This window comes from Amblyomma maculatum, chromosome 6 (assembly GCF_055883805.1).
Source record: "Amblyomma maculatum isolate TAMU_Amacu chromosome 6, ASM5588380v1, whole genome shotgun sequence".
NCBI classification, from domain to species: Eukaryota; Metazoa; Arthropoda; class Arachnida; order Ixodida; family Ixodidae; genus Amblyomma; species Amblyomma maculatum.
Window position 1 is genome coordinate 20,410,716 of NC_139349.1, and position 72,089 is coordinate 20,482,804.

The window sequence follows — 72,089 nt, forward strand, 5'->3', positions numbered from 1 at the left end:
CAAGCTGCAGCTTTTTGGTAATATGGCTGCATCCAGGAGAACAAGTATAGATGCTATATTGGGAGTGCAAGGGCTGAGTAATTTAAGTACAACTGCGGACTCACCAAATTGACATCAGGATCAAATACGCCCAAGCTTTCAATAAGAAAAAAAAAAAAAAAAAACTTTGTGATCACTGCGAGTCTGCGGCACCCGAATTGGGGGAATGCGTCAGCATTCTTTATGGAAGAAAGAAGAAACACGGAAGAAAAGGCGTCCGATTTTTGATGTCCCACTATGACGTAGTACTTCATGAAAGTTGGGTATTACGTGACTCCCCTCGGACGTCGAAGTTACCCCCATGACTATTTCGACTTCTGATTCACTTAATTGGCTCTAATTAATTAACTGATTACTTAGTATGCACCAAATGCTTTCGCAGGCGATTTTTTTTCATCCTCTATCTAGTGCAACCATTCGTTTTCTTATCACTAGTTTCCTTGGAACGTAATCCTGTCACTGGTGACACGACATACACGACGTCTGATTGAGTTAATTGGCTCCAATTAATCAAGTTATTACTCTGCATGCACGAAAATTATGCCCCAGCAAGATTTTTTTATCCTCTATTCAGTGCAATATTCGTTTATTTTTTATCGCTTGTTTTGTTCGAACATAACCCTGCCGACAAATTTCCGGGGACACAACCTTGAAAACACACCCAATTAATGTTGACGCTTTAAAAAAAAAAGTGAGTTTCGGGCATTTGCCAAACGCAGTTTTCAAAGGTGGGCTCTAGGTTGAGAGCAACTTCTCTACTTGCGGTTCACAAGCTCGCAAGCGCAGTAGCATAACCAGAAGAAATCAGACAGACGCCAGTATATCTGTCCTAAATAATATGCACTCAATTTCTTTAATACACTAACCATGTACAGCAGGATATGTACGGACGTACGTATACACACGTGTGCGTGCAGCGAGCTTTGCCGGAGATGTGTTCGCGATGCTTTGATTTCTTCTCGCTTCCATTTTTGTGCAAAGACAATGTCATATGTAAACTATACATTACAGCAACAGTCACAAACATGGTACGGAACCCCACTAAACACTACGTTAACAACGGTCCGCCACAAACCAGGACAGAGTCAAACTCACAGGAATTAATGGCACCCAGGGGATTCAGTTTCCCATAATTAACCACACTTTATAGTTAGAGAAACAAGCGTGACCAGCACTTCGATCAGTTCAGTGAGATGAATGTGTCACTAAAGCAGCCAGTGCTTTGCCTTGCTGAATGTTTTGTCTCTGCACAACACCTCAAAGAACGATCACAAACAACGCATGAAAATATACACGTCTTATATACACCTTAGAGACAGAACATTACCAGCAAGGTGAGCTCGATTGTTTAGACTGCTGGGCACGGCACCTCAAAAAGAGTCCGTGCCAAACTCGAGGCGTTAATTTGTTGCAATAAATGTACTTGTGTCTTTGAGCATACACTTGTCTCGTTTATTAATTACATGATAAAGTATTTACTGCTATATTTTTCTGTGAACTACATACTGATTAGGACTGCTGTAATTCTGGCTTCACCAAATGAACGAAAAAAAGAACGCTGTTTATGATACATTGAACAGCATCAAAATCTATTCAGTGCAATGAATCCAGCGCAGATAATTGCGGCTTGAAATTACTCGGCAATGCGGGTGAACTGCTAGCCAGCAGGATGCCTTGAAAAATGCAGAACCCTTTTTCTGCAGACCACTAAACAGTTGAGCGTAGCTATAGCTATGCCCTAGGGCCGAGTCTTATTGAATATCACCCTTGACCACGCTGCTGCTGTGATTGTAACGCCTGTTTATCTGAGCCAATGCGTGTTTCAAAGGCTGGCCAATAAGAGATCAGAAAACTTTCTTCAACACAAAGACACGTCACGGCTTTCATGTCATGTAGCCTGCGGCGCGCACCGCAACGTCGGGGGTGCACTACAGAACATTGAGTTCGTCCTCCATCATCTACATCAAACAACAGTGAGGGACAGTATAATTTCAGTATTTCTGCACTGTTCTCTATATGCAAAGCCTGTTTTCAGTAGCGCTTTGTTTGGTAGCACGTCACGGCGGTACTTTTTACTCACTTTTATCGGGGAACCGCCCTGTAATACTTGACATAAAGCAATGTAGTCATCTTTCCAGCTATTGTTCTAAAGAGAAAGTTCGAAACCGACAAAACGCGCAGCGTTTTTCGCCTTAAGATTCACCAGTAGTTAGTCGGCCGTGGTATTCATGTCGAAGAGTTTCAGGTCTACTCAGCGAGTCACCAAAGTCTTATCACAAGAGCTTTTTCTGGGGTCTCGTCGTGAGGTGCGGGCCCGGGTGGTCTTCCCAAGGCTTACGGAGCAAAACCGTATAGTTGTAGCACGCGACTCGACGACTGCTTCACTCTAGGATGCTATTTCCTGGAAGCTTTCGATAAAGACGACGCGTCTCATTTGACAACGAATGTGTACTAAACATCCTGAACAACCTGAGCGGTCATGTCCAAAAACGTGAGGTACATCATGTGGACGTCCTGTAGAGATTAGCTGTGAAAGGAATTGGAAACTCGATTACTATTCGAGAATGTTGCGCAAAGAAAAGGATGCATTTAACTGTTTGGACATGTACGTTGCACAGCACATGTAACATTCCTATTGCCGTTTAGCTTTAGAAGCTTGGCTAACTTTTATAGGTGCCTAATCTGCTCATGCATTCTGCGATGAGCTCTCAGTTTCTTGGCAGCAAGTGAAAAGCGACAGTATATTATCACAAAAACACGAAGTTTCTTAGTTGGGTCGAAATGTCTTCTAATATTTTCCCTGCTGATCAAAAATAGGAGCCTTCCCACATAGCGCTACGCATTGAAAAAAGTATGATTTCAATTTATTATTCTCACTCGTAATGAAAGAATGGCACCCTTGAAAGCCAAGTGCGCTGTGTCGTGACGCATGTCCATTTATAAAAGGGGGAAACATGATAGATGCCCCGGCAGTAGCAAACAGCTTCAAACGACAGTGTATCTACAGTCAACATGCTTAACTATGTAAGACGGGAGCCGTGAACGACTTGATAACAACATTGTAGTTAGACGTTAGCCTGGAGTATTGCCTTGCAGACGCGCTAACACTGGCGTTAGCGTGCCGAACAAACGAATTTTGTGGGTGCGTGAGGTAACAGATGGGATATGGGTCGCTCCTTCTTGGGGGGACCGGGAAATGAGCTTGTGTGTAGAGAGGCCTCAGATCGTAGATCGGCAATGTCTTGACTGTCTAAGCCTATGTTTTGAGGAGTCGAGCATAATGAAATATGGAGACTGCTCGTATTACCCATCGTTTCAAATTTTGACATGCAAGGGAAAAATCAATGAACATTTAGTAGTTGCGCATGCTACAATGGTCGGAAGAGGGCCTTGCTATAGAGCACATGAAACTCTTATTTGAAAGAACTCCATTAACGAGACAGTGTAACGTCGTTCAGTGCATATATAAACTAAACCCAAGACATAATTTTTGTAGAATCGTTTAGTGCCCCTAAAATGTATTGTAGCTACGTTTCATATAAGTCAGTCGTATAACACAGACTGTCATATACGTCACTGTGATATGTAAATTCTCACAAAGATATGTGGTCTCGACTCGTTCGAAATAGTAGTTGCTCTCATCAGATGCGCTGCTGTAGTTTGCAGAGAATGAACTTTCTTCTTCCTCATTGCGGCAAACAAGTGAAAATGGTTCCGAGTAAAGATTTTTCGACCGAAGCTTGTAATAACATCGGAATCGCAACCTGGAGCGGGCCAGTTGTGAATCGGCATCCACTGCCAGTTTGGGTATTAGATTAACACATTTCTGTTTTGATTACCCAAACGTCTAACAGGTGCAGAATGCGAAGTATAAACGCGCACGGGTGGAGCACTACGCATTAGTTTTGGTCGCACAATAACATCACGGCATTTTATCTCCCACATCGACACGTTATTCAAAGACGCACTTTGGTGAAACCCATTTTTCGATTGCATCATGTGTTACTGACACGTTATGTCCACATCCCTGCAATTTAACACACTTCTGTTAGTTGTTCCGCCTCGTGTCACATTGTGATCATTAAGTGTTAGAACGAATGGCGTGCACTGGCATTGTCAGTGTAAGTACCGTACTGCGAGCAATATATTTGCAGAATGCCTAATGTGCTGAGCTTGTTCATCATCCAGAAGCTTAACTAAATGTCATCAGGCATTTGTGGGTGCTTCTGGAGCGTGGATTGCGGCTTGTAATGTGCTTCCAGTGGCAGAGACGTCTACGTGGCGAGAATTTCAGTATTTTCAGCTCCTGAGATTGAGAGTGTTGCGGTTACCTATAGAGTCTCATAGCGCGGATAAACAGAAAAGCAGAGGACCTGGGAACTTTTGAGCAAGATTGTAACTTATAAGCACTCACAATCAGCGCTTCATCTATCTGCTACTATCATCCTTGTCTGGTGGGCTCTGTGCATATATCAGCGCAGGGAGATCGGCATAATTTGGAAAGAAATGGAAACGTTTACGTGGGCAAGAAACCTGCCACGAAACAAAAAGTAGATTGGGTGTAGCCATGCTAAGTCCTGCGATCTGCTGAAAGCGCACTATTTTTTGCCATCTTTAGCGTCACCTCTCTGCGTAATAAAACAGGGGAAATGGTGACGAATATATTCGCAAATACAATCGAGACGCGGTTGAATGATAGAACCGCATTTTGCATCTAATGCTAGCTTAAGTACTAATCTGACCTGCCACGCTCAACGTGAGATTCTCCGCTCTGCGCAGGAGGTGCGTATTTGTTGGATATACTGCAATCCACTGGCTTCATTAGACAATGTGCTTGTTAAGCTAAACTACCAGCTTACACGAGAGACACACGCAGTGGCCAATGCGATAGGCTATCGTCACTGCGTTTCAAAGGTGGCTTTCGTGTGCAGCCTTGTAGGCTGGGGACATGTGCAGTGTTTCTCCCTGACTGGCTCCGTGACTTCCACACTGCGGCAAGAAAATTCGCCTCGGAGCAAGACATGAGCGCGAAGGTGATATTAATCCGAATAATCACAGATGGCTTTACGCATAACGGGCCCAAGAAGATTGCACTTTCATCCCTGTAAGTTGATGACGGTCTCCATTCGAGAGGCTCTAGGGTTCAGTCAGCGGCCGATGATCCAAGCCGCCATGTGTTTGCTTCCAAACACTCAGGCGTGGTTTTATACACCGTGGCCGCGGGCTGTTCACCCGGAATTCTTTTTTTTAGCACAATAGAGTATTAGTCTGCGATAAGAGAGGGATGGCAGCCGGCAAGGTTTCGCGCAGAGGACGTTCGGAGAAGAACCATTCGAAGAAAGGGGAGATTTGGAGTAGTCCTTTTGCCACAGCATCACGCTGTCAATCCTTGCGAAAAATGGTAGCTCCTCGGATCCTTCCCAGGTTCACCACGTGACGTCCTCTGCTGAACAGATGTTATGGCGATGTAAGAGCTGTGGCGTAGCCCTCCTTGGGCGCAGCGCTGCTCTTGCACCCTTTTGACCTTGCGTGCGGTTGGGGCGGGCGCTGCCTATGTGTACTTTGACTTCTCATCGTCATGGCTCGCGTAGGCAGATGTGGTGCTCACATGAGCACGTCCCTGGTCTCCGGCAAGCGTATGGACGCCAGACACCCGACCAGGAGCACGGCGGCGGTGGTCAGGATGGGCACTGACCGGTTCAGGCTGATGAAGTGGCCGAAGGTCAGGCTGCCCAAGAGTGCCGCCAAGCGACTGGCTGCGCTGAGGAAGCCGTACGCAGTGCTTCTGCAAGGTACACAGCAGCAAGAAGGCTGTGAGAATGACGCGCAACGCTGTTCATTTGAGCACCATCAGTTTGTTCACAAAGAATTGCACATCGCTCATCTGCGAGGGCATACTTGTGGCCAACTGACTTTTGTTTACCTTTGACCGGTATCAAAATTTCATGACAGTTAGGATCGCCTACTTGTATGAAGGCAAAAGCTCACTCACTCAGCGACACCCGATTCTCACGAGGTAGGTAGCTTGATGCCTTCTGTGCTCTTTCTGCCTCCCTGACAGAGCCTCCTCGATTCCTCCTCCTCCTCTCAAAACGCCCGCTGCGCTAGGTCATGTGGCATAGTGAGGTGACTATGGCGTACAATTGGAGGCACATATCGAATCAGGTCCCTATCGCTAACTATACTAGCAGATACATGCCAATTAGGCGGCGAAATGGCATAACTTCACCCGGAAAGTTTCACGAAGAACGGTTGAGTCACAATTTTGAAAAGAAAAACGTCAAATTTCGAGCCACATGGAGGTCAATTAGTGATGCCTAACGAGAAAATGGCACGCCGGAGGCTAAAAGGGGGCTACAAGGGCCCTGCCACAGAAATGATTGCCGCTGCGGTGGCTAGACAAAGGCTGCCATACCAAAAACGGTTTCTATAGGAACTGTGACGCGAGCGATCCACGACAGATTTACAGTGCGTAGCGAAGAGTGACAGGTTATCCATGTCTTTATTGGCTCTCGTCACAACATAACACATCCTCATTCACTTTAGACCTATTTGCTACAATTTATAACTTATGACGTCACGTCTCATCACGTGACTTTTGACATCGCTACTTCCGGAGAAATGTTTTGCGCTGCACGATACATGCCTTAAAAATTAGCTGATGTTTAACTGCGATATTTGGCGCTATTTTGCTTGACGAGTTAGCATTGAGAGACTGACATAGAGTTTGGCAGGGTGTTAAAAGTTTTTAGTTGGCTTAATTTCTCGAGAAAGGAAAGGCGCAGTACCTGTCTCATTTCTCGGATGATACCTCCACTTGCAGTTAACGACACCTGAGGTCCAAACTTTTAAGGACCTCAGGTGTCGCACTGCTAAATTAACGTATATAATGCGTCTCTCGGCTACACCGTTTGCTAATTCGTGCTGTAATTTAACGCACGAGGTGGTACCTAAATGTGCCTGTTTTTGATATGATATACTATTTGTCTGATTCATTAAGAAATAACCTAAAATCGCATCGTCTGGTGCGATCTAAGTCAAACAAGCAGCATACATATCGCAATTGGTCTTGCGGAGCATCTACCCTAAATTAACTTACCGAAGTAATTTCGCAGGGACTTCCAGTTTTAGACCGATTCTTTACCCAAATAAAGCGAAATGGATGGCAATCGCTACTGCATATGGTGTTTGAATTATCTCTTTGTCGCGGCAAAGGATTGTTAATTCTGACGAATTCAAGGAAACCTCCCATCATAATTTATTATTATAGTAAAAGACCATTGTTACTACGCCATGCACAAAATACTTGTACGAATGAGGAACCTTCAAAGCTGAGAGAAGCATTCTACGTGTTGCAGTTAGAGACGCAACACTTGATATTGTTAAAAATTGGGCGGGTGTACATACGTCGTCAGTTTGAATCCCTATTCCAAACTAGCCTGCTAAATGGAAGCTGAATAGTATGACACCATACTGAACGCTGCTGAAATAACGATCGCTTCACAGTTTGTTACGAAATTGCGTGGTTAGACACTTTTGCTAGGCTCTGGATGTCCAAGTAGTGCGTTCGAACTAAAAATTACATTCGCGGCATCTCAGCGGCTGCCATAAACATAATCGCATCTCATCTCGATGTGCTTAACTCTAAAAATACGGGAAAGAGGTGTGGGAAAACCTGGACAAGAAAGCTTACCATACCTACTGCCTCTGATTACCCTAGCATATGCAGTCGTACGTAGTTTTTCTCGCGGGTGCTAAGTACAAACTTTGCAGAGCATAACAAAAAGTGGTTGTCTCTCATGGGAGTTCGATATTTGTTCGCTGCTGCTGTGACGCTGCCGATGCGCTTAACCTGACGGCATACTTAATGACCTTCCTAGTCGCTTGAGCACAGGCGCCGCTATTGTAAGAGCACTTGGGAGTGAGTATGCACTCTTTGCGGCTGTAGGCACAGCTGTAATCAGCTGCCGAGCCCGTAAACATACACGGCCATGTCACGTGATCAGCGCACCTGCCAAGTGCTATCGCACGTGCAAATTAGAGCGCTTGGCCATGCCACCTGTCAGAGCACCTGTCAACTCAGCCATGTTGCGTCACCTTGGGATGTCTTCACCCGTTTGACCTACCAGCTACCGATTTTGCACGCCGTGGTGCTGCGACCTTGTGACGTCATCAGCTTCCCAACCTGTCAGCGACTTTGTTGAATAATGTGACGCGAAAGCACATGGGGTGATGTTTAATGATTTGTTTTTGTTTATGGGGTTTAACAACACCAAGCGGCAGCTATGATGGACGCAGTAGTGCAAATTCCTGCATACTTTTTAACACCTGGGGAACCCTGAAATCGTACAGTACACGCGCGCAATGCTTTTCACCTCCATCGAAAAAGCGTTATTGTGTTAAAACGTACAAATAAAATCATCATGAAATATTGAATGAAATGCTGATGACAACTTTAGTCGTACAATTCAACAAGGATGCAGCAAATGCTCCCCAAAGGAGGCCCTCAATTACAGAGGAGTAAAATTAAGAATAACAATAATCATCACCACCCGGATACACTCACTGTAGAGCGAAGGTCTCTCCCTTATTTCTCCTATTCACCCGGTCCTCTGTTAGTGGCATACACTTGACCCCTGCGAACTTCTCTGATCCGTCCACATAACTCTCTGCCATCCCATGCTGCACTTACCTTCTCTTGTAATTCAATTTGTTACCTTCGCGGCCATCGGTTATACTCTCTTCTCACTACATGCTCTGCCCATGCCCATTTATTCTTCTTCATTTCCACTAGATTGCCCAACTGGACACTGAACGCTCTAGCCAAAATTATCAACCTATATACCGGTCGTTGTGGTTAAGCTGTTCTTAATCCTCTGTCAAGCTGGCCTTAAGGAGATAAACTTAACATGACTTAAGCTTAACGACCAGTTAATCGTGACATCATAAAAATCTTTGCGCTAGAGGGGCTCTTTTGGGATACATCTGCCACTTAAGTCTTGGCTTATATCTGACGATAGTGGATACTTAGACAAAATGTTAGTTAGGAATGGAGATAGTTGCGGAAATAACTAAATGAAGCAATGAAGCATTACCATGAGTATGCGGCTACTGTTGATGATCAATCAGTGGCAAGGTGCTTTGGTTTCTGTTTGCACACTCCATGCATGAGATACACAAATATATGTCTAGGACACGGTATCAAGGCGCGGCTACTAACCGTAGTGTCGCTGGATAGGATTCAGTGGTTGAGACATCCACTGCATTCCAGGCGGATATGGACACGAAGTTGAAAATGGCTTGGAATGTGATGACAGAGGATCGTGCCACCGACAGCCAGACGAGAAGAATACTGGCGCTTGAGAGAAAGAGTGAGATTCCTGGGCAAGAAAGAACGCATAAGATGGTCAACGCATTCAGTAGAAAGCAGAACTGAAAGATCTCGTGATAAAGGGAAGTAAATATCAGCGCAAGCAAATAAAGGCACAGTTTCCATATCATCTTCAGTTATTTTCAACCGGAATAGTTTTTTCTCCGGGGGTGAATCTACAGGCGTTTTCACTCACACAACAAAATTTATGGTCAATATATGAGACCTGACTGTTAACGCTGCTGGCTATATAAACTGATAAACGTACCCTTAGTAACAAAGGCCTACATATTCCCCTCTCGACAACAAGCGCCGTGCTCTGTTATCATGTCAACTTATGTTACGTATAATGAACTGCAATGAATCTATAATTACGTATTACGTTAGAACACCATCACTGTTTTCGCAATACAAAGCATTATCGCAATTTTATCTGCTCAATGGCATCAGCCTTGAAAAATTTCAAAGCGCAATCGGTTGTTGCTACGAGATTTTATGCTCTTACGCGCATGTTTCGGATTGCTGTCCCCACAACTTCAATTTCTCCCAGAACTGTAAAGCGTGTTTTACGGAATACACCAACGCATTAGAAAAAGCCGCAGTATTGTGGGCTGCGTGAGATAATAATGTTGCCGATTGCTGTCCCCACAACTTCAATTTCTCCCAGAACTGTAAAGCGTCCTTTACGGAATACACCAACGCATTAGCAAAAGCCGCAGTATTGTGGGCTGCGTGAGTCCACAATACTGCGGCTTTTCCTAATGCGCTGGTGTATTCCGTAAAGCACGCTTTACAGTTCTCGGAGAAATTTAAGTTGTGGGGACAGCAATCAGCAACATGCGCGTAAGAGCATAAAATGTCGAAGCAACAACTGATTGCGCTTTGAAAATTTTCAAGGCTGATGCTATTGAGCAGATAAAATCGCGATAGGGCTTTGTAATGCAAACACAGTGATGGTGTTAGCGAGGTGCTCAATAGCAGCTGTCTGTTCGAAACAAAACACTGTATGGATAAAGCGGAAGGCGGAGATGCAAAACAACGTTCTTAAAGCAGTATTAACCCGTTGCATTCTGTAACAAAGAATCATGAAAATGCTCAGCTCTCGTTTTTAACCACCGCTTTTTTTTTTTACTTCAAATTTTCCCAGAACTGTAAAGCGTGCTTTAAGGAATACGCTAGCGCATTAGGAAAAACCGCAGTATTGTGGGCAGCGTGAGTTGGAAGAAGAAAAAAAAAAAAGTAGACAGACCTAATGTGCGCACGCGGCCGAGCCTGTCGATGACGCAAGAGGAGATGATATTTCCGGGTATGATGGCCAGCTGGGCGAACAGGTTCTCCACGAACACATCCGAGAGGCGGAAGTTCACGTCGAAGTCGATCGGGCAGCCCGTGCGCCGGTTCAGGAACGTAGTGCTGTTGTGGAAGGCGCAGTCGCGGAACCGGAAGTCGTAGAAGTCCGTGTCCACGAACCGTACGCGTCGGAAATCGCACTGTTCAAAGAAGCTGCGGCTCGAGCGCACGTCACTGAATGTGCTGCGTGAAAGAAGAGTGGAGAGGGTACAATTACTGTGCAATACTCTCAAACTTTTGGGACACTACACTCAGAGAAACGCCGGCAAGGCTACAAAACAAAGGCGAAGGGGCTACGCGCTAATACCCATGCTTTATGAGCCAGTCGATATGTTCGAGAGCTCGCACCCAGATCGTGTCTGAAATTTCGCGATAGGAACTGCATGAGCTAACTGGTTCAGTGCAGCACCCGAGCTCATCCGGACATATATTAGCAGTTTTAAAACATTTTTTTAACGATGCCTGCTCTAGAATAGAATATGTTTTGCATATGAGTACAAATTCTTCTATGCTTGACTTCTTTAAAAAGCCATAAAAAGAGCAAACAGATCTTACAGCTAATGTTTCTGTTAGGTTAATTATTGTCTACTAAAAATTTATTCTCTGGAGGTCCCAAAATTGACTAGTCTTCATCGTCAGGCATTAGGCATGAGCACTACAGAACGACTAACCAAAGAAAACAACTCCTAAGTATATCAGCACAAAGTTGCAATTAGCGAGTTCCTTCCCTAATGCGACATCTGCTGCACTTTCGCCAAAAATCCCCGTAAGAGTACATTTTGTCAGGATAAGTGCCATCTTCAACTTCTGACCGTACAACAAAACAGAGTTGAAGTCATTAGGCAATTGCTGACACTTCGCCACAAAAGGCTGCAAGAAACGAACCTACCCACTGATGAGTCGATTCTCTCTACTTCAAATTGTTTAAAATTTTGCGCTTCTCTTGTAATTTTTTTCTACATGTTGCCAGATATTACATCGTACTTGCTGCACATATCTGATAAAATACGAAACGCAAAATGAAGCTCTTTGGCATTTGAATGTCGTGTTTCATGCGGAAGCTTGTGGGAAGCAGAAGGCCTTCTTTAGACAAATAAGAACTGACCTGGTGGCCGTAACTGCGGAGGCAGCCATGAACCCCAGAAGCACGGATTTCAAGAATAACAATTTCTTCCAGCGATAACCCTGCACGCGACTTGATGTTTGACAAAGATACGCGAGAAACCTGACAGTTCAAAGTCACACCGTGAAAAGGTATTGTGAAATAAAGCGTAGCGTACAATTTCGTGAAAGCTTTTCTCGTGCCTTCTTGCTAAGCTAATGTAGGCTTTTTTTTTTTTTTATACGCTGGAGAAAACTGCGTTCAAGAAAGTAAACAGAGATCGCGATGTTACAAAACTACTCCTCCAAAATAAAGGTCATATTATTGATGTCACGAATCAATAAAAGGAGCATTTACTGTCGTCCTTTTTCTGACAAAATTCGTCTTGATTGAAAAGAAATACTACCCAAGAAAAGAAGAATATGCCCGGAATTACTTCCACTGCCGTCATCTTGGCACAAATCCGCCGATATATATGCCCGGTTTGGTATCCTCTTTTGCGTAGCTGGGACGGCCATTAGGCTCAGCTCGAATGCTTTAGTCGCTACGAGTGCAATGTGATCATTTTCATCGAATGTTTTATCAAGTGTACCTAATAGTTCTATCCGGCGTTATTAGCGTGCTATGCCTGCACTAAATAAATCTGCGGTATAAAATTTTAAGGTTTCAGCATGTTTATGAGTGTCGATTTCGTGTTAAAGTAAACGCACTTTCAGTAGACCATACTAATTTTTTGTGCCTTTAACAGCTGCATAAAAGTACCTGCTATGCTTTGCGTTTACAGGGGGCTGCTGTTAGCTTATTTTTTTGCAAACGTTGTACCTAAAGTAAAAAAAGTATGCCGAATCCTTCGTTGAGGCAACCGGAGAACACCTGCAGTGGCTGTAGTGTGGTTCTAGTGTGTTTCGGTAAACCTATTGTGTCACCTCTTTTTGTACAGGGTAATTTAATTTCCCTGCTGAGATGGACGTATACACGATCTATAGGTCATATTCCGAAAAACGTCACGCGCAGTCGTCTTATTTCTTTCAAAGTTATGTATTAAAAAATTGAATCACGTGTTCTGATACACTTAATATGAAGTCGTACATTTTAGGTCAATGCAGTCATGCCCAAACACTTTATAAGACACATTTTAAGCAACCACCCATGCACTCACCATGGCCTGCATATTGGAACACACTAGAAAGTTGAACAATGACCTACAGAGATAAGGGCTGTGGAAATTTGATTGTTGTGTCTCTATAAGCTTGGTACGCATGATATAATCAAAACAGTTTAAAGGGTTTTGATAATTTTAGTGCCCCAGAACGATGTATTTTTCCCAAAAAATTCGCCTCTCGGATAGCTTATGCACCGTCACGCAGCAAGAAAAGCACCACAAAAGGTAAGCAATTTTATGTATACAACCTCAGAGCGTACGAGTTTGTGACAGTCTAACGTTGAACCTTAGCTAGCAGTACAGGGCTTACCTGTTAATGAAGGAGCAGTTTGTGAAAAGCACGTGGTTGAGCACGATGCCCGTGAAGCGGACGTTGTGAAAGACGCAGCCTTCGAAGTTCGTGTTGTCGAGCGAGTAGTTGAAGATGTAGTTGTGGATGTAGTGGTTTGCTTCGATGGTGGCATCGGCGCTGTAGCTGTCCGACTGGAGTTTCCGCAAGTACTCGGGAAACCAGATCCCGACACCGTAGAACCTATGGTAAAAGCGCGCACCTCGTTGCTGAATGCGCATCGGGAGAATACGCTAATAGGAGCAACTTAGCCTGCCTCTCCCAATGTGGACTGCGGTGATTTATTCGGTTTCATTCCACGCGCAATACATGTGCCCAGCACAAATAAACTCGCTATGTAGGCAATCCGTTTTAATGTCGGTTGCTAGACAAAGTAATTTTCATGCTTACTAGAAGAAGTGTTAGCATACGTGTCACTATTTACGCGATGTCGCAATCAACATGCCAGTGCCAAGTGTGTTGCGCTAACTTGCTAGAGCTAGAAAATATGTCAATTCAGATTCGGCCAATAAAGCAATAAAATGCATTGCAGGATAAAGGCCGAGAGCTTCCATTATAGCTACGCCGATCCATACAGACAGCAGTTTGTCATGAGGCCCACTCTATACTCCTGCATTCTAAAGGCGTATACTCCAGTATTAGGTAACTACGAACTTCCCAGAATACCATTTATATATCTTGAAGGGGACTTAACTGTGCAGTGTATGCTATGTGAAACCTAACCTATCGGGGTGCGTAGCAGCTGCCTTTATAACAATAAGTGGTCAATTTTTAGCTCACAGTCCAATTCACCCTCGCCTATCTGCGATGGTCTCAGCGTAAAAACACACCTAACCAGTGTGGCAACTCACCCAAATGACGTCGTGAGCCAGATGACGAGCAAGACGAGAGTGACTTTGGCAAATGGAGGACATATAATCTGGAAAAACGAGCTCCAAAACTGGAAAATGGTAAAAAAAAAATCGCATCATCTACTTTGTTCCTGTCCTCGCATTCGACAGGCGTTTTCGGATCTCACTGACATGCCAGACCATCTGGTCTGCTACTGTTACCATGATAAGCGAAAACTGAGACATAGGCATAGAGCTTTGAGGGAGAAACAAAAGAAAAAACTATAAATAATTACAAGAACTAGAGCAAAAGAACAAACGAAAGTGGTGAGCAAGAGCAAACGAATACAGTGAGCTGTAGTTGCCCAGAACATCTCGAAACACAGCTTTGTACATAAAAATAAATGTAAGCGCGATAAACAAGTTTAAAACTAAGTTACACAAGGCACTCGTCTCTAATCTAGATTGGCACTATGAACTAAGTGCGTTCAATTGAAATGCACTGCTCGACCACTGGTGTTGAGGTCTCAAGGACGGGAGGACTGAGTTACATACCTCAAACTGGCAAACTGCAAAAAACTACGCCACCGCTTTCTTACCAACTATCAGTGCATTCATGATTGTCGGCCACATCGCAGAGCTTGTGAGATAGTATTGATGGACACAGTAGGATCATGCTAATCATTCAGAGTTCCCTAATCTCGCCTTGAATGAAGGTTATCTAGCGATACAAAAAGCACTCACGCTTTCCAACGAAAAACAAAGGTCTGACAGCATGGTCCTGTTGACGGCTGGAGGGATGCCGTGAAACGCTCTGCGTCCCGGCAGCTCCAACTCAGAGAGCTGAAACAGGAAGAAAGAACTCTTGCAGAAAGTAAATGGCGAATGCCTAGCCTTATTTAAACCTGATTATAACGAGTAGAAGTACCTGCTACGGTGGCTCAGTGTTTAGGACACGCGGCTACGGGACACGAGAAACCGGGTTCGAACCTGGCCAGTTAGGATATGCTCCACTCCGATACTGTGAAAGCACTGCACGCCGATTAGTTAAATTGTGATTAAAACGAACAGATCCTAGTTTGCAACCCAGAGATTAGAGCTACCGTTTCAAAACATCCTTGTCGTCACTCGGAGGTTTAAGGAGAAGACGACGTGGGGCCTCGTGAAGAACTCAAGGTCATTTGCCGGCACAAGACCAACTCGGGAGCTGCTGTCCCGGAGAGTAGAGCTCCCGTCTGAAACGTGTTGCGCTTAGGGCGGCTGCCGTTGGCTTAACAGTCACAAATAAATAAATTGGTTCCCGGTAATAGCTCTAACTCACAAAGGGGCTCAAGTTTAAGGCGATACGTACAAAATATGAGCACAAAATATGCGCCTTGGCGAGTTTATTAGCTGTTACTGGTGAAGACCTGTCAGTGGCGACACAGCTCCACTACAGTATTTATTGTGGTCGCCAGCATTAAAATCAAGGTCTCGACATGCTGACGGGAACCTTATGCACGTAAACAAAATTGTCATGTGTGGTCACGCATACCTGATACTCCACTCCAGGTTTGTTGGTGTGGTTCATCCTAAATATTTGTTGGTAAACGCACATCGCTTCTACGTCACGGCCCATCTGTTTGTAGAGAAAGAAAGGCACAAAGAACAAGGTCTTTGGTGAAAAAAAAAAAGCAACATCATCGTATAAAATGTTGATGAAAATTCCGTTTTGTTCTTTTTACCTACGGACAAGTGCATCTTTCGACCGAGACTGCCCTGAGCTGCCTTGTTTTATTTTTACATCAGGGGAGATTTGGATGCTATTTCAGCAAAATGAATGAACAAAAAATTCTACAGAGACACTAAAGCCTGGTTAGGTGCTATAATGCGAAAACAACACGACCGCGCAGGCCACATAAGCGTCTTCCGGTTGCATACTACAACATCAGCATGGCCGCCCCTCCCGTGCGTACCTTCACGCTGGAATTTTTAAGAACACACATATTTATTGAAAACACCACGCACCGACCCAACGTAGTGGCTCGCCGCCGCCCGCGAGATAACTGCCACTGCCTGTCATTCGACTCCTCTCAGGTATACGCCCCGTTCTTTCTTCAGACACTCGAGACTGAGCATGTCCTCGCACGCATGGTTCGCTATTCCTTTCTACTTACACCCGCTGTATTCGTACTGCTGCAGACGGAACATGAAAGTTGCACTCCGCCGGAGGGTCTTTCGATTAACAGGGCCAGTACAGCTTTCGCTTTAAAAATTACGGCGGTTTAGGGTGGCAATTGAGAGGCAGCTGTAAATGATTCGGCACACTCCTTACAAACTATACATCGCGGCATAATCTTTTCAGAGAGCACCTATTCGCTGAATAAACAATTTACGCATATGTTTCGCGGCCACATTCTGTCACTGCCACTTCGACGTCATGCAGTTGTTACGATATCGGTAGGATCGAATTGATGACTGTCTTGCAGGCATGCATAAACGCCGTTAGATAAGAATATGCATAAATGGCGATTTTCCTCCGCAAGGAAAACAATCTAGATAACAGTCTGCGGGCGGCCCGGCACACGGTGATACTTAATGCATGAACTTTCATCTTTGTCCTCATACGGGATAAAAAAGAAAACGGTCCACCTCTATACATGTTCTTTTTTTTCCCCAGCTTAGTCATTGATGTTGTCTGCGCCTGTGAAATAATCGTCACATTTTTCTAAGCTTCGAGATTATTGTGCAGTACTAGCGGGAATACGTCGTTTGAAGTAAAGAAAAAAATACGCGTTAGGGGATGGCTGCGGCTTTTTTTTATATATATCGTATGGGAAGGCATATATCACCGGCTCTCTGTGACACTTCCCCTCCTGGCTACGCCGCTGCGGTGAGGGAGAAGCGCACTCCGAAAGCAGGACCGTCTTTTGAATGATTGCACGGTCGAACTGATCGCCAAGATAATTAGGTGCTACAGCATGCGAAATCAGCTGCTCGCAACAAGCATTTGTTTTCCTGCTATGCCCCCACCCTCTCTCTCTCCCAGTCTCTTTGCCTACCCTGCAGATGCCATGTCAGGGATTTAAAAAGAAATTTTGGCTTCTAGAATGCATTATTATAACCCGCAAACATGAAAGTAGTCGCCCAGCGGACATCTGCGAAGGCATCCCTAGCAATACGGGCTTTCATCACCATCAGCTGGATTATACCCTCTGCACGGAGAAGGCCTCTTTTATATTACTCCAACTAGCACGGTCCTGTGATAGAGCATCCCTGCGGACTTCTTAACTCATCCGTCCACTACGGGGTTTCATCACCATCAGCCTGACTATACCCACTGCAGGGCGATGGCCTTTCCTATATTACTCCAACTAACCCGATCCTGTGGTAGCAGCATCCCTGCGAACTTCTTAACTCCTCCGTCCACCTAATTTTCTGCCTCCCCCTCCTACGCTTTCCTTCCCGTGAAATCCAATTAGTTACCTTTCGCGTCCATCGGATAGTCCTCTTTTTCGCACTATATGCCTCGCCTATGCCCATTTCTTCTTGTTCATTTCCACTAGAATGCCATTAACTCGATTTAATTCTGACCCACTCTACACGGTTCCTATATCTTGACGTACACACCTACCATTTTGTGCTCCCCAGCTCTCTACGTTGTCCTCAGCTAATGTAAAAGTTAACCGTTTTCGTTAGCCTCCACGTTTCAGCCCCATAGATGAGTACAGGTAAGACGCAATTAATTGTTATATACTTTCCTTTTGAGAGATATCGATAATTTGCGAGTCACAATCTGCGAGTACTTGCCAAATGCGCTCCATCCCAGTCTTGTTCTCCTATCTATTTTTGTTTTCATGGTCCGGATCTGCAATTACTACCCGTCCTAAGTAGACATATTCTCCTATACAACTTCCAATGCTTCGCTATCTATTGTAAACTGCTGTTCTTTCCCTAGGCTGTTGAGCATTACCTTAGTCTGCCGCACAATAATTTTTTGGCCTACGTTTCTGCTTTTCCTTTCTAAGTCATCAATATTTTTTGCTGTTCATCCGATGAGTTACTTAGCAAGGCAATGCCATCAGCGAAGCGCAGACTACTGAGATCATCATCATCATCATCATCATCATCATCATCATCATCATCACCACCACCACCACCACCACCACCACCACAGCCACCACCACCACCACCACCACCATCATCATCATCATCATCAGCCTGATTATACCCACTGCAGGGCGAAGGCCTCTCCCATATTTCTCCACTTAACCCGGTTCTGTGCTAGCTGCATCCACTTGAACCCTGCGAACTTCTTAATCTCATCCGCCCACCTAACTTTCTGCCGCCCCCTGCTACGCTTTCCTTCCCTTGGAATCCAGTTTGTTATCCTCAGCGATCATCGGTTATCCTCTCTTTGCACTACATGTCCTGCCCATGTCCATTTTTTCTTCTTAATTTCTACTAGAATGTCGGTAACTTGAGTTATTTCTCTGACCCACTCTGCACGCTTTCTATCTCTTAATGTTACCCCTACCATTTTTCGTTCCATAGCCCTCTGGGTTGTCCTCAACTTAAAGTTGAGTTGAGGACTACTGAGGTATTCTCCATCAAACCTTATCCTTAACTGCTCCCATTCTAAGCCCTTGAATACTTCCTCTAAGCTAGCTGTGAATACAACTGAAGAGATCGTGCCTCCTTGCCTAAAGCCTTTCCTTATGGAGATTTTTATTACTTTCTTTACGTAGAAGTGTGGTTGCTGTGCAACCACTATAGATATATTCAAGTACTCTCACATATGATTCATCTACACCTTGATTTCACAATGCCTTTTACAGTACCTAAAAGGTAATGTAAAAACCTTGCTTCCAAGTGACCTTTCAAACTTGAGATTCCTCGCTTACAAAAAGCGCTCGCGCTATAGAATGACAGATTCCGGGGAAGGAGACTCCATTCAGGTTCTCTTCGTCACTTAAGCTTCTCAAGTCTCAATCTGAAGTTCCATCAGTCCGTACTGGTACATTTTTAGCCGGCCCTGCTGATTGTCTCCACGAGGAAAAATCTCGTATAGCTCTGCCCCGAACTTCAGCTAGACGGTCGATAACATCAAGCAATATTTCATCCCCACTAAATAAAAAGAACAACAAAACAACTACGCATGTCTCCTGCGTCTGTCTAGACGGGCTGATGGCATACTCCAAAAGAATGTCGATGCTGTCAAGAGATAAAAAGGGTTTTCGATGAGTGATCATTACTCACAGCCTGTGTGTGTGTGTGTGTGTTTTAAGTGAGTCTACACTTGCCTTTCTTTCAATATATCCATATTGCAATCATGTACTCTGCATTATGAATTTTTTTCTGACGGAAAGGGAATATATTAAAAAGAAAGACAGTGCCCTTGACATTTCAATGAAGTGAAAAGTTTTCGTTAGGCTCGCAGTTTCTAGGGGCAACTTCAGATGCAATTTCTTTAAAGTTATTCCGCGAAGCGGTCATAAGACTGGAATTTATATGTAGAATAATGCTCGCAGCAAAGAGCACGAAGGCTGGATAGCGGCAACTAGAGTGCAGATCTATGCATTCTGTCTGTGCGCTCGAAAGTAGCTAAAAAGGCTTATTTGAATCAAATAAAATTCTTCTCAAGTGCAAAAGGCACACGACCGGCGCATAGCTTTTATTTTTAATTTTGTGAAAGAGAAACATTCCCGAAATCCCGAAAGGAGCGAGTGACAGTTTGCTAAATATTTATTTCCTAAATTCAATATAGCAGCCATTTGATTAAACATTGGCCACTGAGTATAACTTATTCTCAAGACTTGTGACAGCAGGAGCCAAAAAGCTACGCTTATATATATAAAACTCAAGCCAAGGCCATAGAATCCACATAAGCCTTTCAGGCGTATCAAGTGCGGTTACTTTGGGCAAATTAGTGGTGAAAGCTGTACTGCTTAGCAATAAACGTTTGAGTGCACTTAATTGCATCAAGTGTTGAGAATGTGACAGTCGGCTCGGTCTGTTTTTTCTCCCGCCCGAAACTTCAGCTATAGAGACAACTCACATGGTCTGGTCGCCATTTTTTATTCTAGTTCTGTTCCAACCTGTAACTTGGGGCTCTCTAGACACGTCTGCGTACGTCCAAAAAGAGCTGCCAACTGCCGGAGACCTACCACACACGTCAGTGCACCCGCATACTGGCCATATAACTTGTTCTCGTGACGTCACACACACGCCCGTTGACCAATGACTGCTCGGTAACGTCAGAATATAGGGTGACGTCATCACTGCGTCATCACTGTTTCGAGCAATTAGCGAAATCTCATGACTAGCCACACCGTGTCTTTACCGTGAAAAAAGTTTCAATGCAGTAATATTAAACAATTTGAAAAAGCTTAAGTCACCTTAAACTTGAAATGCAGCAGCAGTAGAAGGAACGTTACTGGTACTTGTTTCTGTCATTGCAAGCCGACATGCTTGTTGTAGTTGTAGTACTGCTGCTGCTCCTTCAATGGCGACAAACTTCCTTGGCCTTCCTAGTTATCTGGACGGATTTGTGGCTCTTGTAGAAGTATACTTAGAAGCGAGTCTCCACCCTCGCGGCTGTAAACCCACTTGTGGTAGGTTGTGGACGATACTCCGTGACTTCTGGTCGTTTTCCTGCTTTCCATTCTCACATGGGGTGACATGAACTCATTAAGTCTGCAACATGTTTCTGTTATTGCAGCCCAACGTGCTCGTTGCAGCGTTTTATTCGTTAATTTTTTATTTATTTTCAGCATGAATCATATGTTGAGAGTCTAACCCACCGACTTCGCGTTGTTTTTTTCCACAAAGATAGACACAGGAGGTGTTGATTCTGGCTCCTTTCCAATCTGATATGTAGAGCTGGCTAAATACGCTTGCACACATAGAGATATTGAGCTTAGCGCGACAACTTGCTGATACCCTCTACTGCTACAACGCGTCATGAGGGGCGCACGCGGTGATAGTTCTCTGCGTGCCGACCACGCCGGTATTTGACTGGAACGTGGCCACTTCTGTCGCCCTTATGGTGATCTGCGCATGCATACTGACGCTTGCGCGGTAGTGGTATACGGTAGCTGTAAGCGGTAACGCTAAACTAAGAATCTCCAATTAAGCGCAGCTACCAATGGCCGCCGAGCCCGTCACCACACTGGACCATGTCGCGTGACCAGCGCATCTGTCAGCGTGCCTGCAAACTCGATAATGTCACGTGGTGACATGGCTTCACACACCCCTCCAACCAATCACAGCTCGACCTCGTCATTCGACCCTGCGAAGTCATCGCGCTGTCGACCAATCAGTGACTTTAGTGGCTAACGCGACTCTGATCGCATGATGTGAAGCCTGATGTTGTGCGATTAAACGCGCACAGGAATTCAAAGCTTTCTTTTTTTTTTTTTCATTGAAGCTTGCTGTTCATCAGAACTAGTGCATGCGTGCTGCACTGAACGCATGTGCCGAAGCCCACTTGTGCATGTTTTGATTTCGAAGCACACCTGAGCAGCACTGGCCCACTAAAATATAGGCCGCCATCACAATCCAAACATAAAGACTCCTTATCAAGCAAGTTTCAGTATTTTTTTTATCAGCCTGTACGCAGATGAGCAGCCTTGTCTAAAACGCCCAGACGATGCTCTGCGGCAGTCACTGGATAAGTTGCGACTCTACGCTGCAGGTTAAGATCAGCGCCCAGCTAACGTTGGCCTCTGTGCTCGACACGGCTGCCGAATGTGGTCAAAATACAGCTGTGTCCTGTTCGTCGGTCCCATTGCTGGTCCTCGCTTTGTGTTTGCGTAAGGGCAATCGTTTTAGCATTGTTGCCGCACTGGCATTTACGTCAAGGGAACGGTGATCAAGGCGGTGCACTGTGTACAGTATCGGCGCACGCGCAGCGAAGTGGCTGCACAAGCCAGCGTGAGTTCTGACGGTTGGCCGCGCCTTTTATAACGTGCAACGCGTGCTGTGGCCCTAGAGCTGATTCGCTGGCTGTACCGGCTGGCTGCACCGCAGGCTGTTAAGTGCCTACGCTCGCGCTTGATAAAGACAAACAGTACATTTCATGCACCTATAGACCCGCACATTTGATTTCACTCGCAAGTGAGCGCACACAATCACGGAAGATTTGCTCGTCACGGCAAGTGTGCTCAAAATATGTAGTGCTTGACCATTTAGGTGGCGTCACCAAACCCAAAGTGCGACCTTGCCAAACCGTCGCGAACTGCGCTTGTTTCGGAGCTGGTAAAGAGTATTCGTCGGCTTGGAGAAGGAAGGCACACCCAAATAAACTGTAGTAGCAAGAGCGAAAGTTTCCTCGCTCAAAAAAAAAAAAAAAAAAAAAAAAAAGACAGAGGAAAGACGACAAAAGTTTAGAGATAAAGGTGGAGTGACAGAAACGAACAGTTATATGGAACGAGATAGACATGGAGCTGTTCGGCGCTGGTACTGCAAGCACGAAGTGGGCAATGCACCACCAAACAACCAGCCGCTCCTGTATTTTGGCCGTGCATGCACAGTCGACAAATATCTAGCGCCCGTGGCCAACCTTACATGGCGCTGCTTTACTCGGGAGCGTACCGGAGGACCGTTCCTGATAATGTTGCTGTTATGATCGGGCTTCTAGCCGCGGCTCGCGCGGATCCTGCAGCGGTTCACGACTGGGCCCGAGCGGGTGCCGCGGCGAGCGCCTGACGCCCCTCGACAAGCCCAGATGCTGCGCCGCACGGCATCGGCGCACTGAGGCACTGAGGGCCTCAGCGTCTGACGAGTATAAACAAGCCCTATGACGGACTGGCGCCAGTGCCCATCGCCGACGCCTTAGTGGCGCCCCTTCCCTCCCCATCGCGCCATGGCCGATTCTAAGCGCAAGAGCAGCACGCTCGATATTAGACCTCGTCGTCAAATTCTGCCTCCAGATTGGACAGTTCAAGTGGCCATGGTTTCCTGGCTTATAAAAACAGGCGGGCTGCCGCTTGCTGAGGAGACCGTCGTGAGCGCCCATCGAGTGCTGTGCTGCTCGCCCGGAGGGGACGTGGCGGAATCTCCCTGGCCGTCGCTGTGCGAAGACAGTCGCGTGTAGCCAGTAGTTTCCGGCCACCATAAGGATGTTGTGCTGTTGTGTACCATGGCTGTAAATAATGTATAAAGTGACCTTTTGTTCACTTAATCTCATGAACCTTGTACCCACGCGAATCGCGACATTACTCACATCCCGCCCCTTAATGAGTGCAAAGGGAACAAGCATTTAAATCAATAACGTGACCTCAATCTTATCTTTTGAGTGACCTCTAGAGCTCAGACTTATAGAACCCAGCGTGGCTTAATATACTTATGAAGACAATCAGCAGTTACAGGGTCTTTAGCGATAATTAAGCTACTCGAATGCACTGCTTGTCCGGAAGACGCATTCTTTGTCTCGACGTTGAAATTTCTCAATAAATGTCAATAAGGTGGGCCTTGTACTGCATTACGATTGTTGAACTAAGAGTGCAGTCGATATTTTTAAAGTAATAACTACAGAAACTTGAATATTTTTAATGTAATAACTATAAACACCTGAGGCTTCTTTTTAACTAGCGGATTAATATATTTTTTTATAAATACTTAAATGGAGGAAGCTTAGCGACATCCGGCGCTGTATATGTCATAAAATTCTTTCATTGGATGAAATGGGCGTAATGTCAAGAAAGCACGCGATATGGTCTAGTTGGCAAGTGCATTAGTTGCGTTATGTGGGTGATCGTGGTGAGGGGCTCAGTGTTAGTTGGCAGCTTCGCTTGGATGTGTGCAGATGTGTACACGCCTGTGTTTTCTTTAGGCGTGTACGGCCTTGTCGCCACTACGTGACAATATAAAGATGCGGGTGTCAAGTTGCGAGGGAGCCAGATTAAACACCGCGTGTGGCTACCTGTGCGGAAAACTCGCAAGTGTAGAGGGTAGCTACTGAAAGATGTCGCTGAACATGGGATTATCGGCAGCTGCGCAAGGTCAGCGTATGCGCTGAGCAGCATTGACAGAAAAGGAGAGGCAGGCCGAGCAAACTTCAGACTTTAATGCTATTTCATTCTCAAAACTTAACGTATTAAGTGTCCGCGTCGCTTACTGCTCAGTATGTTCAGCGAGTATCTTTTTTATTCAATGAAACGGCGGTAAGAACGAGAATGAAGACAGCAGAGAACCCATATTTCCTAGCCCTTTGCGCTCTTTTGTCGAACATGATTAGCCAGATAGCCCTCACCCCAACTTTTGTAAGGCGTTTTAGACATATATTTTTTTAATCGTCCAGAAAACTCGCTAAGGTTTGCTTTTCTGTTCAAAGCCGAGTTGAGAAGATTACCTTTTTCGAAAAAAAAAAAAAGAGAACATTATAAGAACAATAGGTTGCTGGACGAAAGTTCCTGGCATGTATATGGTTCTAAAGCATGCACATGTAACTATAGACAACCATGCGAACAAGCTATATCAAATCGTTACATTTTAGCTAGTTTTATTTCACTGCGCTAGATTATAAACACAACAGCAGTGAACGAGACGAGAGCACAAAAAGAAAAAAAAAAAAACGAAGCAAAGGTAAGTGTCAACTGTTTGCTACGAAACAGTCAAACCGAATGAATAGGCACGTTAGGCATCAACACTATCGCATCGCGCAATAGTTCACAAACAAAAATGCCATCAGGGAAATGTTCAGATACGGTTGTTTCATATTGTATACGGGTACCAACATGCCGAATCTGGCACGTATCTATGAGGGACACTGTAGTGCAGAGCTGTAGGTCAATTTCTACTAACTGCAATTTTTTAATGCGTTTGGCACCTTAGCGCGCATATGCTGTTTTTTTTTTTATTATTGATTTCACTTCCATCGTATTGTGGCCGCCGTGGCCTGAATTTCCCTCGGGCTAAATTCTTCCTCAGGTATCAACGGCGGGGCGGGCTAGCCCCGGCCATTGGAATATGTGTGTTCTTCTCGTTCAGCGCTTTTCCTCTAACAAGCCGAAGAAAAGATTAAATACAGGGTAGGGGTCAGAGCCGACCGACCTCTAGCAGGAAGCGCGGACTCTCGGGCAGGAAGGCGAGTCCCAGCACGGACACCACTGCCGGGAAAGAGCAGACGAGGAGGAAGACCCGCCAGCTGCTGAAGTGCAGCCTGCCCAGACCGAGCAGGGTGGCCCCTGCGAAGGAAAAATGGGGGAAACAGACGTCGGGAAACAGGGAAGGAGACGGAGGTATGCATAGTTAGCAGACCGGTCGGGAGGGAATGGCACGATACATTATGCAGAGACGTGCCGGCTGGCAAGGTTACACGAGGGCTGCGCGAGCAGAGGAATCAATGAAGCTCGCGTGGCCAGCCGCATTGGCAATGAGATGATAGCACCTCCGTCCGTGGCTCTGGCATAACGTCCACGTCAAAGGCGAAATGAGCTTTCTTTATCTGCTTTTATGATCGCAAAATAACTACAGCAAAAAATAAAAAAATAAATAAAAAGGGAACTGACTTCTTGCAAGTAGCGGTCTTTGTACACTGAATACAGATAGGGTCGATATTAGCAGAACATCGTGTTACACGGAAGAGAAAGTTCTGTGGAGAAGGGCGCGATCATGCGCACCGCACCTAGACCATGCGCACCGCACCATGTTTATGCGCGCATATAGGGGTTTAATAGAAGATTCAAACAAAAAGAAAAGGATTGCGATTCAATAAGAAGGCAACGCAACAAGCTATAGTGCAAGCTTATATGATAGAGGTAATGCAAAGAGGTCGAAAGGGAGCACAGAATGTCAGAAAACAAACGTTAATTGAGGTGCAGGCTAGTTGGTTGATCAGGCTTGATAAAATAGCGTAAACGACATGGACGCATGTAGGCACTTTGTGCTTGCTCTGCTTCGGTATGCGCTCTCGCACTTTGTGCTATTTCATGCAAAACAAACGTTAGAGATGCAGCTAAATCTAATAACAGGATATGAGCATACGCTGTACATATACTGCGGATGAGAGGCGATCGATAATATGTAACGGAGACGATTTTGAGAGGATTTCGAGAGAAGAGGACGTAGCAATGAACTGAACCAATAACGTGGAGAGGTGATGTTGGGAAGTTCGTTGAGATAAGATGTCTGCAACTGACGCATGGCAGGATTAATAAGACGTCATTGGGAGAGCTGTGGCGGACCTAGTTAGGGATGATGATAATGATGATGGTAATGATATAGCTCAGCAGGAGTGCAGAGGTATTTTATCGAGCGCTGCCTCACTCACCGGTTCTGGGTATGAGACCCCAGGCCATGACGGAAGTGAAGACGCCGCCGATGGCCCAGAAGAGGAGCAGCCAGCAAAGGTTGCGGCCGCGATGCTTCTTCAGCAGGAACTCAGCGTAGTACGTGAATACGATCGGAATGGAACCACCCACGCTGGGGGCCGAAAAAAGATACGAGAAAAGACTTTAGACTGCGCACATGCCTGTTTGTTAAAAGTGGCTTGCTAAATATCGCTATATTTCTTTAGCATTAAGGAACGGAACAAGTTTTCCAGTGTAAAGATGCATACTTTAGCTTACGTGTTAAACAAAAAGGTGGCCAAGTCCGAACCATTACGAAGACTTTTGGACCACAAACAGCATTCTATAGAGATGAAAGGCCAAAATGTCTACAGCCATCGGCCAGTAGCTGCTGCGTGAGTGAGTGAACAATAGCCTTCATTTCTCACCCGATGCCCGAGCAGAGCCTGGTAACCGTGAAGAGTCCGTATGTGGGCATGAAGGTGGTAATGACCGAGAACAGGGCGTTGGTGAGCAGCGCCGACAACAACGTGCGGCGACGGCCCATCTTGTCGGCCAGGTTTCCCCACAATAGGCCGCCGATCATCATGCCCACGAAGGACACGCCACCTGTTTCAGCCGCCCAAAGAGAAAAGTGGAACGGTTATTGTGTTGCAGCTCGTTTTCTTTTTTCGCCATTGGTGGACGGAACTTCATTCGCAACTGTTGCGTGAAAGCGGAAAGAAGCCTCTCGCCGATCGTCACTATCCTTTATGCGTAAGTTAGATGAGGAGTTCGAATTCTGAAGACGGATATTTTGAAAACTGCGCTTGCTAGGAAAAAATTCTAAGATGAAGTATTTTAGTAATATGACACGCTAGTTACGGCGACTGATATCTCAATAAAACATTAACACATGCGCTTATTTTTGAACTTTAATGTCCACCTGGCTGCATTATCTACGGAAACGGTTTTAGTACAGTATTCAACGCTTGCATTCTTTTTGTTCAAACTCCTATAGCTCAGTTTGCAACGCGGGGCATATTTCGCATGATGGACAGTTATAGAAAAGCAGAATTCTGGTCGTGATGCGCACAGGTGGCTCAAGCGCGGCGCCATTTAATAATTAAGCACAGAGCCGCCTCCGAGCATTGTACACGCCGACAAAGTTTCGCTGTAGAACCAAAGCGGTGAAAACTGTATGATAATAGGAATATACACCAGTGCGGTTTATTCAGAAAATTGCATTAGAGGCCGCAAAATATCGGAAAAGTTGAAGGAAGTCGAAGTATCGCAACGAGGGCCGAATAAACCACTGTTCGTATACAGGACCTCGACTTCCTATTTGAGTGGGCCCTCCGCCCGCATGATATGAAGCCTAAACGACTTTTTCATGACTACCAACTTATCACTGCACTCGCATACCGTGTACAATCACACGCAGAAGAAATTAAAAAAGGAAAGCTTGGGTGCACAATGAGATTCATCCTCCAACTTCCGCTTAGCGCTGCAAATTTCTTTTGATATTGTTTGAATGATTGCAAAGTAAAACGGGTCCAAAAAGTTTTTATTTTGTTCTCGAACGGAGGGTACACAAAAGACAGGTGGAGTGAAGGGCTCTTTGATCTTCAAGTAGAATCCCGAAATAAAAACTGTTGTGCTGCCGGTCCAGGTCTTCTGCCGTTGTTCACAATGTCCTTTAGTTTTCTCGTAACGACGCATACAACTCAATATCCTCCGGCTTTACTTAAAGCCCCATGATGTCAACAAACCCAACCCTACGTTCTGTGCGCTCCTTAGTTTCTGTGTGAGCGACCCTGAGCTCTGAAGTCGCCAAGGCACAGGTTTCGCTCTGCCCCGTTATTTCAATCAGGGTCGCAACATTTCAGTTAGCAAACATTGCCCTGACGGCAGGAATTTAATCAAGAGATATAAGTGCACTCAGCACCACGTGCAAGGTCTCTTAAAAGCACCAGGGATGGACAAAAGCAAGTAAACGCAGCAGTGATAAAACTCACAGTCTATCACTATTTCGAGGTGGTGCCTGGGATTTTGGAAATAGTAAAAATGGTACGACCCTTTCTCTCTTCCTTTTCTGCAGGGGTGCACTTCAGTCAGCTTATAGGCACAGTGATGTGAAAGCGTTTTTTCTTACTGCTGCAGATTAAATTGGTGCATGGTCGTTTCTTTATACCTTTGTCGTTTCTGACACGCGTATTTCGCTTTAAATGAAGGAATATTCGAGGCTTGAGGCTTGTTGGCGGCTCCCTGCCGCACGAGGGTGCTACGATATGCCGTTTTGTGTCAACTTCGCTAGACGGCGCAATGCGTCTGTCTAACGGGAGATTGTCTCTGTTTTGTTTTGAATTTTGCACGTGCTGATTTGGAAGCGCTTTCCTTTTACTGTTAGTGTTGTCATTTCCCTCAGAGCTCTCCGGCATCCTTGCGTTAGACAAGGGGAATTACAAACGCATTCTCAGGTAGTCAGTTAAGATGGTACGCCGTTTGGTATGCTTATGGTCTTGGGCCTTCAAAGTTTGTGGACTACGCGAATGGCTAATCGCGATGGAGATTTCAATGTGCTTGCTGCCCGTGATAATTCTAAAGTGTTCCTTTTATAAGAGAAGTGCATCGATCTCAAAGCCAACATCTTGAGCGGAGGGGCATACTTGATAACCTGGCATACCTAAAGACGAGACAAAGAGGAGAAGTGGACAACGATGGCGCAGTCTGCGCCGTCGTTGTCCACTTCTCTTTGTCTCGTCCTTGTTGCGCACTTATATTACTGTCCATCATGGTTCACCAACTCGCCCAATCAGCCATTCATATACCTAAAGAAACTTTACTATGATCATGTACTCTTGTTTGGGGCTGATGCATTGTCCTATAATGATCTGTAGCCGCGTGATGTTGCCTGAGCGGGCAATAAAGAATAAAAGTCGGTGTGCCTTAAGGATGGTGGCTGGATTCCTGGCGCTGACACTTTGTAGCGAAAGCTACATTATGCTACCCTTCGCGCTTTTCGCGGTGCCTGAAAATGAGCGGCAGTGCGGATGCGCCATTACTATGGCACCCATTTGCGCCGTTCTACAGTTGTAAGTGATTGGTTCAGAGGAAGGGAAAGGCGCAGTATCTGTCACAATTGTCTCTGTGGACACCTGAACAGCACCGTAAGGGAAGGGAGGAAGGTGGGAGTGAAGATGGAAAGAGAGAAAGAGGAGCCGTAGTGGAGGGCTATGGAGTAATTTCGACCACCTGGGGATCTTTAACGTGCGCTGACATCGCACAGCACACGGACACCTCTTCGTTTCTCCTCCATCGAAGCGCAGCCGCCGAGGTCGGGATCGAGCCCGGGTACACCGGCATTGTAGTCGGGCGTCTTACCACTACACCACCCCGGCGGGGTGTTCTACAGTTGTAGAACGCCCGTTCCGTTCTGTTCCTGTGCTCGTTACAGAGAGGAGGAGGATGGTAGCGGCATTCCAGCAGATGCTCGCACCGGAGTGGGGAGGAGGAAAAGGGTAGTTTCCGTATTGGGCATGCTCGCGCCGCCTCGGAGAGCTGACCGATTGGAGCAGGAGAGCGTTTGCCAGCATTGCATGCGCAGGACGTGAAAGTGGATTCTGCCTAGAACGCCGGTTAATTTTGGTGTGTTCAACGAAACGCTGGTTGTGTTCGATGCAACGCTCGGTCACCCGCAGTAAAAGCTCTCGCTCCACATTCGGTTCAGCAGCATTGAACCCCTCTAATTTTTCTTAAGTGTGAGTTCATACGGATACATTTTTGGCTAACACTGCCTGTCTATACCACTCATGAGCCAAGAAAGGCTTTCGTCTAAAGAAAAAAAAAACAAGAAAAAAACCACGCATAGGTCTCGGGCAGTTCGCCGAGTGCTTCGGAACAGTGATATTTTTATCACCCCTAACAGCATGCGCATTTATTCCGCGATTTAGCCTGCGTTCAAATCATCATCGCGCCGTGAGCGCTAAACCAGAATCATTTGTTTTGGTTTACAACAAGCTGATTTTCCTAAAAGGGCAAATATTACCTGTCGTCTCAACCTATTATCTTTACAAAAATATTAGTGATATTCAAACTTTTACGGCCGTGCTGTGGTAGGACTCCTGTTTACACTGAAAAGATCACAGTAAATAACTTACTTCCAGAAAAATGTTGCCGCCAGTGTTAAGCATTCGTTTTGGCTGTCAACTTGACGGCTGCGCCGAGGTTTAATTACGTGTTAAATTGGGCGTGTTCGTACATGTCTTGAACAAATATACGGCAACGCAAAAAGAGGACAAGACGAGACGACAAGGAGAGCGCCGTCCTTGTCGTCTCGTCTTGCCCTTCTCCATTTGTGCTGCCATATAATGTTTCATTGCGCTTTCTCAAATCTGAAATACGTATGTCCCTATCATATCGTTTCAAGCAAGCAAGAACGAAGATTATGAGTAATTATAAAACGCGATGGCAAACGCGATGTGGAGTTCAACGTGCCCGAAGAAACTCGCGGGTTTAAGCAACGCCATGGTGTTGGGTTCTGATTTGTTTAGAGCACCTGGATATCTAAAATGTACAGACATTGTGCACAACACACCCGGGGTGCCTTTTGCGTTGCGCCTCCATCATAAGCGACCTGGCTAATCTGGCTCAGTAGCCCAGCGCTCAACCACTGAGCCACCACAGCGGTTTAGCTCTAACGCGTATCGCTGTATTTCAAGAGTCATATTTGGATGACTTCGGTCTTCTTCGTCCTCGCCCCAACGTCTGTCATAGTAAGTATCACACCCAGAGAGGTACTCTTAAACAAATAACAAATAAAACTATGCCAGAGGCCTATATGAGATGCTTAACATCAGCCAAAAAGGGCGCATAGAGAATTTTTAACAAAATAAATTTTTCCTTATTCATTCGCAGCCTTGAAATAAGTTTTGGCTTTTCACAGTGAAGGCGGGAACTCCTTGACATTCACCATTTTAAAAGGTTTACTACGGCAAAGCGGATGCGAAGAGGGTCTTAAGTTGGTTTTTCCTTAATTAAATATTCAAAGAAGCGCACAGACTAAGATTGAAAGGAAGCATGCGTAGCCATCTAGGTAACTAGTACAGTTTTTAACTAGCGCAAGAAGTTTGCTGAAAGTTTAAAGAGAGCCGCATAAAAAAATTTAACGAAACGCGGCAGTTAGATATCGTTGCAGCGTGTCCCATGGAAACAAAGCATATTTCACGCAAGTAAGAAAAGTGAAAAATTACTCCAAAGCTAATTCAGCCGTAGAAACCTGGGTTCACGTGAACGAGCGCTGCTACGTGATGTCCTTTGTTACGCTCGAAGGGACATGGGAACAAAAATAAGGTGAAACGGGAGGCGATTTCACGCTGCAGCGGAGGCAGAAAGGAGGGTGTAAGCTCGGATAAAGAATATATTCCATTTTTAGCACGCGGAGGATTAGCAAGCGCGCACCGCTCCACGTGTGTCGCAACTCATGGGAATAACAATGAAATGAAGACACAACAGGAGACTTTGCGGATAATAGGGATAGAAGCAGGCTGGAAGGTAACACGCACGAGTGGCTCCCTTGCGATAAAGCGTGGGAAAGTTTGCTGTGTGTGTGTGTGTGTGTGTGTGTGTGTGTGTGTGTGTGTGTGTGTGTGTGTGTGTGTGTGTGTGTGTGTGTGTGTGTGTGTGTGTGTGTGTGTGTGTGTGTGTGTGTGTGTGTGTGTGTGTGTGTGTGTGTGTGTGTGTGTGTGTGTGTGTGTGTGTGTGTGTGTGTGTGTGTGTGTGTGTGTGTGTGTGTGTGTGTGTGTGTGTGTGTGTGTGTGTGTGTGTGTGTGTGTGTGTGTGTGTGTGTGTGTGTGTGTGTGTGTGTGTGTGTGTGTGTGTGTGTGTGTGTGTGTGTGTGTGTGTGTGTGTGTGTGTGTGTGTGTGTGTGTGTGTGTGTGTGTGTGTGTGTGTGTGTGTGTGTGTGTGTGTGTGTGTGTGTGTGTGTGTGTGTGTGTGTGTGTGTGTGTGTGTGTGTGTGTGTGTGTGTGTGTGTGTGTGTGTGTGTGTGTGTGTGTGTGTGTGTGTGTGTGTGTGTGTGTGTGTGTGTGTGTGTGTGTGTGTGTGTGTGTGTGTGTGTGTGTGTGTGTGTGTGTGTGTGTGTGTGTGTGTGTGTGTGTGTGTGTGTGTGTGTGTGTGTGTGTGTGTGTGTGTGTGTGTGTGTGTGTGTGTGTGTGTGTGTGTGTGTGTGTGTGTGTGTGTGTGTGTGTGTGTGTGTGTGTGTGTGTGTGTGTGTGTGTGTGTGTGTGTGTGTGTGTGTGTGTGTGTGTGTGTGTGTGTGTGTGTGTGTGTGTGTGTGTGTGTGTGTGTGTGTGTGTGTGTGTGTGTGTGTGTGTGTGTGTGTGTGTGTGTGTGTGTGTGTGTGTGTGTGTGTGTGTGTGTGTGTGTGTGTGTGTGTGTGTGTGTGTGTGTGTGTGTGTGTGTGTGTGTGTGTGTGTGTGTGTGTGTGTGTGTGTGTGTGTGTGTGTGTGTGTGTGTGTGTGTGTGTGTGTGTGTGTGTGTGTGTGTGTGTGTGTGTGTGTGTGTGTGTGTGTGTGTGTGTGTGTGTGTGTGTGTGTGTGTGTGTGTGTGTGTGTGTGTGTGTGTGTGTGTGTGTGATGGGGCATATGAAAACGTTTCATTTTCTGATTTTCTGTCACCCACTTTTACAAATGGTCGGCCGTAGTCACTTTGGACACATTTGCGTAACGCACAACTTTTTACACGTTACGCAACAGGATTCTACATGTGAAGCGTGTGAAGATGAGCTCAAAATAAACCATGCTCCGATATCATCCCCGGAGCTTGAGGAAAGAAGAAAAAAAAAAAAGCATTTATATGTCTCTGCAGTGAACATATCCCTCTACAACCAAGGCAATTCTGCTGCGAGAAAATGCCCTTGTCGAACGTACATGTGTTTCATACATTTTCAAAGGAATCAACATTTGCGACTACAGCATGACGGTTACTTATACGCGGAATGACATTCACAATGTTTTCTAGATTTGGCGAGTCACGTAGATACATCTAGTAAATTAGCGCTACAAATGGGATCAGTCACATACTACATTTATCCCAAGGAATCTCATCATCATCATCATCATCATCATCATCTCAATTATACCCACTGTAGGGCGAAGGCCTCTCCCATATTATTTCAATTAGCCCGGTCCTGTGCTAGCTGCATTTGACCGCTGTGAACTTCTTAACCTCATCCTTCCATCTAAGTTTCTTCCTTCCCCTGCTACGCTTTCCTTCCCTTGGAATCCCATTTCTACCCTTCGCGACCATCGGTTATCCTCTCTCCGCACTATATACCCTTCCCATGCCCATTTCTTTTCTTTTTTATTTAAAATAAAATGTCATGAACCCGAATTATTTCTCTGACCCACTGTGTACGCTTCCTATCTCTTAGCGTTACACCTACAATGTTTTGTTTCATAGATCCCCGCGTTGTCCTCAACTTAAGTAGAACCCTCTTGGTTAGCCTCCACGTTTCAGCCCCATAGGTAAGTACAGGTAAGATGCAACTGTTGTATACTTTCCTCTTGAGCGATACTCGCAAGCTTCTAGTCGTAATGGGCGAGTACTTGCTAAATGCGCTCCATCTTAATCATCTTAATTGTTTAGTTATTTCTCTTTCATGGTCCGGATCTGCAGTTACTACCACTTGCAGTGTTTCGCTACCTATTGTAAACTGCTGTTCCATCCCTAGGCTGTTGAATATTATCTTAGTCTTCTGCATATTTTTTAGGTCTACCTTTCTGCTTTTCCTGCCTTGGTGATCAATCATTCATTGAAATTCATCTTCTGAGTTACTTAGCAAGACAATGTCATCAGCAAACCTTAGATTACTGAGGTATTCTCCATCGACCCTTATATTTAGCTGCTCCCATTCGAAGTCCCTGAATAATTTCCCTAAGCAAGCGGTGAATACTACGGGGGGATCGTGCCTCCTTAACTAACGCCTTTTCTTTTGTGAATTTTATTGGTTTCTTGACGCGAAACTGTATTTGCTGTGCACCCACTACAAATATCTTCCAGCACGTTCCCATATATGGCTCATCTACACCCTGAGTTCGCAATGCCTTCATGACTACGAAGGTTTGACTGAGTCAACTGCTCTTTCGTAGTCATTTATTTCTATGTATTGGTGTTGGTTATATACCGAACATTTTTCTATCATCTGTTTTATAGTATGAATATGATCGATAATTGAGTATCATTTCAGGAAACAGGCCTGATCCTTTGGTTGATTGAAGTATAAGTTTGCCCTGATTCTATTGGCGATTATGTTAGTAAATACCTTCTGCGTAGCGGATAGCAAGTTAATTTGTTTATAATTTTTTTGCGTCCCCGCTCTTACGAATTAAGATAACGTTTGCGTTCTTTCATGATTCCGGTACTGTCGATGTCACCAGACATTGCGTATATAGGGTGGCCAGATTTTCTAGCACCATATCCCCCAAGTTTTTCAACCAATCTGTAGTTGCCTGAACCTTCCCAGCTGCCTTCTTCCTTTCCATATCTTCTAAAGTTTTCTTAACCTCGTCCTTCGTTACAGGCGGAATGTCTGATTGTTCTTCACTACTGCCAATCTCATTATTCTGTCGACTATTTTGCTACAGTATAGAACTCCTTGGATACTTTGACTATCTTGTCCACATTAGTGATGATATTGCCCGCCTTGTCCCTTAGCGCGTACATCTGATTATTCAAATCTGAAATTTCACATTGGGAAGTAACGTAATCGTCCGCAATTATTTTTTACTTTCTCTATTGCCGATTCTATATCTTCCTAGAAGCTTTCGACTGCTTCGTCATCATAGCCCAAGGAGTCCATAATAGTACTCTGTTTTTCATTTCCAATTTGAAGCTTCCTCCAGCTGCTTACTCAGAATTCCTATCGCGCCATTGTAAGTTAGACAAAGCAAAGTATCTCGTTTACAGTAAATTCGAACAACAGACTTGGAAAATTCTTGTAAAGTCTGTAGCTTGGTTTGATTTGTTGGGTTTAACGTCCCAAAGCAACTCAGGCTATGAGAGACGCCGTAGTGGAGGACTCTGGAAATTTCGACCGCCTGAGGTTCCTTAACGTGCACTGACATCACACAGCACACGGGCGCCTTTGCTTTTCGCCTCCAACAAAAAGTGGCCGCCGAGGACGGGATTCGATCCCGCATTTTTGGGAACAGTATTCGAGCGCCGTAACCACTGCGCCGCCCCGGCGGGGCGTCTGTAGCTTGGTGATAGAGGAGTCTGGGGCCTGTAGCATGCTTCGGCAGCAAATGAGGAATAGTAAGAGATTGTCACCTTTCTGCACACGGATTCTACATTCTCGTGGTCTATATATAGTTGAGATGAGTTTTAGACGCGGTTAACTAAGAGAAACGCGCCACCTCCTACACGAGACCTATCTTCCCGATAAGCAGCGAAATCACGCAGAAACATTTTAATAGAAGAATCCTGCTGTGAGTTAGTCCCAAAGGCTTGCACATGGTTGATAAAAGCGGCAAGCCGTCAGCATTGTTTAACGACGCTTCTGCAATTCACTGTTGCCGTAGTCAAGTCAGTTTTGTTACACCTACTTTTTCCGTGTTTGGGTCATTTGATTTTGCGAATAGGACTTTTTCTTTTCTGCGTCCCACGTAAACGTCTTGTCATGGGCAAATAATTTATCGTTTGATGCGACTGTTTGATGTGACTGTTTTCACCTTTTTTACTGGCCTTGGCATATTTCCAAAGCCGTTTTCGAATATCCCTTCTTTCAGATGAGTAGTCTTGGCCGACGCTTTATGAAGTTGCTTTATACTTCCTAGCACTGAAAAGAAAACTGGCGTTTTCTTTTCAGGAGACAAAATTGGCAGGAATCGGGCATTTTTTCTTCTCATAATAGCTATCTTATGCACACTGCGCTCTTTCTACCGACTGCAGTACTAAATTTAACTCCCTTTTTATTTCTTACAAACGTTTTCAAACAATTCTTCGGACTGTTCCCAAGTCTCCGATTCATTAATGTTTGATCTGTCTTCAAGGATACGGTGCGCATCAGCGTTAAAGGTTTTCGTCTACCACTGCCATTGCAAATACTCATTTTTGTACATGCAGTCTGCTATTCCCTTAATTACCCCATTGCTTAATTTGTGAATGTATTGTCTCACACGTAACCATTAGCAAACCGTCGTAAACTACCACAATGTATTAAAGACCGCCCGACATACATATCAAAGCCCCGCTTTATCCATGCCTTAAAGACCAGCCCGAGTTGGCAGCTCTTTCCAATTCGGCCATGTCATTCTCGTGACGTCATACAACTCACCGACCAATCACTGCCTGACCATGTCATCTGCCAGCAACCATTTTCCGCGAGACGTATCGATTATTTTTCGCTCACAACGCCAATTACAACGCAGGATGTTCAGGAAAGTGGGTCCTTTAACGCTATCGCCCTAATAGAGAGGTTTAGCTTACCGTTATTCGCGATCCACCACCGTGACCCGCTACCGTGCGTGGGCGGGGCGCACAAGCTGATTGGCCCCGACGCGGCAGGTCTATGTGCCGACATCCTGTATGTGGCGCCATCTATCGGTGTCAAGGGCTCTGGGCATGCGCAGTGGAACGCGCGGTGGCGGATCACGTTAGCGGCTCGCGGTTCACGGTAAGCTAAAACTCTCTGATATCTCTGCAAAATATTTTTGACTTCAAGATAACTAAAGTGATGTTGCGCTCATTGTCGCATGAATAACTAAGCCAATCATGCGCCAAATACAAGGCCAAATAAGGTTTCCAGCTAACTGTATCGAGTATAAAACAAATAGGGTCCAATTGAATGAAAAAAAGATATATTATCGATATAATGGGAGGGAATATTAAAAAAACAAAGCGACTTCAAGTACTTGTGACATTTCTCACGACCGAAACTGTAACTTTGTCATTGGATGTTTTCCCGCAGATTCAACAGCATTGTTAACGAAATCCAGTGTCGAAATATGTCTATTTCGCCTTGAAATGAGGCAGTTGTTACGCATACTGCAGGTTTAGTCAGCGCGAGATATGGAACTACGGAACGACATTTCTACGTCCCCATCCTTACCGCTAAGCCTACAATATGATGCCATACCAACTTGCCTGAATAAAGCTCCTTGTTATGCATGCACTACATTTTCTTTGCGAGTCTGAAGATGTTCGTAAAACTTCTTTTCTTTTACAGTATGAGAGCTGGTGGTGGAAGGCCGGTGGCACTGTTAACCTTGCCTTTTGGCAGCTTTCCTGCAGGTCTCCTGCATCATGCGATGGAAACAAGGTATTACTATTGACTATTGTAATTAGCGTCGACTTAGTTAACCAGTGCTCAAGCTAACGACAGGTAAGCAGCGGAAATTGCTAAGAGATGTGCGGATAACATAATTGCGCTCAAAGTACTTTCTGAAGAGGATAACATTAAATGACCTTGTTAAATATATTACAGTTTGTGTTAAAGTTGAAGAAAGCTGTCAAGAATAAAATACGGGTAATAAGGCTACGATGTGCAAAAGAACGTAACCTTTCTATAGGCTGCCAAAATGAAAGGGCTCCTGCATCATGCGATGTAAGCAAGGTATTACTGTCGACTATTGTAATTAGTGTCGATTTGGTTAACCAGTGCTCATACTAACGACAGGCATATAACGGAAATTGCTAAGAAATACGCGCATAAAATAATTGCGAGCAAAGTATTTTATTTAGGAGGATAACTTTAAACAACCTTGTTAAAGATATTACTTTATTGTGCTAAAGTTGAAGAAAATTACCAGTAAGGAAAGAAGGGTAATAATGGTCACAATGCGCAACATAATGTAACCTTTCTATAGGCAGTCAAAAGAAATCGGAAAAGTAGAGGTTGGGGGGGGGGGGGGGGGGGATTCACGCAAGCTTTGAACCTGTACTGTCATCTGGGTTCAGTTGAGCCTGCACTCGCAAATAAGTGTTCTTACCGACGTTTTCGAAAAAACAACTGCACATAGTTTTCGCAAAGCTTTTCAGCCTGGCGGATATTTTTTAACCCTTAGGACTCGTTCTCAACTGCGTGCTGTTCGATCTGCCCGCTCTAGCTTCGCATAAGGGAAAACTTCAATTTCACTTCGGCTGCCATATTAGTAGCTGTCGCTTCACTCTAGAACTAGATTTATCCCCGTTTACTGGAATGTAACGACTTGACAGAAGTTAGAAAGTTTCACAAACAAAGCCAGTGAATTAAAGGCATGCTATTTCTCTTAAAGAGCATGGAGCCCAAGTAAAAAAAAAGGAGGGGGGGGGGGGGGAGGTAGATTGGCGTGGACCACTGAACGCCTGTCGTAAAGGAGAATCGTGAAGCCTATTCTGTGCTTCTGCGTACGACTCCCATCCAACGGAAGACCTTGACATGCCTGTTCTGCCTGGATTAGAAGAAACGCGGCTGTCGGGCTCAAGCTGCCGTGTGTAGCCTCGTGAGGAAAAAGGAGACGCAAGAAAGACGAGAACGAGCTTTGAAGGCAAGAACAAAACGTAATAGCGAGGCAATTGCGCAGCCGCTAGCACAACAGAGCTGCAGCTGAAGAAGCAGCAGCGTAGGAAATAGAGAAAGAACCCTTAGCCGAGAATAAGCTGAAGACAGAAGGAAAAAGAAGAAATCTGATACGGCATCGAGCGGAAAATGAGACGCTTCCGGCTGCGTGCCCGGACTGATCGAGGCAGGCGGAGTTCGCAAGGCGTGCCGGGAAATACAAAAAAAAAAAAAAAAAGCCTGGCGCAGTATTGCTATCGCAATAAAAAGCAAATTGTAGACGTGGGATGCACACGCTGGAAGTAGGTTTCCCGAAGAGAAGAAATGTACATAGAAAATATGTAACACAAAGTACAAGCAAAAGAGCCTGGGACCACTGCTTGTTCTAACACAGCGGCGCCCTAAGAACAATAAAAACAAGAGAGATGGACAAAAGGCGAACAAAAACTGAGCCCGACGGGATGAGCAATAGCAGGGTCACTTCTTCGGCGAGGAAGGCTACTCGGGGAAAGAAGATTGAGCTAGTGAGATCGAGAGCGAGGGTATAAGGAACGAGAGCGAGCGAGCAGCGGCATCGAAGGGCTTCGCTGAATTGCCGCCGGTGTGATTATGACCCCGCAGAACTCGACCGCTCGTTCAACCTTTCCCTTCCTCGCCATCTCGCTGCGACTTCCTCCTACCGAAGAACCTCTCAGTGAGGCTAGTATCTCCGTAGCCCTAATCAGTGCTACGGTCAGGGCCGTATATGTACTAGTTCCCTCAAAATAAAATGGAGCACACGAATGAACAAAATTTTGTTTCGCAGCGCGCCCTGCAAGCGGATGCACTTGTGTATATCTTGAATGCGTGTGGGACACCCGGTTGCTCAGCTTGACACCCTTGGTGTTCGCCTCATTGGTAGCCCGGACGAAGAAGAGAAAATTTTCCACAGGCCCGTACTCCTTTTTATTTTGGGGGCACTAGTACGCACATTAGGCGGGCGTTGAAGAACGAGGGGCGGGACGAGGCCGAACGGTCAAAAATAACGAAATAAACGCGCTCAGCAGATTTTCGATGTGAGCGGAAAATGGAACAGAAGGAAATAGAAAGTTGTGATCAGAAAGATGACGCGTGATTGCCCGTTGAAATAAGGCGTACATCAGGCCCTCGAATACGTAAAAAAAAAAAAAAAAATGGTTTCTAAACATCACACACACAGGAATGAAATACCAAGGAACGCTAAGTGGGAAGTTAAGAAGGTAAATGGGTTGAGTGGAAGCAGATGGAAATATTTTCCGACTGGAACTAGCGGATAAAAAGGAAGATACAAATCAACAAAGTTGATGGATGTAGGAGAAGTGAAGAAATTATATCTCGTCCCTTTCGGAGCGTTTTCGGGTCCCCGGCCGATCGTATAGGAGGTTCGAACGGGCGAGCAGAGGTCGTAGGGGTTGGGGAGAAAAAAAGAAGGACGCTTGCTGGGACCTGCACTTAAGGCGTGGGTGCGTCTTCCAGGCCTGCCTAGCTTGGGCAGATTTATGTAATGACACTGCGGATCCTGTGTATGCTTCTTACGTCTCGCTTCTTTCTTCTTCGTAGAATTTTGTGGAAAGCAATATCGACTGCTGCACCAACAAAAATACAAAATAAACGAATGTTGCTGGAAATTCCTGTGTGAAGTGATTAATTCGGCCTGCAAAATGTTTGGAGAGCTGGCTAAGCACGGGGATCATGAACCGCAGGTTTGGCTTGCTCGTATAAACCTCGGAAATGATTGGGCCGTATATTGACTTCTTCCGCACGTGCGCTTGCTCCGGTTATGTGCTTTATTATTAACTGGGAGACGTTATTGGTTGGCGGAGAAACCAAACGAAGGAAGGCCATAAGTGAAATTCAATTCTGTTTAATTTCTTTTTACCTTTTGAATTTATTTGTTAGGCACCTTCATACACCAAGTTTTACGCATAGCGTACTGTGCTCGTTGCGCTGAAAAATCGTCGCCGTACCCCGGTTTGAGAGGGAGCTTTCAAGGGAGAGTCAAATTCCTCCCTGTGCAAACATTTGGGTGGCGCCGTCATGTGAAGCGGTAGCCACCAGAACTAAAGACCTGATGAGCGTTCGACAAGGTAAATGGGGCCTCCGCGTTCTAGAGCATCATTAAACTGTGCGTCTAGTCGAAAGAGATTCCGGGAAAATGATAGGTTACTTGTAAAAGGTGTACAAGGTATACTTGGTGTTGGTTCATAGAGGGATGTTGGTTCATAGAGAGTAGTGACTGATGATTAGTGAATGAAACTATGAAGCGTGGTGTAGACAAGTAATCCCGAGCATGTGTCGCCGCTGAATCTGAACGCGTGCGATGACCTGTGGCTGGTGCTAGTGCGACAACGTTGTCTGGCATTGTACCAGATGCGTGTAATAGTGAAAAAAAGACTCCGTTTGAGGATGTGCATTGTCGTGATCGTGCTACTCGACAACAAGGGAGAAGTGAGAAGTAAGCCGAGAAGGTGGAGAAGAATGCTCGGTATGAGACAACTAGACGGTTGAAGCGAAGGTGGGGTACCGAGGTACGAAAGTCAGAAACGGAATCGAAGCGCGTAAGTGTCTGGAGGTGGTCGAGTTGAAACGTCAGCCTACTGCCGACGACCGTAAACAGTCATTAAAGCCAAAGATGCTCAGCTGAGACATCCACGTGTTTTAATTATAGATAAAGAAGCCGGTGTGATCAAAGTAGCATCACTGGAACAAATGAGGCAGCGAGCGTGCACGCTAGCACGTCTCTTAAAGCGAAGCTTAAACGTCCTCCTAATTTTTTCACTCTTTGTTTTTATCCAAGACTGTTTGTTTCCACGAAAATCTTAAATTAAGAATCACTCTTTCACGAAGCAAGTAAGAAATAATGGGTAAATTATGATGTATTTTCTAGACTGACATTGTACTTCAATATAGTATATTCAACATACAGTGATAGTTAAGGCTCCAGGAAACCTGGGCCCGCTTGCACAAACGATCTTAAGACTGTCTTAGCTAAGTCCAGACTTAACTGGAGTCTTAAGGATAGGCCGCTAGCGTGGCTGCTTAAGACTGAAGCCAAGACTGGGCTTTAGTCTTGACTTGAATAAGTCGCTTGTACGATTACGACTCTAGGCCGTCTTAGTTAAGACACAAGGACGCCCGGTACCTAAGTCGAGAAATTAGAAAATACAGAGATGCGCTGGCCCTGTCCTCGCGGTAAGATGTAAACATTCGGTCAATCTTGCACTGTGTAAAATCCGTACCATTGCTTTTCGCGGCTTAAGATTGTGTTACGAGGAAAAATACCCCAAGTGATTGCTGAGGGCGTTCAGGGAAGCCCCTCTGGTGATCCACGAGCCGAACCGAAGCGTGCGGCTTGTTTAAGTCTGGACCGTTTAAGTCTGGACTTAGCTCCAACTTTATCGTGCAAGCCGGCCCTGCTTTTCTGGGAGACATGCCGCATACCAGGCGGACTATGCAGTGTTCCGCATATTTTAGCACCTGAGAGGTGCGCTCCAGTATGCGATGGCAATTCGTTTAGCTATCTCACTAGATACAGCGTCTTGAGTCACCACTTTGAAACACCTTTCGCGCAAACAGTATGCAACATTTCATACTGCTGGACAGACCCGGCGGCAGTTTATGTGCAAGTCGCGCTGAAAATCAGACGGTGCAGGGTCGCCTCGTGCGGCCTCTGGGAGACACTGACCGAGCCAGCCCTTGCGGGCGTCGTCCATGCACAGCTCCCTCTCGGCCGAAGGGAGCACGTAGGCGATGACCATGATCTCGATAGAGTCCGCGGCCAGGGCCAGCCCGCACACCAGGAACACCAGCCACTGGAAGAGGCCTACGCCAGCCTGCGCCAAGAGGACTTCCCCATACCATCTTGCCTCTACCTTGAAAGCTTAGTGCGAGCTCTAGAAAGGCACCCACGCTTTTCACTATCTGTGGCGCAGAGGACCGCAATTCTGGCGTATTCTCATGAGCATCAATCCCACATCTGCCGACGTGTGAAAGCGCGAAGTTTTCCAGCGCGGCTCATTGGAATGGCGACACCGTCTATTTCACTCTACTCTTACTATTTCACTCTATCTCCACACAAACAATGATCGCGGCACACTACATGGTCAAACCGTTTAATTAATTGCCGGTTAAGCTTGCCGTTTTGATAGAGTACAAATATTGCTGCTAAATGCTATTGTAAGTTGGCCTTATTAAGGGAAGCACGTCTCCGCAGTGTGAATATTTACGATGTGTAGATGCACCACGGTCTTTACCACATGGAGGTTGGACCCGTACACGCGTTTAAGGAAGTATACAACTGATATGTACGTGTTGCTGCTTCTCCCTGTTTCATTTGCCGTCCATCTTTAATCCGTACACTTACGGGAAACGACGCCCTCGATACACTGCCCAAATCCAATTTCAGCGGAAGACGCCACCGTGTGCAAAAAGCAAACAGCTGAAAATTAAACAAACATTGAAGAAAACCGCAAACGTTTCTCCAACTTCACTCGCCTCTCAACATTTACCAGGCTTCACAAAATTCTGAAGCTCTCTTCATTCCGCTAACGACCTGCAACTTCGGAAGGTGTGACACATCTCCCTCGTACAACTGTCAGGAGGGCAGGAGAGATACAAAGTCCGTTCTGAATGGGTGCTGCGAGTAGCTCTCGTTATTTACTATCCCTTAACCATCACTGACCCCACTCGAGCTCGACAAATGAACAACAGACTTTAGCGTTGCAAGTACACTTTTTTACTGGGCATTAGTGTTGTTCTTAACTTCAACTTTTCTCCTCCTCCTCCTCTTCTCACAGCCCGATTCAGTGAGGCAGTTACTGTGCCTTAAGTTAGGCAGTTATTTAAAGCGTAGTAACTGCTTTAAGTCAGACATGTAAGGCAAGTAACTGTTTTAGGTGAATTTAAGTGAGGCAGTTACCACGGCTTTCCTTTCTCTTAATCCATCTCTCATCAACTCACCTGAGCGATGGCATCCTCGTGGAACTGCGAGAGCAGCGGCACATCAGTGTCCACATAGTCGGTCTCCCGGATGGCGGGCGTCGGCCGGGCGTCCTCGGTGTACGATCCAGGGTTCTCGCGGCCGACTAGGGACGCGGACTCGGAGTCCTCGTCCCTCTTCATGGCTGCCGCGACCAGGGCGACAGCTCGTGCCCCCCGGGGGGACGTGACGCCGCCTCAGCCCCGGAGCCGAGTGGCAGCGGGCCTGGCTCCTCGCTGGCTGCCTAGTGAGGACGCCGAGGCCTCCGGTGCTCGGCCGACGGCGGCAAAGCGACGGTAAAGGGCTCTTTCATCGACCCTGCAGCACCAGAGAATAAAAGAGCATAAAGCTCAGTAGCCGGGAAAAAAACCTCTGTTCTGACGATGCGTTGTTCGACTTTTCGCGTAATAAATAAAATGGGGCGGAAAAGACGCGCACTTTCACCGAAAATTTCTCAATCCCGTAATATTCCTTGGTAGTGCGCTGAATGTGAACACAATGCTTAGAAAGCGGCACGAAGCTCTGAAGCCCAGTGGAGATTTGAGCACGTCAAGGATAACGGAAGGCGAAGAAAACATAGTGTTGAAAAAAAAAAAGGGGAGAAAAACAAAAACGAGTCTTTCAGCAATATAACTGGCTTCTGAAAGCTGTACACAAGATGAAGTAGGCACAAAGCGAACCAGCTTATTCGCATGCTGTTGCCTCTGCTCTGCTTATCATGTAAATCACGTTATACTGCAGGTCGGTTAGAATATGTTCAGCCTTCAAACACGAAGTTCATATCTGAAATGAGATTAGGTTGTAGTTATTTCGGCACGTGAATCCGGCTGTCTGTGGTACTGCAAAATACCCCCTGCGTTTCAAATCTTCTCAATGTAGGTGAGCAAATAATACGCGTTTCTTGCTGTTGTGTTTCTGGAGACGTATTCTTTCCTCCTCCCGGTATGTAAGGCTCATAGCAATTAGATTTCAAAGAGAGGGCTGCGTGACGTTGATATAATAACCAGTATGTTCGGTCATCTAGCTGGCATCAAGTGTGGAGCGTGATAGCAGGACTATGGTCAAAGCTCTTGCAGACATTTAAACTGGGCAAGTTGGTTCAGTATGACTGGGGCAACTGAAGCCGAAAAAAGACGAAATTGGATGAAACACACACTTCACGTGTGCTGTGTCCAATTTTGTCCTTTCTTGGCGCCCGTTACCTCGGTAACTATAGAAGACAGTAGATGGACGATAAATGGGAAGCCGACAAATTTGAGCTTTGCACAAAATGTTAAACGACGTTACAGACAACGCGCATACACAAATGCAGCAGACGCTGATTTAACTTTCAGCTACCAACGCTCATGATGGCTTCTCAAAATAGGGGGCTCATCTCTTTCGCTCGATGGGGCCTGACCGAGAACTCCCCCATACCTGGCAATCTAGCAGGAGGTACCGCCAACAACAGGGACTCCTAATGCAGTTTCGGCACACACAAGACTCCACACCCGATATAACAACTTTACAGGAAACTAAACACGACACCGACACTCAGGGGATATACTTGCTACGATACTGGACGCATGGCAACCCTGGTCAGCAAAAAATTGGTAACCATGGCTTATGACCCAATTCCCAACATCAAAATTAAGCACTTAGTGACGGAAATTATTCCCTAAAAGAAGCATAAGGAAAACAGTGTCTTTCTCGTAAACCTCTATAGCCCGCCTTGCCAGCGGGACGCGAATTTTCATAAACTCTTTCTAGGGGCCAGAAAACTTGCTAAAATCAACACGCTGCTCATTGTAGGCGACTTGAACGCACGCGGACAGCAATGGGGATACCCCAATAATAATCAGAAAGGTATAGAGGTTGAGGACGCGGCGGAAGAAATCCAATGTGCACTCTTAACAGACGAAACTCAACCCACGCGCCTTGGCAATTCGGTCTGCCAGGATGCGTGTCCAGACTTAACCTTTGCCAGGGGGGCGAAACACGCAACGTGGGAGAATCTGCTGGAGAATATAGGCAGTGACCACTATATCCTGAAGATCACGATAACAGCCACCAACATCAAGCGCAAGCTTGCCACGGCCAAGATCAACTGGCCGGCCTTCCGTAAGGCGTGCACGGACCTGGAAGAGGGGATTACTTCCATAGATGATTGGTGTAAACAACTCAAAGACATCCAGAAGCAGTACACTCAGGAAGTGGATCGCACAGAGCAAACACCAGAGGGGGACCCTCGGCTCCTCAGGCTATGGGAGGCACGCCGATTGCTCACCAAGCGCTGGAAGAAGCAGCGCTTTAACAGGAAACTCAAGCTCAAGATTGCAGAAGTCACCAGGATAGCGGATGAGTAAGCGACCCAAATGGCCAGGCAGAGCTGGCAGCAGTTCAGTAGCTCGCTGGACGGCACCCTCAGCACGGCCAAAACGTGGCGTATACCCCTCAACCCTATCCAAACTAGGGCCGAAAGCGGGAAAGCTATCCGCAGACTCTTCCACACCTTCCAGGGTACGGAGGAGGAACTGCTAGATAAAGTCAAAGAGAAATGCCATGGCACGACCTTGCCTGCGGCATGCGCGAAACCATACCCGGGGAGATGGAACACCCACGTGGAAAGGCCGATCACCAGGGAAGAAGTGTTCGCTGCCATGAAGGTATGCACGCGCAACATTGCGGCGGGTGCAGACAAGATCCAGAACGCACTCATACGCAACCTCAGCGACGAGGCGGTCGACCAATTGACCACCTTCCTCAACGGGCACTGGGCCGCAGGAACGGTTCCTGAAGAGTGAAAGCATGCAGTGGTCGTAATGATCCCAAAACAGGGTAAGAAACTCCAGATAGCAAGTCTCTGACCTATCTCACTCACCTCCTGCCTAGGCAAGCTCTACGAGCGTGTCGTTACTCGGAGGCTTCAAAATTACCTGGAGGAAGAAGAGCTGTACCCCCACAGCCTGTTCGGCTTCTGAGGTCACCTCACCACCCTGGACGTCCTCATACAACTCGAAGAGGAAGTCTTCACCAATGTCCCGGGCGTGGGCGAAAACGCGGTCATGGCCCTCGACATCAAAAGGGCCTTTGACAACGTTAGCCACGCAGCTGTAATGGAAGGACTCGACAACCTCCACTGTGGCGAGGATATTCACAGCTATGTGAAGGCCTTTCTCTCCAACCGAACTGCAACAGTTGGGCTCGGAGACCTTCGCAGCGATAAATTCTCGACCCCCCAAAAAAGCATCCCTCAAGGGTCCGTCATCTCGCCACTACTTTTCAACTGGCTATGATCGGACTCGCGAGACAGGAGATCGAAGGCATACAGCACGCCATGTACGCTGACGACTTCACTGTCTGGGTTAGCTCTGGGTCGCTCGGCCAGAAAGAAGAACGACTGCAAGCAGCGGCTACCTGCGTGGAAGAATATGTCCGTACACGAGGCCTCGCCTGCTCCACAGTAAAATCCGAACTCCTGCGAGTTCACAAAGGGAAACACAAGGAAGGGACCCTCAATGTCTCCTTCGAAGGACAGCTACTTCCCGAACGAGACTAGATACGAGTCTTGGGAATGTGGCTGCAGAGCAACCAGCGATGCGGCTATACGCTCAGCCTTCTCAAGCAATCGACCACTCAGGTCGCCAGGATGATCACGCGTGTGTCGCAGAAGCGGAGCGGCATGCGAGAGGGGGATACCCTGCGCCTGGTTCATAGCCTGGTGCTCAGTCGCGTGGGATACGCCCTCCCGTACTTCAACTTCAACAAAGGAGAAGTGGAAAGTGCACATCTCATCATCCGCAAAGCATGCAAGACCGTCCTGCACCTACCAATGAACCCCTCCAGCGCAAAACTGCTGGCTCTTGGAGTTCACAACACCCTCGAAGAGATCAAAGAAGCCCGACTGGTCACGCAGATAGCCAGGCTCCAGCAGACTCCTACGGGGCGCTAGCTTCTTAGGCGACTGGGGCTAGGCGGAATTGCGGAAATCGAGAATTGTACTGCGAGCATACCGGACGCAATTCTCCAGATGCTAAAGGTTGGTTCCCTTCCCCGGAACATGGACCCCACCTTGCATGTGGCCAGTAGGGCAGCCCGGGCGAAGTATGTACAACAAAATCTAGCTACAAAATCCACAACGGTATACACGGACGCGGCTCTGTATACAGGAAGCTCGCATAACAGCACAGTGGCGGCAGCTATTGATGCTAACCTAAAGGAATTAGCTAGCGCCTCAGTCAGGGATTGCACGGTAACCGAAGGGGAGGAGCTGGCCGTTGATCTAGCGGTGGTAGCAGGGTATCGAAGCCAACATGTCCCTTACCATTATTACAGATTCGAGAGAAGCGTGCCGTAACTACATGAACGGCCGCATAGGTCGCGCCGCGCTCAGGCTCCTCCAGAGCGCGACCCCATCAAAAGTAACACAAAATATCTACTTGGTGCCAGGACACACCGGCATAGCAGGGAATGAACGCGCCGACGAGGTAGCTCGAGGGCATACGAGCCGAGCTTCCTCCCAATCAGACGATCTACCCGAGCGAGTAGGCCCTACGTACTCGGACATTCTGAACTACTATAAGGGAGTACGCATCCGCTATCCGCCGCCTCATCGTGATCTAAATCAACAAGAGGCATTGTACTGGCGAAGACTGCGGACAGGAACATTCCCAAACCTGCATATCCTTAGCAAGATTTACCCGTCGCAATATCGGGACACCTGCCCGTGGTGTGGTAGCAGATCTTCGTTATACCACATCACGTGAGAATATAGTGATAACGATAGCTTTCGTAAAGACCCGAGTGCGCAACAGTGGGAGAGCCGGCTCTGCAGTGGCGATCTGGGTTGCCAATTAGGTCTGATTCTGCACGTCCAGCGAGCCGCGAAGCTCAGCGGAGCCTTGGTATAGGGGCACCGACGCTGTGGGAAGAAGGAAGATGGACCTCTTCTTTCTCGTCTGCTACTAGCACAAGACCTGTCTAAGAAATTAACGTCTATTTCCTATCCTATCCTATCCCCCGATACCACGCACCACGCTAAACGCTGTTGGTAATTGGTCGAAGACTTAGGGTAATCGCCCAAGGTGGAGTAGATTTGTGATAAAGGAGTAATTACTCATTGACATCTACCTAAGCGCAGCTAACCAGCTACAAAGGAAAGCTATACATCTTTCTGAGAAACTTCGTTGTTAAAGAAAAATTCGTACTGATCCGGATCATGCCCGAAATTTTCAAAAGCGAACGACGGCACTGGGAGAGGGGGTAGACGTCGCAGACCGTAATAGCTTACGTCCCCTTATGTTCAGGGAGTACTTATGTTCAGGGAATAGGGAAGCAACCGCGAGGGAGGAAGAAAACTCTTGGAATAAAAAACTCGGCGGAGACCCTCAAGACTGCTTACGTGTGACAATGCGAGATCATTCATGCCCATGTCAAATGCATTCGTGTTCGAGCTGGGATGTTTTACTGCGACTGTAGGATAGTTGTGTTTCTATACTTTCGCGGGAAACCATACGAATTTGTACAACCTCTTCACCTTAGAATAAATTGCGTTGTACAGTTTTGAGTCTTGCTACGTTGCATAATGGCAATGAGTCATGGCTATGACTGAAAGCCATAAATGTTAAGGGTCACAGTAGGTCACGTCTCATCATTCATAACTATATAGATGTCCTACCCGTGAATTGTATACCGGCGGATTGCAGTCATCTGAATTTCGTGCGACAGACGGCCAGCGACGGATAACACCGTAATCTATACTAAAGGGACTTAGAATGTTTTCACATTAAAAATCAAGGTTAAAAAGAAAGAAAGAAAAAGTTCACTCTGATAAACTGTGCTTTAATCAAGCTGCGTTCAGTTTCTACCTATTTCGCTTCGTGCGAATGAGAACCGAAGAACATGTGTCAGTGAGGGAACATCAACAACAATATCAACAGCAGCAATAAATTGGACGCATAAGGTAAATATGACGCCATGTTACCATAGTCTGCAAGTAGTCTCCTGCGTGGTAGTTAGACCGGTAGTCCCTCACATTCACGCATTCTACTAAACCATTTAGTGCGGGCGTTCCTATCTGCCCTGGTATATTCTGGCATATTTGGGAGCCATATGCAACAGTTTCTTCCTGCGCAAATCGATTTTAAAATATATAGCTTCTGTAGCCCAGTTCAGATAATTTCTGTGGAGGCGGCCCTGCTTTTGAGACGTCACAGACATTTCCACATTATTAGCCACTTAACACGTGATTTACAAATTTTGCGGCTTGTATTAAGCGCTTAGAATTTTATGAATTGCTTCGTTCTATTTAAAATTTATTTAAAATAATCGAGGTCAAAGGGTCAAGCTCACGATTTTGTGCCGGGATGCCAAGTAGTTCACAAGGTTAGGCTGAAGGACTTAGCTGTAGTGAGACTTATAGCTATGCGTGACCTCTGGCTCAGTATATGTCAGATTACCAGACGCGAAGCGCGGCTCTACCTATAGCGTAGCAAAAACACCGGAGTCGCCCTTTAAAGCCAACAGCCGCTCTAGCTCTGTTTCACTCAAGATTTAAGGCAATGGCCATCTATACATTTCCCGCGTTTTGCACCATGACGGTCCCTTTTGTGTCTTGACTCCTTTTGGAATGCCAGCCGCATGTTCTCGAACTCGGATTATTCGCCTTTCTCTCCTGCTTCCCATGAGGCGAAACAGTTTATTTTAACTGTTTACAGGCCGTAGTATTATTTCGGAGATTACGTTCACAACTTCTACTGCATAAAATATACAAATTGGTACCATTTTAAAAACTTGCATTGTGGAAATTGAAAGAATACGTATTTTGGACATTAAATATTTCGAACTGCATTGATGATAAAGAAAATTTGAAACAGTGGACTCAGCTTTATATATGCTGGCGGCCTTCATTTTTCTTATATTATGTTGGCCGCTAATATCAAAAATTAGAAAGTTCATTAGTTTTCAAGTTCATTATTTGCATAAGTATTGAGCTCTATCACGCACGTAATGTCCACTTTGCTGCCCAATAAGGCCGCACAAACCGAACTGACGTATCTCTCACAGGGCTTAAAAAATCGGCATTTACATTAAAAAAAAAAAAAAAAAAAACCACCCGGTATACATCAGACGGGACCAATAAATGAAATCGAAGAGAGTAGCTGTAGCATAGGATGAGGGACAGCAGAGGTAAGCACAGCAGTATAGAGTTTGTCCTATGCCTCCGTGTTTATCAAATATGCCGGCGCTTTAAGGGTGTGCCATCAAAGTATAGTGCGTTTACAGTGATGCCGAATATATACGAGCGCAGCACGCACGCGCGTCGTCAGCGATGTCTGCCGAATGTTGACAAGTGCGATCTCTATTTACATTTCACTGTGCCGTCGCTAAAGTGACTTCTGTCGTGCATATAGAAACGGCGATAAATATTTAGCCGATTCTGATAGCTCTGATGGAAGTCCATAGGTGGGTGCATAACGCGGCTGGCTTGACTCTGAACGCGCGCCACGACAAGGCATCAAAGCGGTTTGCTGCTTCCACGTCGGATTGCTGCGGAACTGCGATAGACGACTGTCTCCGGCAGTAAAAGAATATACAAGCAACAAAACAACAACACTCGGGCGGCCTACGGCTAAAGCGCCTTTCCGTCGAAGGGCGGCAGGCTCCTTTGCATAAGCACGTACATGACGCTCATATATACGCCCGCAGAAGTCGTAAAACGCTGCCGCCGAGCCCAGGCGGGTAAGTCAGGAAGATGGGGAAAGAGGATAAAGGGAAAAGAAAACAAAAACAAGGCGAAGCAGTGTATGCGATGTTTTGCCTTCGCCGCGCCCACCTTCCTTGCGTATTCCTGGCGACGCTCCAGCGAATCGCGTGGCAATTGTTTGCCCTCGGGAGATTTTTCGGCCTCCTTTTCGACGTGTTAAGGAGTTCTCGCTCCCCTTTCCGCTTATTTGGCAGTTCGCGCTTTGTATTCTTCCTTCCGTATGCATCATTACTTTTTTTTTGTATGAGATGTGTTTTTACGGCGAACGTGCCGCAAACAAGGGCGAAAAACTCTTTGAATAGGATGCTTATTGAACGCAGCGTGTGCCAAGTGTGAAGGAGTCGTGGGCAGCGAATACGTAGTTTAACAGTAAAAAAATTCCGAGAGCACTGTGGAATCCACACAGCAGAAATGCGAAAGCTTAAACGTGGCTGGTGCACAAGGTGCATAACGTTTGCTTTTATTATCATTATCAACTAAATGCACCGCCATTATCATTGCTAATGTCATCATTGTCATTATGCCTAACTTCAGCGTCATGAACATCACAACCATCATCCTCACGGTAGAGAAGGAGAATTATGATGTGCGTTTTACGGTTTATCATTGCCTGCCTTTTAGTTGTGTTTTCTGTTGCGCAGCTCAGCAACAGCTGAGTGCTTTGTAAATAATCTGTGTACATAGCCCTTTCTATACATAACCGCATGTAATAAATACCATGTCTGAAAAAAATATCCCGAGCTTGACGCAGTTCATTCTACTTCCGGCCACCGCAGTGTACGGACGCGGAATCATGAGCTCCGTCGGAGCGGCGATAGCGGCCGTTGCTGGCCGCGGAAACAGGTTTAGCGCCGAAGAAGATAAGGACTACGAGATCGTTTTGCCTACCCTGCCCACCGGACGTGTTGTGTTAAACACGATGTTTTTGCACGGCGACGTGCGTATGAGGCCCTACAGGGTCGAGGACTTCAGGGATGCCCTCGCTAACGTCGGTGCGCTCCCCGACGTCGTGGCGTTGGGGGCGTACCAAATCAACCATGTGTGGGCGGTAACCATGAACAGCACGGAAGCCGCGAAGAAGCTGGCCGCCTTAAAGGAGCTGGAAGTCAAGGGACGCCGCTGCCTCATATTCGACCCTGAAGACCAGCAGGTGAAGCTACGCCTGCACTGGATGCTACACGGTGTCCAAGACGAGGACATCCGGACTGCTTTCGCGGCGTTCGGAAACGTGACCGAGGTGACGCGGGAGCGTTGGCGCGTCGTTGGAATGAAGGAAAAGGGATCCACCACGAGAACAGTGCTGCTCAAGTTGAAGCCAGGTATGAAGGTGGACGACCTGCCCCACCAGCTTCGCGTCGCCGGCGAGTTGGCTCTCGTGGTGGTTCCCGGGCGGCCGATGCAGTGCCTGCGGTGTCACGGCGCAGGCCACGTTCGCCGTGACTGCAAGGTGCCCAGGTGCTCCAAGTGCAGGCGCTATGGACACGCGGACGAGGACTGCGTCCGCACCTACGCGTCAGCGACCGGGCTCGGTGCGAAGGACGACAACAGGGAGCTGATGGACGTCGCCGAGGCTGAGGAAGCAGCAAAGGGTGCCGACGTGCTGGACAAGGTTCCCGTGTCTCAGGGCACCTCGGTGACTCCGAGTGGCGACGCCCCCCTTGCCGATAAGCCAGAGCTCGCGCCGGCTACGGTGAGTTTGCCACAGCCAAGCGAGGAGACCTCAGCGGACGCGGAGAGCCTGCCGGCTCCCAAGGACGCAGAAGCAAAGGAAGTGAGCGAGGTTCACCGGCACAACTGCGGTGGTCGGACGACCACGGCCGCTACCCCTGGGAAACGCCCACATGCCGACACCAGCACCGGCAGAGACAAGGAGGCAACGCCCACTTCCGAGGAACCACCAGCAAAGGCGCCTCAAACAAGGAGGGCCACGTTGAAGCTTCGCTCAAACCTTGCGAGCGAGAGGCGGGCCGGCGACACGGCGCCTCTCGAGCACGGCCAGAAGCTCGAGGAGGACGGAGGCGTCTAGCCTTGTGCTAGGCGCGAGAGGTAAGCACCGTGCTTTCGGTCTCTTCTTCTTATTTAAAAAATGGCTCCTGCATCACCGTTGAAGGTCGCCACGCTAAATGTTAGAGGTCTGGCAGGAAAGAGAAAACAAGGCCAGGTGTACCGACTTTTAACGGAGCATGATATTGATGTATTAGCTGTGCAGGAGACGAAAGTTGACGGTGAGGAAGAGACCGAGAGCATGGTGCAACGTTTCACGCCTAGGTGTTTTGCTGTGGTTAGCCACGCTGTAGGCACATCGGCTGGCTGTGTTCTTTTTGTGAAGAAGTTGCCGGGGCTTGAAGTGCTTGGTCATTTTTCTTGTGAGTCGGACGATGAGGTGAAAGAGAGATTAGAACTAAAGATAACTGAAACAGAAGTGGAGCACGCTATAGACAGTTTAAATGCCGGTAAATCGCCGGGACCGGATGGGTTCAGCGCAGGTTTTTACAAAGAATTTAAGTACGAAATCACACCTATTTCGAACGCAATTTATAACGATGCCTACACATTAAATGCCCTGCCTCCGTCATATGGGTCATCCCACACCGTACTCATTCCTAAAACTGATGAAATAGACAAATTACGCCTGGTAACATCTTACAGACCCATAGCACTTACAAACGTTGAATATAAAATTTTTATGAAGGTTTTGGCCCGAAGGTTGCAAACGGTTATTAAGGATATAGTAGGACCACACCAAACGTGTGGGATAAAAGGGAGGTCAATAGTGACCAACATTGAAAAGGCGCGAAGTGTCCTTGAGTGTTGTGATGACTGGGATGGTAGGGTCGCCATGCTTCAGATCGACCTCGAAAAAGCATTCGACTGCGTCGATCACGAAATTTTGTTTTCCCTTTTAGAACATGTGAATGTTGGTTCAGTTATATGTAAGGGTGTGGCCCTGGCGTACCGTAACTGCACGACGAGAGTGATTATTAATAAGAGTCTGGGAGCCCCCATTCGACTGCAGCGTTCGGTGCGACAGGGCTGTCCCCTCAGTCCTCTTTTGTTTTGCATTTATATTGAAACATTGTGCATGAAACTTATGAATAATGTCAACATTAGTGCGTTTAGGTTACAAGCAGCCGAAGTGAAGCTGCTCGCGTATGCAGACGACATCGTTATTTTTACGGTTGACCAGGAGAGTATCACCGAGGCTGTCAAATGTATCCGTGAGTTCTCTCAAGTTACCGGTAGCGGGGTGAACTGGGCCAAGTGCCTTGGGCTCTGGCATGGACAGTGGCCGTCGAAACCAGATCGCTTTGCCAATGTTACGTGGACAGACACACCGACCAAGTACTTGGGCGTCGAGCTGGGTGCCTACCGCGAAAGCGAGCATTATTGGAAAGGGCAAATGACCGAACTACGGGAGAGAGCCGAGAAGTGGAAAGGCGCAAACATGTCGATTTTTGCCAGAGCTACTGTATGCAATCTTTTTTTTATCAGCAAACTTTGGTACGCAATGCAAGTTTTGAGTTGTTCGCGCGTAAACGTACAGAAGTTACACAGGATTTTCGCCGTTTTTGTTTGGGCAGGTAAATGGGAACGCTGCAGCAGGACGAATTTGTTCCGTCGGGTAAAAGACGGCGGTTTGGGACTCGGCCATCTGTTTTTACGGCAGGTGGTCAACCGGTTTTTGTTTTTTCGGGATGCTTCGGACCCTTTCTTACGCACCGTCTGCCAAGTTAGGCTACGGCGCCTACTGCCGGAGTTTGTTGTCTCCACCGAAGAAGCTACGGGTAGGATTTTTGGTTATTACAGGGAGGTCGTCGCTAGTATAAGACTTCTTTCAGTGCGTTTTTCTAATGAATATTTGTCCACTGTAAAACGAAAAAAGCTGTATCGCGATTTATGTGACATTGTTTTGCCACAACCCTTGTACAGAACCTTATACAGTGGAGGTCCGGGCAGAGATGTCTTGAAGAGAGTAAAGAAAATGCAGGTGTCGCCAGGAGCTAAGACATTTTTCTTTAAATTACACACCGGAACATTATCAGTAAAGAAGTTTTTGGAGGAAAGGGATTTTTTTTTACCGTGGGGGGCGCACTGTTTAATCTGCAAGCAGCCGGAAACAATAGACCATGTTTTTTTGCATTGTTGGGAAGGGGTTTATTTCTGGGATGTTTTGCAACGTACGATAAAGAAAGAATTTCCACTAGACTCCCACGGCATCCGGTATTTAAGCATTGATAATGAAGATGGCGTTCCGTATGATTTAATCATGCTCATGGGCCTCCACTCTATATGGCGCTCCAGAATGGCGGGCTATCACTGCGACAGGGATGCTCGACCCGCTAGAATATACTTTCGAGAAAGTGTGAATTGGTTTATTGCCATACAGAAAGTGGCTGCTGAACCTCCCGAATGGCTCTCAAGGGTAGAGCCTTTGCTGTCGTTGCGGGAGTTTTAATGTACTGAGACGAAGCCAGCCTGACATTGGCTGATGATGACCTTCCAATATGTACTTTGTTTTGTGTTATTCGTGTTGTGTTCTTGTGAAATGGTATGAACTAAAGCCAGGAAATAAAGAAAAAAAAAAGAGCTTGACGCAGTTGGTTAAAGCGCTCGGCTGGAGATGCAACGGATGATTGTTCGATTCCCGGTGCAGACAGGATTTATTTATTTTTAACTATCATCGTCACGGTAGACAAGGAGAATTATGATGTGCTTTTCACAATCTCGGACGTGGCGCAGTTGATTAAAGCGCTCGGCTGGGTATCCAAGCGATGATGGTTTGATTCCCAGCGGAGAAAGGATTTCTGTTTTTCTGATGACGCTATTTTATTGATAGCTATAGTGTGACCGGACGAAAGAAAGTCTACAGTATGATCCATTAAAGGCTTTCGCCTTAGAATTAAATTTGCGGGTTGAGACAGCGCATGGATAGCATACAGTGTCCCTGCATTTAATGACTACGACTGCTGTTATCGTTGGTTAAAACAGACTGGGCGAGAAAAGGTTAGCGGGTGGCGACACTGATGAGGAGATGGACAGACAGTGCATAGTGGCTTGTGGTTTGGAATGCAGGGCGCTCGTCCGTAACATCCGTCTCGCTAGAACGAGGCGACGGTGCGGGCCTGCGCGTATACCACCGTGGCGAAGGCCATTGGCACGCGATCGAAGTCATAGCGCCACGGCGCCTCTAATGGTTTCGGGCCAGAAGCGAGCCGTACCATTCACGTCGACAATAGCGTTCCTGGCTCCGGCCGGAGCATGCGTCGAAGGGTTCCGCAATCGCCTGCGACGACGGCGGTGACCGAATCGTTTCCGACAAATCGATCTGACAGAGACGTGATTGGGAGAGGACAAATATAAGGAGTGGTTTTGAGGGGACAAATATAAACTGCTCTTTTCTGATAATAGTACAGATGCATTATAAGGCTAGCATGCCTAACTTTCGCGAATCGGTTTGTGCGTCTGCCCTTCGTGGCAACGTTTCTGCGTCTGCGATCACTGCTTTGTTCGCTTGCAATACAGTGCCGGTTAGGCTTATATCGACAATAACGAGCTTAGTTATAGCTATTACTGCTTTCGCATCAAAACTGCAGCGTTCATCTTGCTAGCCAATAGAAAAATCCATGCGGACCGCAGAAGGCCGAATTACGAAATGGTTTTGGCATTGCCACACGACTGGTTCAGATCAGACTCTTACCTAACGCGTTGCAAGTAAGATGTTGCTTGTAACTGTATTGACGCGACCGCGTTAAAGACCCCTTTTTCTCGAACATCAGGCATCGGCTTTGACAACGTCGTGAGAAAACAGATTAAGGACATGGTGGCTCTGACAGGTGTAAGCTGGTAATGCAAATGGCCGTGCACGGATTGGCCGTAGGTTGTGCGACGTCACGCCACCACGTGACATCGCTGATTTGGCAGTAGCTGCCAACTCGGGCTTCTCTTTGATTTCAAATGGGAAGCTTATAGGAAAATCAGACACCACAAAACATTTCATCTCGCATCGGACATGTTGACTCAAGCAGGCATTCGGGTGGTTTTTCACTTAGTCTGGCAGCTTGCGAGCGGATGCTAAATATTATTCGTGAAACAGTAGAGGCACAGACTAAGGGATTATTGATTAATTGAGTGGCAACGTGCTTTCATGCGAACGAGCATCCGCAAGGGGAGCCGCGGATGGAAGTCGTTAACTCAATGACGTCATACCCTTAAATGACCATTTCTGGCATGTGTATATCTGCGTTATGCTAACAAAATTAGATGAAAAATATCGTAGAACATTCGATAATTTGTTGGTAAATGCAAAGTAATTTACACGGCCTTTTTTTTAACCATTGCATTAGTAACATTCTGGGCCAAGTAACTTTCTGGAACCTTCTGGAAGTTCTGGAACCATATGAGCGAAAAAAAGAAACCAGTATCCCAGATTTACATTGATGGTTCAATCATTACCGATCACCGGGATATTGCGAGTCATTTCAATTGTTATTTTCATAGCGTATTTTCTAATTCTGGTATTTGTTCATCCAATGAAAAAATGTTTCATCCATCTGAGACAAATTTTATTTCGCAACCTGGCATAGTTTCGATGCTATTAAACTTAAAAACTAAATCCTCAAGTGGTCCTGACAACCTCGGAAACATTTTTTTGAAACGATATGCTGAATCCATTGCAAAGTTCCTTGTTATTATATTTCGTGCTTCATTAATCGCTGGAAAATTACCGGATGACTGGAAGATAGCCAGAGTTGTGCCGGTGTTCAAGAAGGGCGACCGTTCATTGTTAGAAAATTACCGTCCGATATCACTGACATCCTCATGTTGTAAGCTAATTGAACATATTGTTGCCAATCAGATTAATGAATTTCTGGATAAACACTCAATACTGTCTCATTTTCAGCACGGATTCAGAAAAGGCTATTCGACAGTTACACAACTAGTCACTGTAATACATTCACTCGCCTCAAGCCTTGATAAAAATGGTCAAATTGATGCGCTGTTTCTTGATTTCAGCAAAGCCTTCGATACTGTTCCACATGACAAACTGATTCTAAAACTGCGACATCTTGAACTTCCTGAAATTTTGATCGCATGGATAACGAACTATTTAACAAATCGCCACCAGTTCGTATCTGTTAATGAGCAACAATCTGGCTGTCTTCCGGTCACATCAGGGGTCCCTCAAGGAAGTGTCCTAGGCCCATTGCTTTTTTTAATTTACATAAATGACATTACTACTGCAATCAATTCCACTGTGAAAATCGGTTTGTTCGCGGATGATTGTGTGCTCTTTCGCGAAATCATGTCACCAAACGATCAAATTGATTTAAATGCTTCTCTTGCTGGCATTTCTGATTGGTGCAATATCTGGGGAATGAGGCTTAACACTGAAAAAACTGTCTTTCTTCGTTTCTCTCGTCAAAAAGCTCCATTATCCTTTACTTACACGTTAGATTCGTTGCCTTTGCAGGAACGAACCAATTATAAGTACTTGGGTGTCACAATTGCTAACAATTTATCATGGAATTTACACATTGATAATATCTGTTCTTCGGCCCTGCGTAAATTATATTTTTTGCGGCACAAGCTTAAAAGTGCTCCACCTAACGTAAAATTGCTTGCCTATTATTCCTTAATTAGACCTAAACTTGAATATGCGTGTGTAGTTTGGGACCCGTTTACAAAACAAAATATTAAAAGTCTCGAAAGGGTACAGAGAAAAGCAGTACGATTTATCTATTCCAAATTCTCTAGATACGACTCTCCCTCAGAAATAATGCGTAATAATGGTATTGAACTTCTTGAACATAGAAGGAAAGACTTACGATTGCGGTTACTTTCCATGCTTTGTGAAGGGAATTTAGCATTTGGCTCTTCATCTTATCTGTCTCTTTCAACATCTAGGCTTACTCGACACCACCATCCGAATTCACTAACACCTTATTTTGCAAGGACGGATGTCTTCAAATTTTCGTTTTTCCCCCGAACAATTGCAGATTGGAATGACTCGCTGTTGCCTGTTTCCATTGATTGATGTATTGTTCACTTGTAATATTGTTGTATTTTACCACCCTGCTTGGACCTGAGCAAGGTCTGCAGTATCTAATAAATAAATAAATAAATAAATAAATAAATAAATAAATAAATAAATAAATAAATAAATAAATAAATAAATAAATAAATAAATAAATAAATAAATAAATAAATAAATAATAATTATAATCATTTACTTGTTTTCTATAACGTGCACAAGCCTGATTCAGGCAGAGTTATGAAGACCGCGGAGTAGGGTCTATATTGCCCTCCAAACTGATAGCGTAACTGAAATGTAAAAAGAAAAAAAGAAAACGCCAAAGTGATGTATGACCTCAAGATGATGATACGAAAAGTGCACTATTTCAGAATCAACTATTCCGCTAGAAAAGTATCAAAATTATGAAGTCATTTATACTTCTCGACAGAAATGCGACAACATTCCATTTCTCATCTCCTTTTCCTCTCTGTGTTTGCGTCAGTCTAGTTGTTGCATTCATCAGGAGTGGATCGTTTTTGTCAATCAAGAGGCCCTTTTTGAATTTGACTCTGGTTCTTTGGGATTGATTCTTCGCATTCAGGGGATCTCTATGACGTCATCCCAGTCCTAATCATAAAAGTTCGTCTTTCGCGGAAACGAGGTTGTTGATGCTATCGCATCAACAGCTCTAATAAGTGGAATAAGTCCTCTTAGGCTTCATTATATATTGTTAAATGAATTTCACACGTTTTCTTCAGTACTTGTCTCTCAAATGAAAAAAAAAAAAAAGAAAAAAAAAGAAGGATCGTTGAGGTATCGTGAAGAGGACATGTTCTGGTGTTTTTCAAAGAATGTGACTTATGGCGAATTTCAAACAACGATTTGAGGAGCTCCCCATGTCTTGAAGGAGCAAGACGACTAGAATGCCTAGAGACCACACCGCAACAATCCAGTCAGAACTCAGGACCAGAATACAAATCTCTCATTGACACACGCACTTCGATTTTTCCGAGCAAGAAAACTTGAGCTCTACCGCCGATAGGAATACGCCATAAAAGAGCTCTCAAGCTCAACAGCTAGCCTTTTTTAGGCCACATACTTTGAATGTGGTAGAGCTAGACATAGCGGCGGAGCTCATCAATCGCGCATCAATCAGCGTGAGCTGATTGGTATTTGCCGCCGAAATAAATGAAGTCCAGAAGGCTCCAGATATAGGCCGTGAGCACAGACGGCACTCTTTGCCCTCTAGCTTGATTCTTCCCACATAGACAATGTAGAGCAGTCCGAAGAGTCGTTAGCGCCTGCGGCACGACGACAGCCCAAGCGGATGTGTCTATGCGTTCAACTTTTTCTTGTAGGTGCAAATGCCTGACTAGTGTTGCTTTAGGACTGACGCGCACAAATGGAAGCTGATGAAGACGGAGAAGCACAGCACTAGAAAGTGGCTGTTTGGCACGTGCGATTCTGCGCTGCGATGATGGCTTAGGCGCCTAAACCTGCAGTCACCGAGGAAACGCACTTGCGTGCTTCGGCATGGGTCCTAATCATGTTTGCGGCGCAATGCTATTTTCGTGTTATGTGTTCTGTTTATTCGCACTCATCATGCGGCGCATGAAGTCACATTGCTATGGTGGCAAAGTGTTTTCAGTGCCAGAAAGGTTCATACTAGACATTCGCCGGCGCGCAGTCTTTCGTTCTGCGCATGCGCAAAATAATAACACTGCATTTTTTTACCGCCTTTTCAATGCACTATTTTTTTCATATATTTTTTTTAATTTAAAGGAAAGTGTATAACAATATCGGTACTCACCTATAAGACCGAAACATGGAGGTTAACGAAAAGGGCTCTACTTAAGTTGAGGATAACGCAGAGGGCCATGGAACGAAAAGAGGTAGGTGTAACGTTAAGAGATAGGAAGTGTTCAGAGTGGGTCAGGGAATAACTCAAGATACTGATATTCTAGTCAAAATTAAGAACAGGAAATGGGCATGGGAGGGCATATAGTTCGAAACGAGGATAACCGATGGTCTATAAGAGTAACCAATTGTATTCTAATGGAAAGTAAGCGTAGCAAGGGTCGCCAGAAAATGAGGTGGGTGGATGAGATTAAGAAATTCGCAGCAGTCAAGTGGATGCTGCTAGAGCAAGACAGGGTTAATTGGAAGAAAATGGGAGAGGCCTTCACCCTGCGGTGGGTATATTCCTGATGCTGCTGCTGCTGCTGATGATGATGTTTCAAGGAAAGGAAGGCGCAGTATACATTTGGGTGGACACCACAGGATTGCAGACATATACACTTAATCACGGTGAAGGTCACACCACCTTTAAAATTGGTTCACAGGAAGGGAAAGGCGCAGTAACTGTCACACTTGCTCTGTGGACACCCGAACCGCGCCGTAAGGGAAGGGAGGAAGGTGGGAATGAAAGTGGAAAGAGAGGAAGAGGAGCCGTAGTGGAGGGCTGCGGAATAATTTCGACCACCTGGGAATCTTTAACGTGCGCTGACATCGCACAGCACACGGACGCCACTTCGTTTCGCCTCCATCGAAACGCAGCCGCCGCGGTCGGGTTCGAACCCGGGAACTCCGGCACAGTAGTCGGGCGTCTTACCACTGCACCACCCCGGCGGGGCACCACCTTTTTGAAGATCAAGAAATCGGAGGTTTTGGGGAACGGACGACGCATGGTATTGGTTGGGTTAAGGGAAGAAAAGCCGCATCTGTCACATTTTCTCCGAGGACAACTGAGCCGCATCGTAACCCCCCCCCCCCCCCCCCTCTCCGCTTGAAGGTCAAATCTGGCCTGCCGATGGCCTTGGCTCCTTTTAGGCCAGTAAAGCTTTCACTTTAATATGGGTAATTTTGTGCGGGCGGATAATACAACAATACAATCAGGCTTTTTCGTAGCTCCAATTCAGGTTTCTCTCAGGGATTGCCACAACGGCAGACGAGCATGGAAGCGAGGACCAGAAGCTGATGCACTACATCACTGCGCGTGAGCAAAACACAAAAAATGCATACCTGCAAATGTTATGGTGGCTTCACTGCTTCCGTGCCTCACTGGTTTCCCCATGGGAGCACCTTTAAACCTTAAGAAATGTAGCTCATGCCGCAAAATCTTAGTGAAACAGGGGCAATTGAGAGAAGACAAATTACCGCTTCATAAATGCCCGCGAATGTTTTCCCTTGACTCTCTTTACGATGTCTTTTCTGTCTGGTCCTGTTGCGTTAAGATTAGCTACTCAGAGCCGCTGACTACTGAAGCAGCGCGCTTTACTTATTATAATTCGCAGCCTAACTTCAGGTGTTCCGGACATCTGCCTCACCGCATATTGAATTTTCTACAGGGCGGAATGAAAACACTTATTCGGGTTTGTTTAGATTTCGTGGGCATGAGTTAGCTGACGCGTGCTCCTTCAGTTTGTTCGGAGGCTCTCCACGGCATCTGACACGAGTCGCATAAACGCCACGCGCTATTTTGAGGTACGAAACTGCGCGCTATTCATATTAATAAAACCAGCGAGGAAGCGTCAGAAGGTGTCAGAACTTGTTTCCCTAGGCAGCCGTGATCGCGCCCTGTTCGCCGTTATTACTCGCAGTACATTGAGCGCTTCGGGCCCTGCGCAGTTATCGATTGGCCGTCCCCGTCCGGAGAGGCGACGTGCTATATATGACCTGTCCAGAGTCTGTGCCAGTACTCAGTGGCAAGAACACTCAGGAAAGAGAGACGGAGAGAGGAAGGGGAAAGTTCGCCAGTGCTCCTCTGAAATTTGCAAGGGCAATTAGAGCCCGCATGACTAATTTTATGCAGCACTGATTAAAGCTGGCGAACTGCAACAGCCGGTCCTTGTATAGCTATAACAGATTGCATCATGGAACATTGACTGTTTTGGCTGCCGTGACATATTAGTCATGCGGGATAACTAAGTTTTGCAATAGCCCAAAGAAGGCTTTCCAGAAGTAAAAAAAAGGAAAAAAAAATAGAAGGCTTTGTTGAAGTAAAATTAAAAACAAAATAAGAACAGTGAAGGAATCGTTCACACGCAACGGCTGCCAGCACGACTTGGCAGTGTATTCGATACTGGCCTTATGTTCAGAGACTGCATTTAATTTCAGAAATACAGCTAAAGAGGGTATCAGAGGCCAGCAGGGAGGGGGTGGGGGCATATGAGAGCAGGAATGAAGTTGCTGACAGTTGTCGAGCTAAACAAGCCATGTGCTGCGTAACCCATCTGCCCCGAGTTATGGCCGCCTCTGTATCCAAATGCATTGACCAGAAGGAGCACCGTATACAAAACGATATGCCGATTATACTCTTTCAGTGGAGTCCAACAAGCGCTTCTACGTGGTATGTAAACAGGCAAGGCTGGCTGCGCCCCTGGAAACTCTGAAATGCGTTCTAAATGATACAAATTTATATCGCCTCAGCAAGCAACTTCTATAGAACAGATATGTGTGCTTGGATCTAGGGCTAGACCAATTTCATTTACATAAGAATGCTTGGTCTTAATTTGGGTGACGAAGTGCCGCAGTTTCTAATTCACTAACATTCTGGGCGAGATGACAGCTTGAATACAACAAGGCCTATGCCGCCCCGAGCGTAGCGTAAACAGGCTGTCCCATAGCGTCGTCCTCTCCGTGCGGTTGAAGAGTTTTGATTGTAGATACGAGTTCTCGCGCCTTTCATAGCCAGCGCGTGTCTGCGCGGCTGCTCTAAACAGCACTTTTTTGCGCACCGCACGCACAGACAAGTAGCGCGGCTGAGGCTCGACCCGCTGGGCACGCAGCGAGCTCGAAGACACAAAGGCGTTGGACGGCGCCGCGCGCAAATTGGGACAGCCTGCCCGGCGAAAAACTCCGCTATCTGGATAGAGAATGCTGGGGACGAACAGCGCTAATGAACACAGCTTGTGCTGCGTATTCAAGGACTGCGTACGACCCACGTGTACTAGACATCCCTTCACAGGAAAGGAAGGGTGACGACTGAGGCAGACCGCTGCGATCGCAGACCCTAGTTCTGCTTTGTTTGCGCAAACCAGCCGTTGTTCCCTCGGTTCCCAGCTACAAGCTTTGTACCGCAGAGATGTCGTTTGTCACCAGTGTTTTTAAAGCAACAGTTATTGTGGACCATGCGCCACCGACTAAGTATGCGGACAGCGCATTAACAGTGACACACGCTGGTCGTGTTTTCAGCCGCTCTAAACGTTATAGCCCGGAAGTTCATGGCGCTTCATAATGAAGGGCGGTTTGGGCAGTATGTACTTTGGCGGTTGTAAGCAAGGCGTGTGTATGGCGACTGACCTGACGGCCTTTGCAATTATCGCTCGCAGGCGTTGCGGGTCACATAGACAGGCGTGTACGGTGATCTGTCGAGGACTCTCGACACAAAGCTTAACGCTGCGCCTTTGATTAACGGTTAAAATCGAGACATCTAAACATGCAAACAGACACTGCCGAAATGCAATGAATGGTCACACAACGGTGATAGCATGGTTGACTCGACCGGACGAAACTTCAGGAGATAAAATGTTGTAATGAAGGATGCGGAGTGCGTTCTGCGCAGTGGTTGCACACTTCCAACTTCATGACACGTGTAGTGCGTCCAGAGGACTCATGCTTGCTAGTCAAGGCTTTTAATGGGGCGTTGTTGTTATTAGCTCTCCAGGGTGCCTGGACCAAGCACACAGTATGTAAATTCCTTCATCGACCCAATCGCAAATGACATTGGTCTCCGGACGAAAACAACTGAAAGCACTGACCGTACACTTAAGGCCAGTGTGACGCCAACACATACGATGGAATCTAAATGAACTCGGGGAAATGACACCTTATGGGCGCACACGAGGCACATTTATTATGTTAACCACAAAAATTCCAACTTTTTTTCGTTCTGCGCATCGAAGAAAATCAGACAGCAACTACTTTATGGGCCTCATAACATTGCCTTTTCACCATGGACAGGAGGTATCTATAACTCGCAAGGTATACATATGCTGCGAGATTGTGAGACACGGCGGAAGTTTCTTTTGAATGGGCTAGGCTGAAAATTGAGACAAGGACGTAAGAAGACTGCCGTGGCATTTCGCTGATATTCAAAATTAATAAAGACAGTTGTAATGAAGCGTAACATATGAACAGCGGGCAGCGGTGACGGGAGTTCATGAGCATGACAAAAACTTGTGGGACTTAAGAACCACAATGACGAGGCGTGCACAAAGTGTAATTAAGTTGGTGACAGAAAGAAACACGCAAAACGTTAAAGAAAAGCTGGAAATTTATGCTTACCTGTGTCACAAACACGAGGTTCAAGCAAGAAACACGGCGAAAATTAAATGAGGGTAAAGAGTTCGGGAGTAGGCCTCGTCATTACTAAATGATCACAGATGTGACTAATGTTATGTCTTTGTCGCCTAAGCTCACAACGACCTCACAAGTATGATTGCATGCTTGTCTGCTTCGTTGTGCCAGGCTTTGATGTGCCCTGCTGTGATGGTGTAGTGGTTAGGGCGCTTCACTACCGTGCCCGAGGATGCGGGATCGAATCCCGGCTGCGGCGGTCGCTTTTTGATAAAGGCGAAAAACAAGGCCGTGTGCTGTGCGATGTCAGCGCACGTTAAGGAACACCAGGTGGTAGAAATTTTCGGAGCCCTCCACTACGGCGTCTCTCACAGCCCGACTCGCTTTGGGACGTTAAACCCAATAATCTAAACTAAAGGCTTTTTTGACGTGAGATTTTGACGCCTCCAGGGCTGAACGATTGCCAGTTGTAACCACTGAGGGATGACAAGTATACCCTTACTGAAGGAACATCTATTTGTATCTATGCATGCAGATACAATTTTGCAGTTCAGGTGACACTCGCGGCAGTTGGAAGAATAAAAAACTAGCTTTTTCATTAAACTCGCAAATATAAACTTTTGATATCGTAGAAGGTGAACTTTGGGATCAAGCCAGTCAAGAAAAATGAGTGAAAAGGTGAAAAGGAGAGAAGTGAAAAGGAGAAAAAAATAAGCTCCTTATCTCGCGCTATTATTTTCCTTTTTTTTTTTAATAGAAAGCTAGCATTCCAGCAGATTTCAGTGGTTCGATTTGTTCCACAACGTGTCGTCGCTGAATTGGAAGCTGTACAGATGGAGCCATCAGATAAGAGGAGAAATACTATCAGCATCAGTTTATTATGGTTTATTTTGGCGTGGAGTACGCGCCCATAGATTGCCGTGGCCCGCCCACAAGCGCTCCTGCGCTTCTGCGGGCACGAGAATGTACTCTGTATTGATGAATGGTAATAAAATTATGTATGTATGTATGTATGTATGTATGTATGTATGTATGTATGTATGTATGTATGTATGTATGTATGTATGTATGTATGTATGTATGTATGTATGTATGTATGTATGTATGTATGTATGTATGTATGTATGTATGTATGTATGTATGTATGTATGTATGTATGTATGTATGTATGTATGTATGTATGTATGGTTGGTTTGGTTTGTGGGGTTTAACGTCCCAAAGCAACTCAGGCTATGAGAGACGCCGTAGTGGAGGACTCCGGAAATTTCGACCACCTGGGGTTCTTTAACGTGCGCTGACATCGCACAACACACGGACGCCTTGCTTTTCGCCTCCACCGAAAAGCTGCCGCCGAGGCCGGGATTCGATCCCGCGTCCTTGGGAACAGTAGTCGAGCGCCGTAACCACTGCGCCAACCCGGCGGGGTGTATGTATGTATGTATGTATGTATGTATGTATGTATGTATGTATGTATGTATGTATGTATGTATGTATGTATGTATGTATGTATGTATGTATGTATGTATGTATGTATGTATGTATGTATGTATGTATGTATGTATGTATGTATGTATGTATGTATGTATGTATGTATGTATGTATGTATGTATGTATGTATGTATGTATGTATGTATGTATGTATGTATGTATGTATGTATGTATGTATGTATGTATGTATGTATGTATGTATGTATGTATGTATGTATGTATGTATGTATGTATGTATGTATGTATGTATGTATGTATGTATGTATGTATGTATGTATGTATGTATGTATGTATGTATGTATGTATGTATGTATGTATGTATGTATGTATGTATGTATGTATGTATGTATGTATGTATGTATGTATGTATGTATGTATGTATGTATGTATGTATGTATGTATGTATGTATGTATGTATGTATGTATGTATGTATGTATGTATGTATGTATGTATGTATGTATGTATGTATGTATGTATGTATGTATGTATGTATGTATGTATCGCATGAAGATTATGCGCAAGGGGGATGTGATGGGTCCGTACCGAATACGAACCGCTCTCGCATGCAGGGAGACTTGATGCTTGCACATATTATGTGTGGATCATATCACTGTCAAGAGTGAAACAGGCGGACAGGCTGACCTAGGCCCGTATTCCGTCTTGAGTCGTCTGATTGGTCGAAACGCCGGAACCGGGTGTTGCCACTACGGATCCGAAAGAGGTGGTAGCATCATGTTCCGGCGTTTCCAACAATCAGACTACCCGAGGTCGGGGAGTAGCGAAACTTTCGATAACGACACAAACTCGAAATACGGGCCGTTATCGAACTTAGAAGAACGCTCTGTATCAAGGACTCCTCTACCCACTCCTCTCAGGCCGGGCTTACTTGCTGCTCGGAGAAATCAGGGTCTAACTCCGTGATGCCCATGCGTGGCTGAATCCGACCGCAGTTTTGGTTGTTAGTGCTTAGAAAGGCAACGGCTGCTATGCTTTCATCACATCCGTATCTTAGACTCTTGGTTACAAGGCAACATAATTTGAGATGTGCGACACTGCATGTTCCTCAAACGAGTCCAAAAATGCGACTCATGTTGTTCCGAATCACACGACGACATTACGGAGAATAAAAAGACCATATTTGCCGAATCAAAGAAGACATAACAAAACACAAGTACTATTCTATCGTAGTCGACAGTAAATATAAGCATGAAATTGTTACAATCATAGCACATTAGTGTAGATGGTACAGCCACAATGTTGAAATGGCTCTAGTGCTCACTACACCACACCATATAACACCGTATCACACACCATACCCCAGCGTCTCACACCATACCACACCGTATCACACACCACACCACACCACACCACACCACACCACACCACCGCACCACACCACACCACACCACGCCACACCACACCACACCACAGCGTTTCTTCTTCCAACCGGGCAGCGCGCTCAGCGTCTCTCGCACGTTTTTATTATGTCGAAGAGATCGCCTGCAACTGTGTGGCCTTATGTAGTGTTACGTTTCTCCACCGACAAGTGGGACAGCTGACGCGGCCACCGCATAGCAACAGGCAGAACCGCGAGCGGATCGGCCATTTTGGCGCCGTTCATCGGCCGCGCAACGCTTCCTCCCGCGGGCAAGACTTGACGTGATCCTGCCACGCGCCAAATGTGTGTGCGTACGTGTGTGTGCAAACGCCGGTCAAGCTTGGAGCGCGTGAGATAGTGCGCCGCCCTCGCCCGTCTGCAGGTGGTGGAGGAGATGAGGTCGGACCACCTGCGATTCAGTCATCCCATCTTGCCCAGTCTTGTCGGGCTCTCCCTTTCCTGTGAGGGTTTACACTTTCCCTGTGAACTGGAAAAACTATAAAAAGCAGCGGCCGACTCCGCTGATAGAGATGTCTCCCCTGATGGGGCTGGTACAGGTGGGTCTCTGCCGCTTGCAGCATGGGCCAGCCTGGCACCGAATTTTTATCGGTTCTAGGCCGTCATTGCACACGCCACCGCTGGTGGTGGACGACGGCTGTTGTTGCGGCGCGCGTCTTTCTTTCCCTCTGCCTTTTCTATCTTCTGTATATTCTCTTCTATCTGCACGAGGCAGCGGAGGTGGCTCAGCTACAGAGCCAGTAGCAGGCCCGTGCATTTTCTTTTCCTTCTTCCTACAGCCACAACATCAACAACGCTGAGATAGAGACTACTTTGACTCACCGTTGACACGACGCTAGACACCAGCTGCGTGAGAGTGTCTGTATTCTCTCCGGGCCAGCTTCTCTGCCCGTATCTTCACGATGTTGTAGTAAAGGTTGTTTCGAAGACGCCTCGTCTTTGCTGACACCTTTGATGCCGTCCGCCGTCCACGGAGCCGCCAGGCCAACGCTACCGAGGGGCCGCGCGCCAAACCTAACAGTAGGCAGTTGCGGATCGTGGCGTCCTTGTCCTCTTCGTAAGTGGCCGCATAATCATGACGTTTTTGACACGGACGAGAAGTCCTCAGTTGTGGCGCCATAACTCGCAAAGCGATCACTTCCCGCTATACGCTTCCTGCTTCTCTTTTAAGGCGAATGCCTTTAATGGCTCATGCTGTCGTGGACAGTGTCCCGCTATTGCGGCGTTCTGATTGGCCGAGGTGGGATGCGTCCCTGCCATCTGCAATGCCACACTTGAACGCGCGCCAAGGAACGCCACGCGACAGGAGCGATGGTGTACCGTCCAAACACACTTTCCGGAGAAAGTGTGATAGATACTGCGCCTTTTCTTTCCTGTAAACTAATTATAGTTATATGTAGCACTGCAACGAACGCCCATAAAAGAAGCCTCATTTTGTCTAGCGTTCCTGCCACCTGGAATCCCCCCACTTGAACGCGCGCCAAGGAACGCCATGCGACAGGAGCGATGGTGTACCGTCCAAACGCACACTTGTCGGAACGTGTGACAGATACTGTGCCTTTCTTTTACTGTAAACCAATTACAATTATATGTAGCACTGAAACGAATGCCGACAAGAGAGGCTAACGATTGGAAGCAAATTATAGGATAGGAAGGGTAGGTTTTCGCCATTCTCCTCTTAAGAGTAATCTACGAGACCCTCTAATGTTTCGTCGGGCTTCACTGATCGGCTTAAGCAGCTCTGACGGTGGCCGCATTGAAATTCAGAACAGTGTAGATCCGTACGCTGTCAAGAAGAGACGCTGGCCTGACAAAAATATAGGAGAAGCAGCGCGTTCGAGTGCTCCACGAGCGTGGTCCTGTGCTAGCTGTATCCACTTGACCCCTGCGAATTTCTTAATGTCATCCATCCACCTAATTTTATGCCACCCCCTGCTACGCTTTCCTTCTCTCGGAAGATATTTGGTTACCTTTAACGACCATCGGTTTTCCCCTCTTGGCACTACATGTCCTGCGCATGCCCATTTCTTCTTCCTGATTTCGACTAGAATGTCGTTAACTAGAGCTTTTGCCCTTAACCACTCGGCACGCTTTTTATCTCTCAACGTTAACTTTCCTTTCCATAGCTTTCAGTTTAAAACACCTTGGAGACGGGCTAGATGGTGCATTGCAACTTGACGAAAGGTAATAGCGTACAGAAAGACACTCACATCCGAGAAAGAACGACACAGGACACGCGTATCCTGTGTCGCGCGTGTGTCTTCCTTGGCGCTTTTACCTTTCGTCAAATAGCTCTCCGTGTTGTCCTGAACATCATTAGAACCCTTCTAGTTAGCCTCCACGTTTTAGCCCCATATGTGAGTACTGACAAGGTGCAACTGGTATACACTTTCCACTTGAGGGATACTAGTAAGCTGCTAGTCGTAATCTGCGAGTACCGCCAAATGCGCTTCATCTCAATTTTATTCTCTTAGTCATTTCCCTTCCCGGGTCCGGATTTGCGGAACTACCTGTCATAAGTAGACATATTCGTCTACCGCTTCCAGGGCTTCGCTATCTATTGTAAACTGCTTTTCCTTCCCTAGGCTGCTGAAGATTACCGTAGACTTTTGCATATACATTTTAGGTCTATCTTTCTGCTTTTCTTGTCAAGGTAATTATTCATTCTTTGCAATTCGTACCATGAGTTACTTAGCAATGCACTGCCATCAGAAAATCACACATTAGTGATGTCGAAGAGCCATGTCGACTGTCCCAATACGTCCATCCAGCGTAGGCAGGTTCTTGAAAACCTGATATCTTCAGCAGCTCACCCTCAACATTCATCCCGACGGGATACCAGTCTCAGGACAGTTTTAGCCGTTATCAATACCCTTGTTCCGTATAGGTAGGCTCGATAACTCACCTGGCGTCAGGGAAGGCCATATCCAAGCGCTTTATATTAACAGTACTGTTAAATAGCGCCAAATACTACTCAGTGCACGGACGCAGACAGCAGTCTAATTATTTTTCAGGGTGAACGTAATTTTACATTTTCTTTTTTTTTGCAAACGAATTGCGAAAAAGGGAAGCCTCAAGTTTGTTCGTTCCTGTGCATAGTTCGCGTAGTCGATGCAAGTTTTATGTACCGAGTACGAGGCTATGCAGATACAGCACGCGATA

General features: G+C 46.2%; 2 protein-coding genes across 2 annotated transcripts; one reads left to right on the forward strand and one right to left on the reverse strand.

Moving 5' to 3' along the window:
• Positions 1 to 871: 871 nt before the first annotated feature.
• Positions 872 to 44,299, reverse strand: LOC146185206 (synaptic vesicle glycoprotein 2C-like). The gene is made up of 12 exons (XM_084606177.1): positions 43,969 to 44,299; positions 42,695 to 42,842; positions 26,903 to 27,083; positions 26,456 to 26,607; positions 25,237 to 25,370; positions 15,737 to 15,820; positions 14,947 to 15,045; positions 14,224 to 14,312; positions 13,334 to 13,555; positions 10,659 to 10,942; positions 9,260 to 9,419; positions 872 to 5,824 (listed from the first exon to the last, which is right to left on the reverse strand). Exons 1-12 carry the CDS (start codon positions 44,128 to 44,130, stop codon positions 5,644 to 5,646), a joined length of 1,896 nt encoding a protein of 631 aa, XP_084462303.1. The 5' UTR covers positions 44,131 to 44,299; the 3' UTR covers positions 872 to 5,643.
• An 8,192-nt stretch (positions 44,300 to 52,491) lies between these two features.
• LOC146185207 (uncharacterized) lies at positions 52,492 to 55,547 on the forward strand. The gene is made up of 2 exons (XM_084606178.1): positions 52,492 to 53,777; positions 55,313 to 55,547. The coding sequence occupies exon 1, from the start codon at positions 52,525 to 52,527 to the stop codon at positions 53,755 to 53,757; it is 1,233 nt and encodes a 410-aa protein (XP_084462304.1). The 5' UTR covers positions 52,492 to 52,524; the 3' UTR covers positions 53,758 to 53,777; positions 55,313 to 55,547.
• The last annotated feature ends 16,542 nt before the right edge of the window (positions 55,548 to 72,089 follow it).

What these genes read in the sequence shown, in the direction of transcription:
- LOC146185206 (XM_084606177.1), bottom strand. Translation starts at nt 44,130, where the DNA reads ATGAAGAGGGACGAGGACTCCGAGTCCGCGTCCCTAGTCGGCCGCGAG. An exon ending in CGCCCGCAAGGGCTGGCTCG is followed by an intron (nt 27,084 to 42,694) that starts GTCAGTGTCTCC and finishes CGGCTGAAACAG; the next exon opens with GTGGCGTGTCCTTCGTGGGC. An exon ending in TCCTATCCAGCGACACTACG is followed by an intron (nt 5,825 to 9,259) that starts GTTAGTAGCCGC and finishes TGTACCTTGCAG; the next exon opens with AAGCACTGCGTACGGCTTCC.
- LOC146185207 (XM_084606178.1), top strand. Translation starts at nt 52,525, where the DNA reads ATGAGCTCCGTCGGAGCGGCGATAGCGGCCGTTGCTGGCCGCGGAAAC.